The sequence below is a fragment of the Vipera ursinii genome (assembly GCF_947247035.1).
Source record: "Vipera ursinii genome assembly, chromosome: 4".
NCBI classification, from domain to species: Eukaryota; Metazoa; Chordata; class Lepidosauria; order Squamata; family Viperidae; genus Vipera; species Vipera ursinii.
This window is the reverse complement of record NC_139514.1, coordinates 79,867,661-79,939,749: the sequence shown is the minus strand read 5'-3', so window position 1 is coordinate 79,939,749 and position 72,089 is coordinate 79,867,661. Positions and strand designations below refer to the sequence as shown.

Here is a 72,089-nt window from a genome sequence, read left to right as displayed (position 1 = left end):
TTGTTTATAATCTCACACAAATGCCTCACAATAAGGAAAGCTCTGTTTTGAATAATCTTCAGCATCATATATTCACTTGAAGATGAAAGTTTTTTTGTCCATTCTTCTTCTTTTTTTCACTTTTCCTTGTGCCCTAGCTTTCTTCTGAAAGCTCAAAAAAATATACTCCTACTTCCATTTTTCCCCCTGTAATATCCCTGAGGAAGGGCAAAGGAACGGTATGATATGTACATGATGGTACAATCACAAGTGCTCTGTGTGCATTTCCAGAGATTGTGAGACAGATATGTAATTCTGGTATTCCTTGAGGAAATCATTCATGTGTCATTTTGATGTCATTATAATTTGTCCTGGGCACCACTACCTGTGAAGTAGAGCTGGACGAGCTATAGGCTCAATGTTAGTCAGTTTTCACAGACCATAGGTGACCTAAAAGAATGTTACTAACATCTGACTCAGCTTGTCACTGCACTTGATGGGACTAAAATAATTTTGCATTTAGTAACAAGTTTATCAAAATATATTGTGTCCATAAAAATATTGAGTAGAAAACTACAATCCCAACTGTCATCTGTGACAATGAGTACAATTCACACCTGAGTTAGGTGAATGTAGGTTAGCCTATCATGTTGGACTTATCATGTTGGGCCTATCCTAGCTATTTTTGGATTGTGAACAGTCTATAAATTCCAAAATCAACAATCAAAAGTGACATCCATTCTAGTTACATTGTTAGCAAATGGAGTGCCAGAAAGAAGAAGAAGGCATTAGCATGAGTCCAACTCTTCCTTTGCCTGAATGAGGTAGCATGTTTAGCTTGGATCATTATTTCCAGAAATGTTTTTTAAAAGCCCAAGTCATATTAAACACTTATTTAACCTTGAAATCATTTTTAATGTCATATTTCAGTATTACATTCATTCACTTCAGCATTATCATATTACAGAGATGATCCATACTGGATGTTGTTAGCATGCCAAAATTGACACATGTCAAAAAATTATTCATTCACTTACTACATTTATATGCTGCCCTTCTCGCCATCAGGTAACTTTCACAACATTATTATGAGCCTATTGTAATCTACATTAAGCCTTTAGTTCATGTTTGGACAATTCTTTTTAACCTAGTGGCACTGTAACAACATGTTTATCACCATATTAGGTGTATAATCTTGAACCATCAGATAGATGGAAATAATAATAATAATAATAATAATAATAATAATAATAATAATAATAATAATAATAATAATTCCACCTGCAGTTAAAAATAAAGAAACTTAAATTGGATTTAAATCATTTGAAGAATTTGAGGCAAGGAAACCTGAAGAATTAAAAAAAAAAACAGAATTAGCCTGACAACAAAATATGACCTGGAAAAGAAGGAAATTGCAGTTGTGACTGAAGAGCTTAAACAAAGAGTTGTAGCTATTGCAGAGAAAATAAAGTGATTGTCAGAATCCATTTTTATCTCATTTCTAATTCCCTCTCTGTGCAAAACCCAAATCTCACCCCCTTACTAGATTCTGCCATTCCCAAGGAGGGAAAGAGAAGACAGGATTGTTAATTGCCCATCTCTATCCCTTAGATGCAATGTTTGTTTATTCAGCCTGCTTGGAGGCCATCACAAAAAACCAGGGAAGAAACCCTCTGAACTATGAAGAAGAAAGAAAGAAGGAGGGGGGAATTCTGGTTTGTATCTCTGAATGGAATTGGAAGGGGAGGAAGTAATAATGTTGCAAATATACTGGTGTTTCTCTTTTCCCATGAGGGGTTTGACACCTGAAACTTGACCAAATGAACTGAGGGGTGGGGTTTTTACTCAGGGACACTTTAAAAGTATTGATCTGTGAGACAGTTTTCAGATGCTGTCTATCCTATACACTGCCATCTATGTTTTAGTAAAAGTTCCTGCTTGGACAAATTTGTCTCCAAGAGTTTTTCTTTCCTAATATGTAGATTGGAATGGGTTCTGACATTAGACAGGATCTGCATTAAGAGTCAACCTGGAAGGAAAAACCTTACCAGGGGACTTTGCAACAAATGAGCCTTGGTGGAGCAGTGGGCTAATGCCTCCTTAAGTAACACCAGCTGCCTGCAATTAGTGCAGGTTCGCATCCCACCAGGCTCAAGGTTGACTCAGCCTTCCATCCTTCCGAGGTAGGTAAAATGAGGACCCAGATTGTTGGGGGCAATTAAGCTGACTTTGTAATAATGCTGCTTGGGGTGTGTGTGAAAGCCCTAATAAGCAGGCATATACATAGAATGAAGGCTACTGCTAAGCTTGTAAGCCGCCCTGAGTCTTCGGAGAAGGGCGGGATATAAATGGAATTAAAAAAAATGCAATGTTTAACGACGAAGCAAGGAAGGAGGAAAGCCCCATGGAAAGAGAACTTTCCCCCCGAATGAAACCCCACCAACAATTGGAAGCTGAAGTGTCATATTCCTCTGGGGAAGAGGTGGTAGAGACGCATGACCGCAAACCACGGTGGTCGGGCTTTGGAAGGAAAAGTGAGTGGGAAAATGCATCAAGGAAAGTGACCCTGAGGCAGGGTGGCCACCAACCTGAATGGAGGCAAGAGATGGAGAGCTCCGTGCATGTCAGTGAACAGGATGGGAGTTATGCACCCCATGCGGAGTGGATCCTAGAGAAAGCTATTGACCTGATGAAGAAAACCCTTAGCTCAGTAAGAGAGGAGAAACCTGAATACTGCAGCCACAGCAGCGCCTGGGGCCACAAATGGAGAGATAGTGGGGGGGGGATCCGGAACCTGCAACACCGGGCCCGTCCACCAGACCAGGAGCTGCCACCTCAGCAGCATCCACCCCCCACTGAACCACAGATTGGGATCAGGATGGAGGGCAATACCGCCCGCTGTGCAGACACTGATCCATGCAAAGACTACCGCCCCTGGAAGTGAAATTCAGGGGAGAGCCACCACACTTGGGATTTTTCCTAACCCAAGTCCTCAGCTATATGGAAGAATATGGATGGGACATCCCCAGTGACAAAGCCCACATCCGCATCATACAATCCACCCTGGGTGGACCAGCTGCAGACTGGATGGTGAACCTGCATGACTCCAACGCCCCAGAATGCAACGACTTCAACCGATTCATGTCATCCTTGAGGAGGTGGTTTGAGGACCCTTTGGCTGATTGTAAGGCCCAGGAGAGAATCAAAATGGTGAGGCAGGGCAGACAGCCAGTGGCTGAATATACCCAAGAATTCCGAGCCATTGCCAATAAGCTGAACTGGCTGGAAGACATCCTCCTTAGCCATTTCAAAGACGGGCTAAACTACAACCTACATGATGCTTGCCTGTCTCAAGGAGACCCACACCATCTCGATGACTGGTATGTCCTGGCAGAGGAGGTGGAGATAGACCTACTAAAAAGGCACTGCCGGGGAAAACCATAGGCCTTCCCACCGCCAGAGCAAACACGCAAGCCAGCGAAACCACCGTTCACGGCTAAGAAATTAACAGGCTGTTTCAAATGTGGGAGAGAAGGCCACCACACTGCAGAATGCTGCTCAAAAGCCCCTCAGTGCAAATCAGAGGCATCACCCTCCAAGAGATCAGGGAAGTCCCAAGCCAACCCAAAAGAACCTGCCATGAGGGGGACAGAGGCTGTAGAGTCCCTAAACCCTGCCAAGGACTGGAAGGGGATTCCAGCCTACACCACAGAGGCGGTGGACACCTCAGAAGACAGTTCGGAGGGAGATCCATTCCACCCATCCTTATATTAGCTTCCTCCATGCCCAAAGCCATCAAAGTAAAAGCCCTAATAGACTCTGGCTGCACCCGCTGCCTCATCAGTCCAATGCTGGTGGGGAATTTGGGTGTTCCAGTGAGGAGACTAAAACAACCAATCTCCTTTGGCCAGTTACGTAGATGGGTCCATAGCAGGGGGGGTGCCAGCTACCCTAGCCACCTTACCAGTTCACCTGTCCCTGGGGACCCACGAGGAAGACATAATGTTTGTAGTGACCCCAGGCATGGAATGCCCAGTGATTTTAGGACTGGAATGGCTGAAGAAATGGAACCCTTGGGTAAACTGGAGGACAGCAGAACTCAACTTCCCGGAGGGGGAGCATAGGAGCTTAAAATCCCAAAGCACCCCCCCAACCTGAAGAGAGAGACAGCATCAGTGGGGGAAGAGAAGAGGTTACTAGTAATAGCAGAGGAATACAGGGACCTTTCTGAAGTTTTCAGTGAGGAACAGGCAGATGAGCTTCCCCCTCACTGGCCCACAGACTGTGCTATAGAATTCAAACCTGGGGCAAAACTCCAGAAGCCCAGGATGTACTCCATGAGCCCCAAAGAAATGGTGGAAATGGAAATATTCATTAAAAAAAACCCAGAAAGGGGATTTACTGAGCCTGCCAAACCCAAAGTGGCCGTCCTGGTCCTGTTCAGGGAGAAGAAGGACAGCACTCTTCGTTTGTGCATGGACTACCATGCACTCTTCGTTTGTGCATGGAAAGATTGAGGGCAATAGAAGAAGGGGACGACAGAGAATGAGGTGGCTGGATGGAGTCACTGAAGCAGTAGGCGTGAGCTTAGATGGACTCCAGAAGATGGTAGAGGACAGGAAGGCCTGGAGGAACATTGTCCATAGGGTCGCGATGGGTCGGACACGACTTCGCAACTAACAACAACAACCATGCCCTTAAAACAATTAGTGAATGTAATCTGTATCCCCCACCCCTAATGAAGGATATGCTATCCCACCTATCAAAGGGAAGGATTTTTACCAAACTAGACCTAATAGAAGCATACTACCGCATTAGGATTAAGGAAGGGGATGAATGGAAGACTGCGTTCAATTGCCCAATGGGTTGCTACCAGTTCAAACTCCTGCCATTTGGACTGCAAGCCCCCCCCCACAGTTTTTATGCAATTAATTAATGAAGTGCTAAGAGAGCACCTAAATAAAGTGGTCCTGGTTTACCTAGATGACATCCTTGTTTTCACTGAGACCAAAGAGGAGCATATTAACCTAGTCAGAGCAGCTCTGAAGAAATTGTGGGCTGCCCACCTATATGCAAAATTATTGAAATGTGAATTCCACTAGGAAAGAATAGACAACCTGGGATTTCGCATATCCCCACAGGGCATCGAAATAGACCCTGAGAAAGTCAGGGCAGCATTAGAATGGGCACACACACACACACACGCACAAGGAAGCAATTGCAAAGTTTCCTGGGGTTTGCAAACTTCTACCACCAATTGATCCCTTTGTTTGCCCAAATAGCTCTGCCCTTCACAAACTTGTTGAAAATGAAAGAGGGGTACCCAGCAAAACCCAGCCAGCCCCTGAAGTGGACAATGGAATGTCAAGCAGCATTTGAGAGGCTAAAGAGACTTTTTTCTGCTAAACCTGTCCTGAGACACCCAGATCCCGATAAACCTTTTGTAATACAGGCAGACGCAAGCAATGTGATGGTGGGAGCTGTATTATTACAGGAAAATGATGAGGGGGCATTGCAACCATGTGCATATACATCCAGGAAACTCGTGGAGACAGAACAACATTGGACCATGTGGGAAAGCGAGGCGTGCGCTGTGAGGTGGTCATTACTTACATGGTGCCATTTCCTTGAAGGAAATAAAATCCCCTTCCAGGTCTGGACAGACCACAAAAATTTGGAAGCCTCTAAAAACACCCAGGAAACTCACTCCTAAGCAAGCCTGCTGGTCACCCTCAAACACTTACAGGGGGGGAAAAGAATTTCTTGGCTGATGCATTATCTCGCATGCCCCAATATAACAGCACATGGGCCACTGACTCTAAACCACTTACACCTGAACAACAACTAGCAGCACCAGTAACCACCAGGACCCAAGCTAAAATAAAGCTGCGGGTGGATAGGCAAACTGGAATAGAATTCGGGAAGACTTTGGAACCTGATGAATGGTTCCAGAAAAATAGACATATGTGCACAATCAAAGATGGACTACCCTGGGTGGGTGAGAGGTTATACATACCTGCCACCCAGAGGATCAATTTCATGCAGTTGTGCCATGACACAAAATCAGCAGGACATTTTGGGTTTGTAAAAACCCTACACTTAACTAAATGGCAATTTTGGTGGCCATCCATGAAAAAGGACATAGAAAATGAGTGGGTCAATAAACATCACATTAGAGCACCCAAGTTGCTTAAGAAGTTTCATACAGAATATCCTAACAAACTGGGCTAACATTTATATTTTGTTTCCTCTACAGGTGGACCTCTCTTTTTTTAAAAGAAGGGCAGCATGTCAGAATCCATTTTTATCTCATTTCTAACTTCCTCTCTGTGCAGAACCCAAATCTCACCCCCTTACTGGATTCTGCCATTCCCAAGGAGGGAAAGAAAAGACAGGGTTAATTGACCATCTCTATCCCTTAGATGCAATGTTTGTTTATTCAGCCTGCCTGGAGGCCATCACAAAAGACCATGGAAGAAACCCTCTGAACTAAGAAGAACAAAGAAAGAGGGGGGTGGGGAATTCTGGTTTGCATCTCCAAATGGAATGTGAAGGGTAAGAAGTAATAATGTTGCAAATGTACTGTTATTTCTCTTTTCCCATGAGGGGTTTTGACACCTGAAACCTGACTGATCCGGGACTGACCAAATGGACTGAGGGGTGGGCTTTTTACTCGGGGACACTTTAAAAGTATCTATCTGTGAGACAGTTTCCAGATCCTGTCTATCGTACCTACTGTCATCTATGTTTTAGTAAAAGTTCCTGCTTGGACAAAATTGTCTCCAAGAGTTCTTCTTTCCTAAGATGTGGATTGGAGTGGGTTCTGACAGGATGGGTTTTTGATTGAGATCACAGCCATCATTTTGACTATTCCAGACAATATAATTTAACTTTCTTTCTTGTTCACATTCAGCTTCTCAACTTTTGTGAGCTGCTGGAATAGCTTAGAAAATGATTTTATTTACCATAACAATTCTCTGATCATTTTCTGGAACCTTTTAACTTAGTCTCTGTGGGTAGCTGCCATAATGATAAAAGGTAAAGGTAAAGGTTCCCCTGCACATGCGTGCTAGTCGTTTCCAACTCTAGGGGCCAGTGCTCATCTCCGTTTCAAAGCCGAAGAGCCAGCATTTGTCCAAGGACATCTTCCGTGGTCATGTGGCCGGCATGACTAGACACCAAAGGCACATGGAACGCTGTTACCTTCCCACCGCAGTGGTCCCTATTTTTCTACTTGCATTTTTACGTGCTTTCGAACTGCTAGGTTGGCAGAAGCTGGGACGAGTAACAGGCACTCACTCTGTTACACGGCACTCAGGATTTGACCCACCAAACTGCCGACCTTCTGATCGACAAGCTCAGCATCCTAACCCACTGAGCCACCGTGTCCCTAGTGCCATAATACCAATGTTATAATATGAAATTGCTATTTATTATGTACACTAACTGCTAGTTTTTTTAAAAAAAAGCCCCAACACCTAAGATATAAGTAATCCAATTTCAATAAGGTTTATTTCTAACAGATTTTGTTTTTAATTCCTAAACTCCTATAGATTATATATTTATAATTCACATTTTATTAAAGAAAAATAACACACATGTACTAGACTTAGAATATATCTATAAAGGTAAAGACTAAATGAAGTCAAATGTATTTGGATTGTGGTGCTGGAGGAAATGAAAATTCTTGAGACCGGAAAAGAAGATATTGTTCAGAACACAAGAAAAACCAGACACACTAACAACAAAGCCAAAGTTTAAATATTTGGGACAGCTTATGATGCTTGGGGGGAAAAAACAGGCCTAGAGGAGAGAAGATAGCTAAATGCTATCTGATGACACAAAACAAGAATTTTCAAGCACTCCCATAAACAGTTATTGGCAGACAGTTCTGGTGATGTGATGTTGATCAGGTCACCTAGAGTTGGAAGCAAATAAGCAACTGAACATCGTCACCACCAAAATCTCAATAAAGTTGATGTGTCTCTCCAATGTTTTGGCAACAGCATGCACAAGACAAAATTTAATATTTATTCTCTGCATGATTACTGATATTGTTAATAGTAGTATGAGCATAAATTTGACATGAAATTGAATTTTCTAAGTTTCACAAGTACAGATAGTCCTTGACTTACAACAGAGGCCAAAAATTGTTGCTAAAGCAAGGCAGTTGTTAAGTGAGTTGTACTTCATTTTATGACTTTTTTGCCACAGTTATTAAGCAAGTCACTACAGGTATTTATTTAGCGTATGGCATATCATACATGGACTAGCAATATATATTAACATTTCACCTAGATTAGTAAAACACACAAAAAATGAATGTTAAAAAGACTTCCAGTGGTGACGCGACGCTGAAGACAGCCATCTCCGGGCTGTCCGCTCTGCAGCTTTGTTGTTTCATCGAAAACAGCGCCGATCAGCTGTTTAGGTGGATCTGAAGCCCCCTCCTCGGGAGAAGAGGAGGGGGTGAGGCCCCAGGTAGGGGTTGAGCTCTCCGGGGCCCCCTGAGCTTAAAGTTTGGGCGGCTGAAGGATCGAGCTCCCCCGAAGCCTGGGTTAGCTCCGGGCTGCGCAGCGTCTCTGCTCCGTGATTTTTGGAGCAGAGCCAAGCATTTGCAACCACCCCTGCCAGAAGGAAAGACTCTTGAGTATTAAGGAGCAGGCAGAGCGGTACAGGAGATCAAGGTGAAGTGGACTTTTATCTTTACTCTCTAGCTCAATGGATTTTATAGCTTTAAAGTGAAAGTGTGCAACAAGTGAAAGTGGGGGAAGATGGCGGCTAAAACTTCCAAAGCTCTCCGGAGTACGGGGGCTTCCCCGGTGCAACAGACCTCGTTGCAAGCTTTGCTTCCTCCTGCACCTCCTCCGGCATTGACGCTTAAGGATTTACAAGATGCCTTTGAAAAGCATTCACAATTAATGTCAGATATGATGGATGAAAAGATGGAAAAGCTGGAGGAGAAATTGGAGGAGAAGATGGAAGAGAAGTTCAGAGCAATGAGGGCAGACATTTTGTCTACAATTGAAAGTGTGGCTGAATGTGTGCAGCGTTTGGATGAAAAAGTGGAGGATCTTAGTCAAAAGAACTCTATATTAGAAGTAAAGGTATTAGAGAATGAAAATATAAGGGACAAAATGGACGGAGAATTGAGCCTTGTCCAGTACCATCAGATGGAGTTTGATATTAGAATCAGGGGCTTAAAAGAGAATCCTAAAGAAGATTTAAAGCAGCTGGTCTCCGAGGCTTTGGAAGCGGTACTGGGCCAGCCAGCATCTGAAATTGAGGGAAGTATGGATAAAATCTTTCGTGTAAATTCATGGATTGCAAGGCAGAGGAAGCTACCTAGAGATGTGGTGGTTTACTTTACAAAGAGAGCAATTAGGGATGAAGTTATTCAAGCTGCTTACGATACTAAGTTTGTGGTTGCTGAGCAAGAAGTCCTGGTTTTAAAAGAGATTCCTCCAAAGATTTTAAGGAGAAGGAAAGATTTTGCATTCCTTGCACAGGAACTTAAGAAATGTGATATCAAGTTTAGATGGGAGATTCCAGTCGGAATGGTGGTGATGCACGAAGGTAAAAGACATCGTCTGGTTACTGTGACTCAGGCACGTGATTTTTACAGTAATGTGTTAAAAGCAACCCCCCTATCACTTTTGGAAGCTGTAAAGGGATATGGCGAGGGAAAGCCTCAAGATGCTGAAGGAATACAGACAGAGGAGAATGGTGCTGGAGGGGATCAAATTACAGTCTCATTGGCTGCTGCTGGAGAGCAGAGGATGACGCGTGCCGCCTTAAGACGAGTGAGACAAGAGCAAGAGCAAGACCAGCAGAAAGTTATGGAACCTCCAAAGCGTACTTACAGTGAAGCTGTGGGAGGGGCGCAGCCTAAGGAAGTTAAAGGGGTCCTGGCAGACGTGCTCCAGAAGCTTCGGGACGCCAAGAATGGCGACTAAATTTCTAACCTGGAATGTTAATGGATTAAACTCACCACAGAAGAGAAAGAAAGTTTTTCAATATTTAAAACAATTTAAGACTGATGTTATTTGTTTGCAAGAAACGCATATTAGGGTTATGGACCAAAAGTATTTATTGAACTCAAGGTTGGGCACGCAATTTATTGCTTCTGCAATGAATAAGAAAAATGGAGTGGTTGTCTATGTTAAGAGTACTCTGACAGCGGAACTAATTGAAGTAGATAAGCAAGGAAGATATGTTATGATAGATTTGCTGCTAGAAGGCAAAAAAACGCTCTTAGTTGGACTGTATGCTCCTAATCAACAACAAGCTGACTTTTTTAACTTACTACATACAAAGGTTACCCAATTGGATTATAAATCTTTTATTTTTATGGGAGATTGGAATGGTGTCCTAGACGTACAGCTGGACAAAGCTGGTTTTTTTAAGCGTGCCCCGAGTCATGCTAGATTGCCTAAATCTTTTTTTGAAATGAAGGATGATCTGGAATTGCGAGACATTTGGTGAGATACACATTTACATGAAAAGGATTGTACTTTTTTTTCTGATAGACATCAATCTTTTTCTAGGATTGACTTTATATTACTGACTAATGACTTTTTTTCTAGGATCAAGAAGGTAAAGATCTGTGCAAGAACTATCTCTGACCATAGTCCAGTTTGGTTAGAGATCAACAAGGACAATAGAGATAGGCGCTCCTGGCGCGTAAATGAGAATTTGTTTAGAAACCAGAGAAATGTGGAAGAATGTAAAAAGCAGATGAAGGATTTTTTTGAAATTAATATGAATAAGGATACCTCTATGGACATGGTTTGGGATGCTAGCAAAGCCTATATGAGAGGGGTGTTGATATATATGAACAATAAATATAGACGTAATTTGGAAGCTAGAAGGAAAGAACTGGAGAATGAAATTAGGGAAAAAGAAAAGGCCCTAATTTTGAATCCATTGGATGTGAAGATTAAGGAGGTCATTAATCTGCTAAGAGGACAATTTGATAAGTTGATGGCTGATCAGGTGGCAACTAATTTACGGTTTGCTAGGCATAATACTTTTTGCAATGCCAATAAACCAGGTAGGTGGCTAGCCTACAGGTTAAGGAAAAAGCAAAGGGCTTCTAATATAGATAAAATTGAATATAAAGGAAAGGTTGTGTTTCAACAGGATCTTATCAAGGAAGCCTTTGTGGATTTTTATTCTAAACTATATGCTAAGGAGAAGATTAATGAAACAGATATTGATGTATATTTGAAGAATGCTAGCATCCCGGTTCTTACGCAAGAACAAAAGGAGGAGATCAACCAATTGATAACAGAAGAAGAAATTCTTATAGCAATTAAGGAACTGAAGGTGGATAAAGCGCCAGGCACGGATGGCCTGACTGCGGTCTACTACAAAAATTTACAATTGGAGCTGATAAAGCCGTTAAGGGAATTGTTTCAGACAATTCAGAGGGGGGGAAGGGTGCCTCTGTCTTGGTGAACTGCTTTTATTTCTTTGATTCCGAAGGAAGATCAAGATGCTACTCAAGTTAAAAATTACAGACCAATATCACTTTTAAATACAGACTACAAGATATTTGCTAAGGTGTTAGCTAACAGATTGATGAGGGTTTTGCAACAGATGATTCATGGGGATCAAACTGGGTTTATTGGTGGTAGACAAATGAAAAATAATGTGAGGCATATAGTAGATGTGGTGGAGTTTTTGGAAAGGAACAACCAGATCCCTGCGGCGCTAATTTTCTTAGATGCTGAAAAAGCTTTTGATCAACTGAATTGGCAATTTTTGATGAAAGTTTTAGATAAAATGAATTTTGGGGATAAATTTTTACAACCAATTAGGGCATTATATCAAAAACAAACTGCCCGAATAATAGTTAACAATAGTTTGACTGAAGTATGCAATATTGAAAAGGGCACAAGACAAGGGTGTACGTTATCACCTTTATTATTTGTTTTAACATTGGAGATATTATTGATAAAAATACGGAACTCGGAAAAAATTAAGGGTATTCAAATTAGAGATCAGGATTATAGATTGAGGGCATTTGCAGATGATCTGGTTGTTACGGTGACTCAGCCAGAAAACTCTGTTGTGGACCTGATGGAGATAATAATGCAATATGGGAAGGTTTCTGGATTTAAGGTTAATATACAAAAAACTAAAATTTTGGCCAAAAATATGACAGCACCGCAAAAGGCCCTTTTAGAAGGACTAACTGGATTTGAGATTGTTAAAAGGGTCAAATATTTGGGGGTGTATTTGTCACCCTCTAATACAAAGTTATATAAAAATAATTATGAAAAGTTATGGGGAAAAATTCAAAAAGAATTGGAGAGCTGGGAAAAACTGCAATTGTCTTTGCTGGGAAGAATTGCAGCAGTGAAAATGAACGTCCTGCCTAAATTTTTATTTTTATTTCAAATGATACCGGTCCTTAAAAAAGATTCTAATTTGGAAGAATGCAACGGGGTATCAATAAATTTGTGTGGGCAGGGAAAAGGCCACGAGTTAAACTTAAGATTATGCAGGATACTCGTGAAAGAGGTGGTCTTAAAATGCCTAATCTTAAATTATATTATGAAGCTGCTGCGTTATCAGGAATAAGTGATTGGATTAATTTGACACAAGGGAGATTATTAAATCTTGAGGGCCATGACTTGTTATTTGGCTGGCATGCATATTTGTTGTATGATAAGAAGGTAGATAATGTGTTTAAAGTGCATATTTTAAGACAGGCATTGTTGAGAGTTTGGAAGAAGTATAGACATAAGTTAGACTACAAGGTGCCGTTGTGGGCAATCCCAAAACACGCAATAGAAAACATAAATGTTGGCTTCAAACATGATGTGACTACGTATAAGGAGATTTTAAGCTTGGAAAGAAATGTCTGGTGTTTGAAGCCGTACAATCTCTTGCGAGATGAGAAGATCGTTCAAACTTGGTTTCAATATACTCAGTTACGGGCCAGGTGGAAAGAAGATCAGAAAATTGGTTTTTCAATGACCGATGAAAATTTGATAAAGCAAATTAGAAACCAGGGTCCAGCACATATCAAATGGATATATCTTGCATTGATAGAAATTGACTCAGAAACAGAACTTGTTAAAGATTGTATGATAAAATGGGCTCAGAATATTCAAGAAGTTATTACAATGGACATGTGGGAAAAGATCTGGGTGAGGAACGTAAAATTCATGCAAGCCCAAAACCTAAGAGAGAACTTTTATAAAATGTTTTATAGATGGCATTTAGACCCTAAAAAGCTTGCAAGTATGTATCCGAATTATCAGCCTAAATGTTGGAGGTGTGGTGGTGAAGATGCAACGTATTTTCATATATGGTGGACCTGCAAAAAGGTTAAGGCTTTTTGGATAAAAATTTGGTGGAATATGCAGAAGATCTTTAAGCAAAGGATAAAGTTTTGTCCGCAATTGTTTTTGTTGGGCATAATTACAGATGCTACTGTTGTGGACGTTAAGTTGATGCTGAACTTAACCACAGCAGCAAGACTTTTAATAGGTCAATATTGGAAAAAGGAGGAACTGCCGACTATAGAAGAATGGACTCTAAAAGTTTCTGACCTGGCGGAAATGGCAAAGATTTCGGCCTACCTGAAAGATCATTCGCAAGAACGTTATATTATGGAGTGGAAAAAGTGGATTGATTATATCCAGAACAAATATGGGACTAAGAAATTTCATTTAGCATTTGAGTAAGTTTCTTTTTCTGTTTTCTTTTCTTTTTATATGTAATATTAATATTGCTTGTAATCATTTTATATGAGCTAGAGGGTGATAGAATTAATAGTTTATTGTTGTTAGCATATGGATGCTTATGATTGTTCTTTGTTTTTATACCCTGTATTTAGCTCTGGGAAGTCGGGGGGGGGGAGGGGGGAATGGGTGGGAGGGATAGGGAGGGTTAGGTAGGGGTGGGGGGAGGGGGGATTGTTAAAGTTAAAATGTACTGTAAAACTTTTTAATTAAAAAATGAATGTTAAAAAGACCTATGTTCCAATACCAATGTCTAGAGAAGGGGTCCCCAACCCCTGCTCTGTGGACTGGCACTGGGCCACGGCATGAAACTGGACCAAGCAAACAAGCAAAGCCACATCCATAGGATGCAGGTAGCATGCAAAACCACGCCTCCTCTGGTCCATGGAAAAACCTGTCTCCATGGAAATGGTCCATGGTGCCTAAGAGGTTGGGGGCCACTGGTCTATACTCTAGACCATCTAACCATTGAAGTGCAGCATCATTTATATTAAAGAAATCAGATACTGAACTGTATATGCCCTCAGCTTACAGCCAGTCATGATGTGATCTACAGTTTAAATCACTGTAGTAGCACTACCCATTGACTTTGCTTGTTGGAAGCTGGCTGGAAAGGTTACAAATGGTGATCACATGATCCTGGGACAGTGCAACTGTCATAAATACAAGCCAGTTGCTAAGTGTCTGCAACAGTCATTAAGTGTGAAAATGATCATAGGGCACTTTTTTCAGTGCTGTTGTAACTTCAAATGGTCACCAAACAAGTAGTTGTAAGTCAAGGATTATCTGTACTTAAACTACTGTGTTTTCCTGAAAATAAGACCTGGTCTTTTTGTTTCCTCCATAAGAGGTACCAGGTGTTATTTTTGGGTTTGTGTGTGTGTGTCTTTTCCACTTAACCCCAGCACTGATTGCCCTGCCTAGCTGGCCCACTTCTGAAACTGAAGGAGCAGCTTCATTCTGCAGGTGAGAATAGAGCTCGGCTTGCATTTCCATTTCCAGTCCATAGCTTGGTTCTCGGCTGCAGTGGCCTTCCGGAAAGGCCTCCGACTGTGAAATGCAGGCCTGGGGATGCTGCAGCAGAAGTGGGCCAGTGAGGAGAGGCCTGGTTGCAAGGTAAGTGGGTGTGGGATGGGTGGGGCAGCTTCACTCTCCACCCCCACCCTAGCTTGATTTTTAGGTGTGTGCCTCGCCCCAAAACTAGGACTTATTTTGGGGGTAGGGCTTACATTAGGCCCATCCCCAAAAATCAAGCTAGGGCTTATTTTGGAGGTAGGTGTTACTTTCGGGAAACATGGTATATCAATTATTTAGTTGAGGTACATCATAAATGGTTTAAATCAGGATCTGAGAGTAGATGAAAACTGTTTGTGTGGTCAAGGGAAAACATTTGGATTATCATGACATTACAGCTCTGCTTTGAACTACAAGCAGAGAATTTCTGTAGGGATGTGTCCACAATTATAGTTCTCCAGATGAATGCATTATTTGTGATGAAAAAGCAGAGCCTATGCCAGATACTCTCAGCTATTGCTGTATCTCACAAAGTGTAGAAAGAAAACAGGCATATTGGAAAGCAGAGCGAGAATTTAGTTTCGTAGATTGGGCTTGGTGCAATAGTAAACAGCTAATGGGACAGGGTCTATGTGTAGATACATAGTTCATGGGCATGCAAGTTCAACATGAATAAAGAAAAAGACAACAGACTTTTGGAGATATGAGTAATCTCTCTTCTTTTGGTCACTATACAATCTGCATGATGGCTTTTCCTGTTGCAGAAGTTTCTCTCTCCATTAGTGCTGTTTTTCCTACCAGCTACCTCCTCCATATACAGTACTTGAAGGGAGATAGGAAGAGACCTATAATAAAAAAAGATATTCATTCATTCATTCAGTATGGCCGCCCAGCTCCACCAATGACTCTGAGCAGCAAACAATATTAAAATAAATGTTAAAAAATATATTGTGTAATTGTCACAATCAACAGTCACTAGCAGAGTCAGGAGATGGGACCCTTCACAACACTCAGAGCCCAGGACCTGGTTATTTTGAAAAATCAGGAGAATTGGGGCCATCTGATCAGAGATGCTCCATAGGGTGGGTGCTATGACAGAAAAGGCACATATTCTGGGGCCCACCAACCATCCATGCAACCTGGAACATGCCCTTCCTGCCATAGATTACATTGGGGAGAAACAATGGCTTTTTTACCAGTTTCTCTGTACTTGTCAGTTCCAATCACTTGACCCCGAAGAAAGAAACATACAGTCGGGCCAGTTTAAGTTCAACTACTGTATAGGACCTTGCTGTTTGTACAATCAGAACAGTTTGTCTCCCTCCTCACCAAGGCTATTCCTGCTTTAGTGTCCAGTCCACACTTATGTCACTTTGTTTTAAATTGGGAGGTGTCCAAACAGGACGTGTGAGGAGGCTTAAGCAAACCAGTCTAGAAAACTCCTGAGAAAACTCTTCCTCCCTATCCCATTCATCCTGCAGTGTCCCTCCACTTTTCCCTACTGGCTGGTGAAATCCCAAAAGTGGCCAGCAGCAAAGCCACAGGAAGCAGACACCCACCATTGCTTATTAGAGTGCTGTTTTTAATCCCAAATTATGGATTTGGGGAGTTTTCCACAGTATCTATAAACCTTGCAAATAAATAAATAAACTGGCACTGTCACCAACTCATTCGACAAGGATGAAAAATTTGGAACTGGCAACTGTAACCAGTGCTTTAATTTAATTGTGAGGAAATAATAGAGCAGGCAATCCCCACCTCACCTCTGCTCACCTGTCCAGCTGTTAGCCGCCTTTCACGCTCCTGACTAAGGAATTAGTAGGACTCCCCCACTTTCATCCTCCTGGATTCGACTTTGCACCATCCCAGAAAAGCGAGGTGAAGGTGTCCGCTGCCAAGACCTGGAAAGAGCAGGTCAGCAGGGCCTTTGGCAAAGGCGAGGAGATGAAGTTTCTACCAGAAACAGGCATTTCGGGGGATTTTGAAACTAGCAAGGCCCCGAAAGAAAACTTCCACTTGACTGCCCTCCAACTATATCAAAAAGCCTGCTTTGGGGGGCGGGGATGTCCTTCGGCTGCTTTGGAAGAGCCGGCGAGCTTTCTCCGTTCATTCGCTGGCAAAGGAATTCAGAAGAAAAACTTGCCCTGTTTTTTCCCGGGAGTGTCTGGCGGTTGTGGCAGTTCGATCCCATTGCCTCCATGAACACCTGGCGGCGGCTTAGAGTGCCGCGAGTGGAACTCGCTTGGCGGAGTGCGATAAAGCTACACGTTTGAATCAGGACTGAAGCGCGCTTTTGCTGCTCGGGTCCCAACACTACGGCGTCCTTGCTATCGTAGAGATGATAAAGAAAGGGCTTGGAGACTGGAGATACTCCAGGCAGAGCTGAATGCTGTACCAACAACTCTGCAGGCTTGATTGCAGTTACAAAAAAAAATTCTTAACTAGGGAACACATTTCAGTGAAGTCTAAGTGAAGAGTAAGATATTATGGATATGAAGTAGATAAGGAAGCATTTTTCCCCTACAATACTTCAAAGGTGTTTCAGAATTGTTTTTCTGGTATTGCAGATCTAATCTTAGAAGCCATGTCTATTCGCAAACAATTACTTGTTCAAGATCACAATTCCTACTGGTCGTCCGTATTAGTATGGCATCCATGGTCAGCATAAACAGTTTCTAAAACTAATAATTGTTAAAAATGTCTCAAGGCAGCTTGTATGGAACACCTAATACAGAGGGGTTATTTCTACCTACAAGAATACAATAATCCCGAGCAATGTTCCTTATTTATAGATATGGAAGGGATATTTAATTAATTCTATGGGAAGCAAATAGGGCATACATCCATTGGAATCAACAGGGCAAAGCTGTGATGTAACTAAGAGGTCCGTTGCTTTTAATGAGACTTATTTGAAAGTTATCTGGGTGGTTGTCCACATGTGTTGGAGACTAAAAAGAACTGGGACCAGTAAATTTTGAACCTAGAATTCTCACTTTCTTTTCTGAAAAAGGAAATGAACATTAAGTTTAAATATATTTTTTTAAAAAACATGCAGTGGCATTATTTCCTCAAATGTGCTGGTCTATTTATCCTGTCCAAATTGAATTCTGACTTAAAGAGAAGAAATCCAATTTGCAAACTCTTCCTAGCCAATACTCCCAGGAAATCGACAAAGCAGAAGCCCCCCCCCCCCTAGAATATGCTAAACATGTCCTATTTGACTTTTGGCATTAAGAAGTCCTTTGGAAATATTTTGTGTCCTATAGTGATGGGTCTTCTTTTCTGAACTCCAAGTTCAGCTGACTTCAGGTGGCAGAAGGTTTGGTCAAAACAGAGGAATCCACATTGCTTAATTCCAATTCCTTTATTGTAGTATTTTTAGACAAGCGTTTTTTATCATACTGGCTAAAAATTAGAGTAGCACCTGTCTATGCATAAATCTGAAAGCTTAAAAATCCACCCTATTAACTAATGTCCAGGGCAATGAGATCCTGAACAACTCAGTACATGAGAAGTGCCCCTTTGCCTCAGTTTATGAACATTGAATGCTGCTTGCTGCTTCTCTCATTTCCTTCACCACCGCACAAAAGCATTCTAATAGAGCGACCAAGTTTCATGACCAAAATTATGCGGGTTCACCCAGAAGCAACTTTCAGTAAAGCTTAGAGTACTCCCATAATCTTTTGCATATTGGCTTGGAAGGAAACCCCACTATGCTCAGCAGAAACTATTCCTATTCAGATCAGAACTAATTTCTTTAAATCTTCCCGACCCCAAAGACAAGGAGAAAGATCCCATTCTATGTTGTACTTAGTGGTCCTCTCCTCTGAATAGATGCTATGCCAAAATTTAAAACCGCTTGACCCATCTCCTTCTAAAAATACAGTTCCAGGGGAAGTCAGGATCCCCCAGAACGAATGGGACCCTTTGCTTCCAATAAAATAAAGATAGGATCAGGATCTTAAGAGATTTCCCTGAGCTCCCTTTTTTCGGCTGAGTTTTTATATTTCTTCATTCTTTTGTCAGCCAGAGAGGAGTCTTCGGGGTCTCATTCGCTTGCCCTAATTTCAACAATGAAAAGCCTCGCTCTGTACTCTTTAACAGCACCATCTCTTCGTCTGGCAGAGCAACAGAAACCCTTAGGTTAAAGGGCAGAAAGGAACATACAAAACATCGAATAGAATTCTGAGTGCCATTCCCGATTCTAACAAGGCTGAACAGACTTTCGGTAGCAAGACTGCGTTCAGCTGACTTTCTCATCCCTCGCCCCAAGTGAAAAGGGCTGATCTCTCCTGGTTGAACTCAGTTCCGAGGCAGAAACCCCTTAATAATTCGAACGAACTATTATCTAATCTCAAGACAGCTTGCTTTAAACACACACACACACACACACACAGAGAGAGAGAGAGAGAGAGAGAGAGAGAGAGAGAGAGAGAGAGAGAGAGAGGAGAGGAGAGGAGAGAGAGAGAGAGAGAGAGAGAGAGAGAGAGAAACTAACAAGACCATTCAATACCCACACCTCCTTCGGTGAAGTTGATTGGTGAATATAATCATTCACCAATGTGAAATATAGCTATTTGGGAGGAGGAGGGAAGGTCAAACTGGCGAGGCAGCAAATTGTATACTGCCTAGGTATTGTGTATATGGGGGTGGGAACTCAAGGAGTTTCTTGAAGGGAAGATCCCTAAAGTTTAAGGTACAATTAAGTTTCTTTAAAAATTGAAGTCGCCCCCGGAGCAAATTTCTTCTCGTTTCTGGTGGATGCTACATTGGAAAGAACAGAAACTTATATGTGTATCCAAGGGTTAAGCACTACCTCCAGGTATCCAAAGAGAGCTCTGAGAATGTCCTGGAGTTAAAAGCATTTTTTTGGCTGAGCCCATCTCATATTCATGTGTAGTCAGATGGGTAGAGCCCTATTAGAAGGTGATTAGATTGACTTCTATGTAGCCAACCAACCTACTAAACCCATTTTCTTAAACTAGCTAAATTGTCAAATTGTTTATCTGGTTTGAGTTCAGTATGCTGCAGTAGGAATCCAACAGTTGTGACATATACACAATAATTTGTAAGCTAGGGGTGGATGTTAATTCAATTAAAAGTTACTCAAACCTTAATGAAGCAAACTATAGAGGCTGTGTGAACCAGGTACCTGGTTATCATCCAGGAAGAGACAAAAAAGAGTTCTGTATCATTTTGAAGTTTAATTCAGAAGTATTGTTAACAGATTCTTAATGACAACAAGAAGTGAAGAACCACCAAACTGGTTTACTTAAACTTGATTTGGCTGTTGACCAAAACCATTACTTTTCAGGCCTATCATACCATGGTTAACAAAACTCTCCAGCAGTGTTAAATTCCACAATGTCATGTCTAAGCCAATCAACGTCTCTGGGAGGAGCAACCACCAATCCAGCTGCTTCTAGAATAGAGACAAAGTGCAAGACTGGACCTTAAAACCTGGCCATCTGGCTCATGAGAAAGGGAACTGGTGCTGGACAGGAATGTGGATGGTCCTCTCCCTTCAGTTAATTAAAACTTTCTTCTCCAGAGATTGTTATGAATTATTTCTGCATATATGAGCATTGACCTCTGCCCAGTCTACAAATGTATTTCCTGGAGGAATTGCATGGAAGATGATGTGGATGATGATAAAGACTATGTGTCATGTCCATTGTGATGGTTTTGCCTCTTGCAAAGAGGAATGTGGTGCATGAAGCTGTACTAACATACAGATAGCAATCAGTTTCTAGCAGATTTTTTCATAACTTCTCACCCATCAAATTTGTATTGAGAAACATAAGAAAACCTGTTGCCCCAATATTAAAACTCCAAAGCTTGAGTCAAAGAGTGATGTTAGTGTAAATGGAACATTCATACTCAAAAGGACAGTTGGACAGAGGAGCTGTTGCTTTCATTTTCTTTCCAACCACTTTTGGAAACAGGATTGACTGTCACTGACAAATCTTTCTATTGCAGAAATCAATGAATATTCCCACCATCCCTCCACTATTAAGAACAATAATACAGCATGTCTTCATTTTTGTTCTTTGAGGTTAGGCTCAATCAAGAAAAGGCTGCCTTTCGATCTCTGTTAATTAATCTGTTCTTCCTGGCATTGGAAGGAGAATAGGGAGACTCTTAATGAGGATTCATCAGGTGAGCAGGAAAATGTGTGGAATACAATGGCTGTGTGTAATTAGAATTTTAAAGCATCTTAAAGATTTTAACATTGCCATTTCTGTGAACTGAAAGTCTATTTATACGATGCACTCCTCTGTACATTTCAGAACTAGCCACTCTGGTCATCATGGCTAATGCAGTCTTCTGGAAGTTGTAGTTATGAATGATATAGGGAACCTACAGGTTTGCCACATAAGTGTTTGTCATGCCAGTTTGTCGTGTCAGAATTTTTGAACCCCAATTAACCAATGGAAAGGGACTAAGAGATTTATAGTCCAAAACATCTGCAAGGCAAGAGGTCACCCATCTGCAGTTAGAATGCTATATGGCATTAGAACTGGTGATAAGGATTGGAATTCCCTGTCAGCCAGAGAACCTATTTGCTGATTAGAGACCAATTATTTCTCGCTAAGTTTTTTCCTTATATTGTTGTAAGGTTTTCCTTATGTTGTTGTAGGGGTTATATAAAAAAACAGAAAACCCCTGTCTTGAAATCTTGGGGGAGAGAGCAAAACATAAGAACAATTAATTGATTATGAAGTGGCTCTAGACAATTGCTGCCTTGGGTACCTTAGGGCTTACCCACAGTTAAATGAAAAATGGTTTGCTTCATCAAATTTTCTGATTAGCACGTTAGGCTAAAGTACTGCTGGTTTGTGGTTTACTGGCTGAAGGAAACCCAGCTCCTAGCTATCCCACTTGAATGGACATCAGGAAATTTTTCAGAGGAAGGAGAATGTGCAATGTCTTTGGCTCTTTAGAAGAAAGGTGCAAAGTGGAAGTAATAATCACGGCTTTAGCATGAAATAAATTCTAATACTAATAGTGATAGTGTGTCAATTTGCCTGCGGCAGAAGAGTAACTTCTCCGTCTAGCCCTTCTTAAGGGCTAGATTGAAGAGTTATGAGAGCTCAATTAAGGCTTAAAAGATTTGCTGTCTGGGATATATTTTTTACTTTGGTTTCCAAGAAACCTCGAAAGCCAGGTCTGAATAGTCCTGGCAAAATCACTTAATCACTTTTATTAAATATTTCAGTGGGCGCTCTGTTCTAGGAGACGATGATTTCCTTGATAGCCAGAGCAAGACATCCCGAAGTGCTGAGTGGGTGACATCTGAATCTGGGGCGGAGCGCAACGCAAGATCATCTTCGGGGGACCTGATTCTCTCCTTCGCTCAACTGCAGAAAGAGGCCGGAGAACCCGAGAACTGTGCCAGAGCCTCGGGGAGAAGGAGCCAACCAGCCTCCCCGCTTTAGCAAACACCCGACCCTCCCCGCTAGAAGAGCTTCTCCACCGGCCGGGCAAAGGAGGCTGCAGGGGGCGACGGACGCGTGAGCCAAGCCAAGCGGCCGTCTGTTTCTTTTCGCCCTGAGCTTCGCCTGAAGCCAGTAGCCCCTGAAGAGGGGGAGGAAAGGAGCGGCGCCCGAGCTCCGGCCGGCCAGTGGCTGCAGCTGGATCCCGGCGTCTCAATTAGATCGGCCGGAGGCCAAGCGAGCTCTCCCGCTGCCCCCGGCATTGACTGCGCCAGCCGAGGGAGATCGAAAGCAGATGGGCCGAGCCCCGCTGCCTCCTCGCCCGGCCCCGCCTCCTTGCCTTCCCGGCCGCTGTCGGTCCTCCGGGGCCGAGATAGACCTGCCGCGCCAGGCGCCGGACTTCTTCCCGCTGAGCCCCTACCACAAGCGAAGTAGCGAGGCCGGGGGCTAGCGCCCAAGAGTAGGCTCCTTACCGAAGGCTGGGCGGATGCACACCTGGGCTATCGCGGCTGGGTCATCGCCGCAGGGTAGCCTTACCGCACATCACGGGCGAGAGATGGGACCAATTAAGTTGGAGCAAACTCAAAAGTGAGCTCCGGGAGAAGCAGGTGATGCCGGCGGACTGAGCAGGGAAAGACAACGAGCGCGTCCACTGGCCGCCTGTGGGACAATCAGCGCTTAGCGGCGATCCTAAATGCCTCAATAAAACCCAAACCATTAGTTTTTAGGGACGTCTTGAGTCAGCCTTTGGCTAAATTCTATACTGTAACCGCTTAAACCCAAAAGATTAACTGCAGAAGAGCTGGACTCCTGCGAAGGTATTTTTGCACAGTTTTCTTGTCAACAGTAATTAAGCGGTTTTTCCTCGAGTTCTTTCAGGAAGTTTTGGGAGCTCTCAGATTAACTCACAGACTGGGGTTTCCTCATGGTCTCCCATCCAAGTACTAATTAGGTCTAAGCCTGCTTAGCTTCTAAATCTAAGCTTGATCCATCAGGATCTTCTCCTTGCAAGATTGACACACTTGCCTGAGAGTAAGCCCTACTAAATTCATTAGACTGACTGCTGTATAAAACTTTCTGAGAGGGCACTGGTAAGTCCATAGCCATGATTTTTGTCTCCACATCCACAAACATAGGTGTGACTGGTTTGCGTTTTTGGTTTTCTGGTGAACCCTGACATCTGAGATTCATACTGCTACTGACTAAACGAGGGGTGGCTGGCCCAGGAATTCTGGGAGTTGAAGTCCACGAGTCATAAAAAAGCCAAGGTTGTCTACCCCTGGACTAAACAAACCCTACATAATTTGTATAAAAATTGTATGCATTGATTATGGGTGCTAAAATCTCCACTACTAAAGTGAGGAATGAAAAGGTATCTCTACCATCTGTAAGGACCCACCCCAATCCACATCTTAGGAAAGAAGAACTCTTGGAGACAGAATTGTCCTAAAAGGAACTTTTACTGAAACATAATTGCCAGTGGGAAATCTAGACAGAATCTGAAAACTGTGTTACAGGTTGGTACTTTTAAAGTCTCCCCAAGTGAAACCCCCTTCCCCTCAGTCCATTTGGTCAGTCCCGGATCAATTAAGGTTCAGGTGTCAAAACCTTCCAAGGGAAAAGGGATCTTCCATGCCTTTACAACATTTCCTTCCTCCCTTTCAGATTCTAATCGGAGATACAAACCAGATCTCTCCCCACCCCCTTTCTTTGTTCTTCTCAGTTCAAAGGTTCTTCCCCTGGTCTAATGACGCCTCCAGGCAGGCTGAAATAAACACCCTTGCAACAAATGGATAAGGATAGCCAATTAACATCTTCTCTTCTTCTCCTTGGGAATGGCAGAATCCAGTGAGGGATGTAAGATTTTAGAACATACAGATAGAGATTATGAATGGGATATAAATGGATTCTGACACCATCTTTGCCTTCCACCACATAATGATTTCAGTCCTATAATGTAGCCTGATATCATGTTAATGGTCCTACAAACAAGTAGTTGACTATCAGTTCTTATGCTTCACAGTTATATTGGACAAATGAGAAAGTCAGTGAGCAAGAAGCAAAAGGAAGTTATTCCCTGGTAACTCTAATGGCCTCTTTAGAAACAGTTCAGATTAGCACCATCTCTTCCCAATTGCAGTGACATAATCTGTCCATCCTTTCTAAAAAATATATCATGCTTGTTTGTGTATCCTCAGTGGTATAAAGAACAAATACAGATCAACTTTTATAGCATCAATTCTACAGCCATGAAGGAGAGAGTGAGGTGGACTATCATTTTTATTGAACCAGATATAATCAGGAGTTTGATTTCAAATGTAAGTGCACAAGGCAGTGTAGGCTCTCCCCCTGGCCCACATGGCCCATGGCAGATTTCTATTTTAGTGGGGATAGAGAAAGTCACCCATTTTACTTTGACTTAAATATATGGAAAAGAGAATCCACTTCCCTAAAGCTGCTGGGAGGTCAGATCTTCCATACAAAAAAATAACTATCCTGCCAAGAGAGTACCTTTCTCTTTGGGAGAGTAAAGGTAACTCTGACCAACTAAATTGTCAAGATCAGCTGGAATATCTGGTTTCAGCTTTTTGGTATCAACAACACTAAAACTTTCGGCTCCAGGGGAAAACGTCTTGGTCTGATAATGATAGGCATAATGTGGCCTTTCAGGTTTGCTACACGTTCTAAACTGAGAGAGGGGTATGGATTACAATTACAAGGATTTCCACATACTTTCTACATGGGAAAACTCTCTCTCTCTCCTCATCTCATAAATGTATGTGAAGAGGTAATTTTGTGGCCAAAGAAAGGCTACTGCAGTTGCTTTAAGTAACCTTCTTTGTTGTGAGGTTCTCAGGGCTGGACCCAGTTCATGCTATGGAACTGAGCACAGAGTGGTTCTGCTCATAAGAAAGCAAAGGAATAAAATTAAGCTTTGTGGGTGTACTGTCATATAATTACAAAATGGGCATGTGGATACTCACAAACTGATAGAAGTCCCTAGCAGAATTTTGAATTGGCTGCCTTCTAAATTAAATTAGATTTTCACAATCTAATTAAAATGAGGTGCCATTGGAAATGAAGGGAGTTCCATACAAGGCTCCTCAAATAATCAGCGACATTAACTACTATCCTAAACAGACTGTGACCAGGGAATAACATCTTGAAAGCACTGTGTGGTTCTACCTGGGGCTCCTCAGCTTCCACCTTGTGATCTTCAACTCTTGGCCACATCTTTTCTACAGCAGAATATTGTTCCCCAGTCTGGATAAATAGTAGCCATACCAGATTGATCAACACACAGCTGAATCATACCATGTGCATCATATGGGGCACAATAAGGATTATCTCCACTTTCTGGTTACCAGTTTTGAGCCATATTCCTTCACCATGTCTACAAAGAGAAAATGCTTTACTTTAAGAGCATAAGAAAATAATTAGTAACATTCACCTGCTTATCAATGCAGATACCATTGATGCTATGAACAAGGCCTTTGCTCTAGACATCCATCTATTAGGACAGCTAGAAACTTACAGATAACAACTTCAATCTGCTTCAGGTCTAGGCACAAGAATGGTCCTCTATTGCTCCTCTATTGCATTCTTCATAGTGACACAACATTCCCCACTTTACAGCCAAAACAAAAGAATCAATTTAGCTGATAAAACTAGACTGGCAATTTAATCTCAATCCTCAATAGGATTAAGACTAAACATGACAGGTGTGCTAATTCATAAATGGGAAAAACTCTCCTCTTTGGACTGCAGCAGTGGTGCTCCAAAGCAGACAGTGCAACCCTCTCAGCACATACCAGGGAAACCCTGCAGACTTTCTGTATGTAACTCCATCATGAATTGACTATATAAATAGTCTACCTTTGAATTTATAAATAGAGTAAATAGTTTCGTATTTGATCATTGGGAATGTAATTGTGATATGTTTTGTTAACATTTTCACCATATGCCAAACAAACAAACAAACTACCTTGGAAAAATACACAATTGATTGTTTATGATGATCCGTGTTTTCGTTGCCAGCCAAAACTAACTCTGGTGGTCCTGAGTGAAATGATTCCCATCCTGGTTTCCTCCTATGTTCCTACATTTCGTGGAAAGAAAGTGTAGAATTTCAGACTTCAAAATAAATCCAAACCATTCACATTGCTTGGATCTCACCCTGCAGGCTAATATTTGCCAACAGGACATGTTGCACTCAGGTGATCCTCGAAACTTCTGGATAAATCCTCCTCCTGTACTTACGTTCTCCCTACAAAAAAAAGAAAAAAAAGAAAGCCCTGTGTATTGGTCATCTCAAGTTGCAGTAGATATCTCACAAGGCCTCAACTGTCTTTTTAAACAAGGAGGGGGAATCTGGTTATCTCCTAAAAGAAAGAAGATAAGGGGATAATGTTCCAAAAAAGAAAGAGAGAAACGACAAGTCAGCCAGAATTAAGTGTGATTCTGAGGGGAGAAAAATGTGCAAGAGCAAATTAGCTCCCTTTCAGGGGGAAACTGAGCTCCAGGCCTTCCCTGCCAGCTCCAGAGCATCCCCCCCCAACTTTGCCTTGGGGCGTTGGTTCCTCCCACTGCATTTCCCTCCTGTGGTGATCACAGGATCACTCTGGGATCACAGAAATGGTTTAATTTGGGTTGTGGTAAGATTGAGAGGAGAGGAACCACAGGCGGAGGAAGACACATTTTGTTCTCTGTAATCGCTCCTTTTTATTACATTTTATGGATGGGCAATGTGGCGGGGTGGATCAATCCAATCCATTCATAATCAGGATTGAGGACACCTATTTGAATTAAAATCTATTAGCTCCTCCACGAGAGACGTGGCCCAGGCCCAAATCAATAAAACGCACAATAGAGTCTCACTTTCTATTTTTTTTAAAACCCTCTCGTATAAAATGTGCTAAGAAAAAAAAACTTCTCTTGATCGATTCGATCCTTATAAATATTTAACCGGCCTAGAAAAAAGGGAGGGGGAAGGGGAGGCAATGAGAACTTACCGAAGGAAACGGAAGGCTATCGTAATCAACATGCCAGGCGTTCAGATTATAAAACATATTGTCATAGGACTGATGCATTTTGGAAATGATGTGTGTGTGCGTGTGTGCGGCACTGGAGAGACAAGCTGGCTTTGGGAGAGTTGAGGATGACTTTTTTGAGAAAGACAATGACCCGGGTGTGTTAGTGTGTGTAAGCCAAAAAGGGTCAGGCGGGATCCACAGTGGGCCGAGTAATCCATTCAAGGTAAGCGAGATAGAAACAAATGCTGACTTGCCCAGCGTTGGGCAAAAGGTAAAAAGAGCATCTCTCAGCGCTCCACCCACTCACCACCGCTTCCCTGAATTAGCCCCGGATTGGGCTAGGGCAGAATTGGCCATCCGGTCCTGTATGGCCGTTGCGTGGCAATCCTTTCTGAAGTCTAATCAATGAGAACATCGCCCGAGCAACGTCCGGGAAAGAGTAGGGAAGGCGAATGGAAGTGTGGGAAATAGTAGCGCTCTCTGGGAAAAAATTCCAGGCAAATCCCTGAGAGCTCCCTGAGATCTGGCCATTTGGCCGGGTGATGCACACACAGTTCCCACCTTCAGAGAAAAGATGGCCAATTCATTTGGGCATCCCTCGCCCGCATCTCCCAAACTGCAGAGCTTCTTTTCTAGGTAAAGACTCAGGGATGCCGAGGTGCGGATTGAACCGGCTATTTTTTGGGGGGGGGGGGAACGCTCCCAGGGAAACGAGATTTTAGCCTGGAAGGTACCTGTGTAGACACACACAACCACACACCATTCCTGCCCTTACAAGAGGCCTATCGATCCTCCTCCTATGCCCACTGCCAAATGTCTGACTCGGAAAGCCACAGCTAAGGACTAGAGACTTTTGGAGGCGAGGGGATTTAAAAGCCAGCTCTGAAACAGGCCCGAGATCCGAGGTGCAGAGACAAGGTCAAGTCCTTCCTCACCCGAAAAACCCTACAAAAGAAGAGGTTGCCATCTAGGGGCAGAGAAGCCACCAGGAAAGCAGAACAGCTGCAGGAAGGAGCAGCTTCTGTGCAGATGCTTCAATGTGTCCCTGCCTATTGAGGCCCCCATTCTTCTTCACAAAGCATCAGGGATTGGTTAAAATGTTAGGAATTCATATTTTGTTATCGCCCCATTGTTGCTTTCTTCAAAAATAGAGATTAATAATAATAGTGGGAGGGAGAATCCATCTTTAAATCCGGGTGAAAATGTCAGGAAGGCAAGCAGAGACTGTTTTAAATCTTCGTAGGGGAACAAGGCAGACGGAGGATCGCGTTTCTCCGACCGGTCCCAAATCTGGTGGAGCCTCTGTGTAACCTTTGAGGCTTGTCGTCAGAAAGTTTGCCACAAAGCAACCTTGTTAGAGGTCTCCATCAAGCGGGAGGTATCAAAACCAAGGGTAAAGGAATGGGGGCCGAATTTGATGACGGCTTTAAAGAGAACCGGTTGATTCGATTTCAGAGGGAAATAGACAAAATCAGGACTTAACACACACACACACCCGCACCGACTGATTTGCAAACTCGTTAAGTTGATCTGTTTCCAGATCTGAGTCTACCGGGGCGCCCCCATAAGAGGTAATGGTTCTCCAAGGACGGATCACGGGAAAAGAGCGCCTGCGAACAGCCATTCTTTTTCCTTTATGAATAGGAAAAGCTCCCGCCCCCACTCCCAGGGACATAGCCTAGGCAAAACAAAGAGACCCCAAAAGTGGATTCAGGGATTTCATCCAGTCTTGACCACGCGAAACAGGAAACGCGAAGAAAGTCCGCTCTTCCTACTCGGCGATTAAGATCACAAGCCATACTTCCGTTTCCAAACCGGTCCTCTTGGAAAGCAAAAGTTTGGGCATTTTTAAAAAACTTTTCTTTTGTGCCCCCTTCTTTCTCGCTCTACCATAGCTTAATTCGTCAACTGCTCCGAACGAATTCGCATTTGTGTTGAATATAGGCGAACCTGTCTTTGACATGGGACGTCGTAAAAACATCAGGAGCAAAAATATGACAGTGGTTTGGCTTCACAGTTTAACAGGGCCCTGATAGGAAAGCAGCGATATGCTCCCAGCCTCCCAGCCCCGCTTTGAGATTGCTGCATAATTGGGAATGGCAGAATCCCTCTGCTCCCCAGGATCCGAAAATGTCCAAAAGAGAAGCGCTCTCTCTCTCTCTCCTTCTATCCCCCCCTCTCTCTCAAAAAAGAGTTTAAACAACTCCCACCTACCAAGAAAAATTGGGCCCTGTCAAGCATACAGTGTGTGGTCATTTTCACACACACGTTTCTAAGCGCCCATGTCTGCACGGAATCTGAGTCCAATCGGTGGGCAGGCAGGCAGGGCAATTGGTGGGGACACAGGCATTATTGCTGAGAAGGAATGAGGAGACATTTTCAGGTATATCTTGGAGCACATTTCTTTTATGCTTGCCCTTCCCCCGTTTCTGATGACCCTAAGTAAATGTTTCTACAAGTAGGATCTATCTGGATGGTTAGGAAAATGATTAAACATCGTAACAGAATTTCAGCAAGAAATATAAAATATACACTCTGTACTAATGTTAGCTTGGGGTTTATCCTTTTCATGTAATTGATTCGGTTTAACATGAGGGATTCATTAATTTGGAATTTAGTCGGGGAAATTGTCCCCCGATTTGTTTGAAATACACTTTGACAGAAGATTGCCAAGGGTGTTTAAACTTTTCAAACACGCCCGGGGTACAGAGGGAAAGAAATCCAGGTGTCAGGAGATCACATCTGCATACCTTGCCAAGACCCAAGGTTGGAGCGAATAAGCACTTGACTTTATTCCTTGGGTGCAGGATTGTAGTATTTGATAGGGTCGGGAAGAGATCGCAACTGCACTTGCAAGTGGCGGGGAAGATGATTTAGGACGGTGTGCAGAAAGACAGGAGGAAGAAAGGAACTCTCCCCCCTATTGGTGAGAAGGCTAATACCTCATTGAGCTCCAGCATTTCCCAATTTGGTGCTGTTCAGCTGCGCTGGAGGGTCACTGGGAGCCAAATAGCGGGATAGGGATGGTGGAAGTTGTGGTCTAACCCATCACCAGATTGAGGATTTCAGATTCCTTCTGGTGGTGTCTGTAGAGAGGCTAACAAAACAAAACAAAACAAAGATGAGAAGCAGCCGTGCAAGAAAGAAAACAGGAAAAATATCCCTAGGAACTGTTCCTCAAACAAGTACCCAGAAAACAAGCCAAGATTGACTGCTTAACATTTGGGGCCAGAACATGGCTTCTCTGCTTGATGAAATCTTTCTGAAATCACTGCTATCCCCAAAGAACCACATGCCAGGTCCAAGGGCGATCTACATTTCTGATCACCTCTGGCTTTTTTAGCTTTTTTAGTCACTGCTCAGAATACTTGCCTAGAGGTCTTAATTCACTGGCTGGGTTGCCTTACTTTTCAATCACTTTTATTCTGCCTAAATTTGAACTTCCCGACCCCTATCTCAGGTGCTGGTACTGTGTGAAACCTGCGATGTGATTAAATTCTTCCTCTTGTATCAAGCAAACCCTGCGGGTAGATCTCTCTGTTTCTGACCAATCCGACAGAGTTGTTTCGGGGCCTAAAGTGAGATAATCACAATCTACACCGAGTTTCCTCCAAGAGATACAAAGGAAGTCACTAGACTATTGAGAAGGGTGGTGGTGGTAAAGTGAGATGGTGAGGAAAAAAGCCAGATCTGATCAGACAACAGGCCTCACACAGGCCCGGTGACTTCTCCGAAATGTCTGCTTTAGAAGCTTTCTCTCATCCGGTGCTGCCTTTAGGCTTTCCAAGCCGCTTGGTTTACTGGCGCTGGATTGGCGCTGTCCTCAAGATAGGCTTCGGGGCCTTCACTGACTGAACCCTCCTTGTACTCCTGGAGAAGGCCGAGATCAAAGGCCAATCTTAGTTCCTCCAGATAATTATTTTAAAATTTACGCCTGAATTGATCTCCTTTTAAAAAGCACTTTTATTGTTTCCTCGTCTTTTTCTCCCTCCTCCCTTCTCCCTTAGTGAAAAGGCCAAGACTGCTGCTGTTGTGGGTATTTTAATTTTTTAATTAAAAAAGGCCTTCAGAGAAAAGGGGGAGAAAAGAAAGAAGAGGGAGGAGAAGATGCTCTTCCTTAGCCCGCTGCACTAAAGGAGATTCACTCCTAAAAGTGCACAGAATGGTATACTTAGTTTTGCAGAGTGAATTACAGCACTCAAAGATTCACTGAACTCGGGAGCAAAATTGTGTGTGTGTGGAGAGAGAGAGAGAGAGAGAGGGGGGGGGGAGGGGCGCTCCTGTGGAAAGGTTAAAATAAGATATACTAAAATATTGGCGCCCTGTCTGGCAGGTAAAGAAGAGGTAGACCATGCCGAGGGATTTTCCTGCCCTGTCAGGATCCAGTCTGCGAAGTTCCCAGTGGGTTTCTTCTTGGCAGTAAGTCCCGCGGATTTAGGTCGGGGAACTTCGAGAGCGCATGCACAGAGAGAAACAGCAGTTTAAGCTTGGTAGGGAGTTTTCCAAGCAAGAGGGAAGCGAGAACGTGACCTTCCAGACAAAAATCCCGAATAGGTGCTTTTCCCCAGGGACTGGAGTAACCCTTGAAGGGGGACAGCGGAACGCAAAATCGGAGCATTGTCCTTCAAACTCCGCTGACACCGGGTCTGCTCTGATCCAATTTCAGAGTGAGACTGAGGGAGTCTGTAGGAACCTTCTGAAGGCCCCTGAACCCAAAGGCCACCTCTTGATAGGAAGGGAGTTCACTTTTAAGCCGCGGTGTGAACTCAGCCTTAACCGGAGCGAGGGGGGGGGCAGTCAGGGTAGGAGGACAGCCAGCCAGCGCGGAGCTTTGCTGCCTTCGGTCTGGGCAAACCATCGTGGATTGGTTTTATTCTACCAGAGGTTATTTACCTCTGGTGCTGAATCCGACAGAGTAAAGAAAAGGGGGGGGGGGAATCCTTTCCACTTCTCATCCCCGCCTCTCATCCCCGCTTAGATGAATCTCCCTCCTTCCCTGGGGCGATCTGAAGACATCGCTTCGATCTACAAAGGGGGATCGATTCAATCGCCCCGGGTGTTGCTCTGGCAGATTGAGGGGCCGCAATAAGAAAGCTCAAGGGAAAGCCTTGTGGGGCCCCGAAAATGCAGGTTGCCTTCTGGGATCCGCTTTTGCCCGAAAGTTTCCTGGATCTCAGCGGGATTGCCTTTGGGGCGCGGGATTGCGATGCAAGACCCGCAAGGGGCCGTTAGGTTTTCTGGAGCAGGCCTCCGCTTGGTGAAATCCCGCAGCCCCAGGAAGCTCTTTTTCCTCCAGCAACTCGCTCATCTTCAGGCGGTTACGGAACCCAGGGTTGCATTGCCCGCAAGGGCAGACAAGCCTGCAGTCTGTCAGGTGAGAATGGAAGCTGATGGGCTCTTTTTTTCTTGGACCCCGCCCCCCTCCCCTTTTGATACCTGAGGGCGGGGTCTCTCTCTTTCTCTCTCTGTATGTGTGTGTGTGTGTCTGTGTCTTGGCCTAACTTGTATCAGAGCGGCAAGAGAAACAAACGCTGTGAAGTCTCTCGACTCCTCGCTCAACCTCCTTGCCACCAAAAGTCTGTGGGGGCTCACAGCGAAACAGCCCCAAATTGAGAATTTAAGGAAGGGGGAAAAGACAAGGGCGACAAAAATCAAGAAAAATCTAACACACACACACAAAATATTGATCTCCAGCTGGATCGGATTTACCTTTGGATTGAACCATCAGCTTATTTCTCTCTGGCTTCTCCTCCCCGGCCCGCTTGTCCGCCTCCTATAAGTCCACACGCACTCGTGAGCAGGCAGTAAAGTCTTCTTCGACTTTTGTCCCCCACCACACTCCCCTCATCGGTTAAGTTTCTGCAAACCTTGGCAAAGCGCGCTGGCCACCAGGTACCTGTTGGGGGGGGGGCTGGGAAGGGGAGGGGCTCGTTGGCTTTCTCCCTCCGCCTCTTTCTGCTCTTTGGCTCCCGAAATCAAGGTACAGCGGACGCCAGCGCGTAAAACGTAAAACAAGCCAATTGCTGGCCCGAGGAGGGGGGAAACGCTCTTCGGCGTCTGCCTGCGCCTGGGAAAGAGGCAGTAATTGCTGAAGACAGCGAGAGCTTGGGGGGGGGGGGCTGGGCTGAAGTAGCCCAGTATAAATAGTGGGATCTCAATTGAAAGGCATAAATATCAGCGGGAGTGATCTAACCCCGATTCAGCCTCTTCTGTTTGTAGAGCTCCTGGGCAAGGGGTATCTGTTCGCGCGCCCGTGCACCCATACATTCACACATAGGCGGGAGCGCGTGCGCGCTTCTACACCCCCCTCCCCAGCCTGGACAAGAGGGACCCCACGGAGCCGTATCCGTCAAGTAGCGCAAAGCCCAAGAGCAGGATCGCTGGCGGTGGAACAAACTGGCTTGGCGGTTTGGTGGCGGCGGGGTTTTTCAAGGCCCGGCTTTTCCCTCTTCCCGGCCGGGTCGCCATGGAAGAACTTACGGCGTTTGTGTCCAAATCTTTTGACCAGAAAAGCAAAGAGAGCAGCGGTGGTGGTGGTGGTGGTGGAGGAGGAGGAGGAGGAGGCGGCGGCGGCCACAAGAAGGAGTCCATTACGTACCGGGAAGTTTTGGAGAGCGGGCTGGCGCGGACTCGGGAGCTGGGCGGCTCCGATGACACTGGCCTGCAGGAGCTGGCCGAGGGCGGCTCCCACTGCCCGGTCCACCTTTTCAAAGAGCCTGGGGAGAGCGACAAGGACAAGCTCAAGGACTTCAACCACGCCAACAGGACCTCGGAAGGTAAAGAGGAATCTGTCACCCCCCAGGCACCTAGCAGATACCTCTCTGCCGTCTTGGGCCGTCCCGTGCTTCCTCCGGGTGCCGCTTTGACGAAACTGTAGGGGACGAGGGGGATGGTAATAAGAGTAGAGATGGTGGTAGTGATAATAGCAGCAGAAACAGCAGCAGCGAAGAGCATTCAAATAGGAAAACGAATCTCAAACTTCAGCAATCCCGGCTCCTCTTTCCTTTCTTTAGGTGAATTTAAACAATAGAAGGGAAGTGCTTTCTTCATCCGCTACCGCGCGGCCCGTTTTCCTTCGCGATCAACTTAAAGTCGGAGCATTAGGCAGAATTGCTTCTGGGGCTAATCTCGGCGGAATAGCTAGAATTATTGTAGTTAGGAGATGTGGGAAGCTTTGGGGTGGGTGTATGGACCTTTGGGGTGGGGAAGAGCTAATAAGCTCAAGATGAATTGGCCGGAGGCTTGTCAGGCAAAGGGAATAAGAATCCCCTCGTTTAGGATATTCTGCAAAGCTTTTTTGTTGGGGGGTGGGGATGGATGGGGATGATGTCCAAGCCTTTCACCTGAATACTGTACTGCGTTTGGTTCTGGCCTTTAAGGGTCTGTTGAACTGAATAAGGATCCCCTTTTTCAGTTAGGACTACAGTATAGGACACTATAAATACGGTCCAGAGAAAAGGGGGAAAAACCAATATAGGAAGTTAAGCAAGCATTTCTTTAGCCAGTTAATCGGAGTTTCATGCCACTTCTGCTGCTGGGCAAACCCGATAGAATTAAATCCAAGTATCTCTTAGGTTCAAAACAGAAGCATCGCTGGCTCCTGGCAGTTTCGGCGGTGCACTCCTTTAAAAAACTAATTCGTTTTCTTAAAGGAATCTTTTCCATTTTTCTTGTTTTCTAAAACAATGTGAGGCACTGCCATTATGGATATCTGGCAATGTATAGACGAACCTTGACTTGTCTGTTGAAAAGTAAATCCAACTAACTGTATTTTAGGGGGTTCTTCTGTTCTAAATGGGTTCAGATATGCAGATATTCAATCATTGTCAGAAAAACCCTTTCACTAAAGTCTCATGTAGTAGCAGCTGGACTTGCCCTATGCTTTTTATTTATTAATCTGTTGTGATCTAAAAAAGATTGGCTTTAGGATGAAGTGATAGTTTATATTCCCTGTAATGATTTTAAGATCGATCGATCTCTAGCTATCTGTTTATCAGTTCAAGAATGACTCAATATAAAGTTATAACGATTATCCAGGATACTCAGGTGCTAATAAACCCAAAGCACCCGTATTATTTAGAAAACACTGTAAAGATTAAAGTTTTACAACATGCATGTGTGCATAACCTCCCAAAATGCATGAATCCACGTAGTCTGTATATCACAACTTGTACTACAGTATATACAAATTATCTATCTATCTATCTATCTATCTATCTATCTATCTATCTATCTATCTATCTATCGAAAAATGTAATGTTTACCAAATGTGCTGTTTATCCACAATATCCAAATCTCCCCTATCCAGCGGCATAATAAACATCGTGGATAAAACACCCAAAACGTGCTTGTAAGGAAGGGCAGCTGTGTGGAAAATGGGGAAATTCTGGGCTGGAAGTCGGTGCCACACAACTCGATGAAAATCCCTGGATTGATACTTGACGGGTTTAAAAAGATTCGAGTATTCGGGACCATAGCTGCTTAGATTTCTATAGCTTTTCTGGTAGTGCAAAAAAAAAAATCTAACTACAGTCTCTAATGCTGATAGTCTGAAAGTATTTTTTTTAAAATCGGTAGTATGGGTGCCCCCCCCCCCCCACGCCGCCGCTTTTATGCTCCTTGGGAGACTTGGGCTGGGAATTCAAGTAGGCTAAAGCTCTGAAAAAATCCCCACTACAATTTTCGTGGGCTGCAACAATTAAATCCTCTTCGAAATGACTTTTCACTGTGTCTCCTAAAATGAATAATCTCCGAATTTTAACTTTACAGTATAGTGAACTAATTTCATTGAATAGGGGGGGCGGAAGTTAAAGGAAATTAGCAGCCGGTTTCCAATGCAGCCATTTTTTTAGGGTGCAGTTATGGAAATCCGTCTTTAAGGAACACATCTTTTGGGGCAGCTAAAAGAGAAATCCGGGAGCTTCCTTTGCTGCACGTGCCAAGAGAAAACTATTGCTAGAAAAGGGAGCCAACAGGGCTCAATCACGCTCATTTTCCAAAAATGGTATTTTTTGAACCTGGGAATCTAATCCTGAGCTTTCCAGAGCAGCCCCTCAAAATCAAGGCGGCGGTCCCTCTCCTTATGCCTTCGGAGACCCACTGCTTTCCCAAGACAGAACCAGGGCAGAGGGCTCCATTCCACCAGCCACCTTTCATACTCCTGGCCCGAACCTGCCCTATTCCTCCTTGGCCGGGCCTTACAGGGTGCCCTCTTGCCAACAACAGCGCCTTGGGCAATTACTTTTCTTTCTAGCTTGCCAACTTATGCCCACACATTTTTCTTTCTCCCTGAATTTGGAGAAAAGAACGCTCTCCTCTCTCCTCCCCGATCCGGCTAAAATTCTCCTGCGTCCTTCCCTGTTCCTCCTACGGTTAGTGGTCCTCCACAAGCTCCTTGAGCTCGGGTGGGCTATGCATGTGCTGGTGTGTTTCTCATGGTAGCAGGCCCTTTGGTGTCTAGCGAGGACTCTTTCTCATTGCCAAAAGCGAAATCCTTGGGGTCTGTAAATATTTGTACAAAGGTTTCAAGCGTATAACAGCAAGTTAAGGACATTTCCCACCGCCTCTTCGTGAATGAAGATGTGGTCCTCCCTTCATGTTATGGTCTTTTAACATCCCCCTCCCCATAGCTGACGGTATGGAACAACTTTTAACTCTGATCCGAAGGTCTGTCCATCCCTAAGCTTTTGCTGAGCCTCTGCTAGCCCATTTCTCTTATCTAGCAGAACTGGACTGGTCTTAACGCACAACCAAGCCTAAGAACACTTAGTAATTGGATAAGACACCATCTCTGTCTGTAGACTAAACGAGAAAGTTGAAAACTTTCTACAGATCACTTCCACATGTTTGCTAAGAATACTATTACATGGACCTGTCTATAAAGTTAATAGGCAACAAACTCATGTATATATGGAGAAAATGCATCGCTTATAATAAGTGATGGGGCTTAAATTGATTTCTTATTACCAGTTCCCTGAATTGTTTACAGTATCATGAAGGGCAGACTGTGTTCTGATTATCGAGATTTGGCTTAATTCTACATCGAATACCAGAGCTAACATTATAACACTTCGACTGGTAGAGTTGATTCATTCTTTTGAATTGCCCACAAGAAAGGATTGGAAAAAGTATCGACTTTTAAAACAGGCAGATGGCAAGGTTAAGGCAACCCCAGTTGTCCAGCGTATCTGTCTGCAGACCACCATCCGGTCTCCTATCAAAGGAAAGAAATCCCACGAGACCCTGGAAGTATCTTTGCGAGAGAAGAAGTCTGCTTAAATCCTCCCTTAGACTCCTTAACAAATATTGACCGAACCCTATCTGAGTAACTCTCTCGTTTTTTCTTATTCTGGGCTCGTGGGTCAATAGCCTGTTCGATTAGTTAGGAAATTTTCTCCCCCTTTGGAAGAGGCTTCCGATGTCCAGATCTGATGTTTTTTCCTTTCTCCTTCTCTTCGTCTCCCCCACCCTAGGGATCTATGAATGCAAAGACAAGAGGGAGGAGGTGAAATCCGAGGACGAGGACGGTCAGACTAAATTGAAACAGCGGAGAAGCAGAACGAATTTCACCCTGGAACAGCTGAACGAGCTGGAGAGGCTATTCGACGAGACGCACTATCCGGATGCCTTCATGAGGGAGGAGCTGAGCCAAAGGCTTGGACTGTCTGAAGCTAGGGTGCAGGTAAGGAGGAAGAGAGGTCGTCCGTCCTCTGTTCTGGACTTTTAGTTCAGACGCTGGTTTTCTTGCCGAATAATATCAGGTAAACGCGTCCTGGAAGCTGGGGAGAGGATTGTAGCCTGGGCTACTGTGGTCGGTTGCTTGCCTCCTCGGAGCCCTTCGTTTCCACCGAACGCTCGGCCTCTCTTGATCCCACTTCTAACGAATCAGCTGCTTGATTTAATAGATCCAGCCAGGAAAGAAAAAAACCTTTCACTTTTTTCTTTTGTTTTTGTTGCTCTCTGTGGTGAGGCGGGGACAACGGGTATGGAAAAACCTGGGTGCTTTGGGAGTAGATAATCCAGAGGGGGGGGGGATGTTTGACTTGCATAACAAGAGCATGAATTCATAGGGCCCCATCTGCTCTTCCCTCCCCGATGCCCCTTAAAATATAAGGTCTCTAAATCCTTAAGAATAGGTTTGAATTATGTACTGATAATTCGCCAAGGCATCTGTGACCTGTGTGCATCTCTGTCTCTATCTCCTATCATCTTCTCCCTGTCTCTTTCCACCCATCCATCCATCTCTGGGGTTGCCATATTAGGGCAATAGAAATCTGGGCGACCACTACATGGCAGACAAAAGCACTGAAGACGTCCCCCCCCCCCCCATGGAGATGAAACGTTTGCAGCCAAATCGCCAAGCTCGGAGATCAAACCAACAGCCCAACTTGTAATCACTTATTAGTAATTAGACCTACTATGTATCTGGACTTCAGTTCTTGAAACTGTTAAGCCTAGGGTTTTATATAAAAGCTACTGGTCACCGTCTTCTGAATTAGTAGATGAACAAATGGACTCCAAAGCTAAAGTAATGCCAGTATTTCTAACAGTGACACATTAACAATGATACTTAATATTGGTCAGATATTAAATAAGGAAAGGGATTTTGATAAAATCATCTTGTGGGATTATAGGACAAGGTTTTAAAGTCAAAAACAGGTGAAGAAAAATTATGCCCGGGAGTTTACTGTCCTTTCACAAAACCGATTTTCCTTGCCTATTTTATGAGATGAGGGAGGAAGAGAAGACATCCTTAGGAGAATCTCAACGGGATGCTTTGGTTTCAGACTCAGACTTAGTTTCCATCAGATCGACTTCCTCCTGGATTTAATATTATTGAGTATGTTCTAAACTAATAGCCAGAGTTAGATCTATAGAGACCAGCATATACTCCTGGGGAAACAAGTTTGTTGTTTAGATTGTAATAAATAATTCTTTCGTTGTAATTTCCCCCCTTCAAATAACTGATACTTGTTCTTTTTCTTTTTTTATGACAAGTAATGGGAATATTTCAAATACATTTGTCGATTTTGGAAAAGAAACAGTAGTAGGGAAAATGACCAAGAAGGTTGCAGTGGTTTCAGTTGTCTCGCTCTCTTTCCTTCCCCTCATATAATCGGCTACAATAAAGAGATTAAACTTTGGCTGAAGGCGACCTAACTTTTATGTCATGATTTCCAGTTTCTTACAAGAGAAAGGCTCCGGTAGATATAAACTTTCCATTAAAATAAATTACTTGTAATTGAATTCTGCATTCCTTCTTTAAAACAGTTTATTACTGGGGTTAGTCCAGCACCCAAACAGGATATTATTCATAGTTACAGGAAAATTGGCGTTCCAAGTGTTTGCAGGTTTTTGAAATAGTTCTCCGCTCCCCTTAGCCGTTCCCCTCTTTCCCGCTCTTTCACACGAAACCCATAAAAGCCATATACCCCGAAAGAGATCAGCCTAATAGAAAAGAAATATTTAAAATATTTAAAAGAGAAGGGGCCGCCGAGAAAACCGACAGTCCTTAATTAAAGCATAAACAAGGTTTGATGTGCCTGATAGGAGTAGATCAAGACCTTATTCTTGTTTGGTAAAACGAAGGAACGGAAGAGACTAGGTAGACCCCCACCCCCTCGTCCATTCCCAAACAGATATTTTAGTACTTCCAGAATTCTCTACTAATCCCAGTCAACAGCGCCTGTCCCTTGTTGTTAAAGGATCTAGTTTCAATTTAGTGTGGAAATCTGCTGCAAATAAATTGGAGCTCCTACGGTAGCTACTCCTTATTAACCTTTTATTTTTAGTGTTGTACCAGCAACTCATATCGTCCAGCTGTCAGTGTTATAATTGAAAGTTATGAGACCGTAGTGAAGGGTAGGCAGTAATTCAATTACCAGCAAATATCTTTGGGTTTTATGGCGCAGGGCTAAATTAAATGTCATTATTCACTGTCTCTAATGGAAATCAAAAGGAAATCAGATTAAAGCATTTGTGAAAGAAATCACTGAGTGATCCTTAATGAAGAAATAACTGTCCAAAACACTGTCCTGCGCTTTACTTAGCATATTCATGACTAGTTGGAATTGATCGGGAATCACACCCGGGCTGATTTATGAAGACACTGCGCTTGGACTAATTCATCACTTCCACGCCTCCTCCTCACTTTCTCCTTCGCCTCTTCCGGAGCTAAAAAGGGAAGGGGCGTTTTGCCATGTCGAGCTGGAAGAGCCCTTGGGCTTAAGTGGACGGGGCCGAGGGCAAGAGCGGGGGCTCACGGCCGGAGAGTCAGAGAAGTGTAGTAAGGTATCAATCAAGAAGGTTTCGCTAAGAAGAGCTATCTGGCAGAGGGTCCACCTTTGTGAGTGGTGTCAGGCTTCTAACCCGAAGCAGAGAAAATCAGGTTGCTCTTGGGTGCATAAAAAGGAAGGATCCGCGTCATTTCACGTCAAACCTCTAGAATTTAGCTACTTTTCCTCCTCGGCGAAGGAAGCTAAAAACTTTAAAAACACGTAAACAAATTAGACTTTTTCAATAATTGCCGATTAATTGACCTGGCTTTATAAGATCAATAATTTATCTTGGTGGATATTATCACTTATTTTTATGTCAAAGCTGTGGTTGATGACGGTTATGGTTGGAGTTTTCGTTTCAAGGGAGATTCGTTTTGCTCTGGGTCAAAACAAAATCCAGTTAAATCCGAAACTCTCCGCCTGAAATTGATTAAAGCTGTTAGTCTGAAGACACGCCTATGAGAAATCCAGTTGCCTTCTGCTGATTTTTAAGCAGAAAGAGTAGAGGAGAACCACGGAGAGAAAAAGAAAAGCTCTTCTTTATAAAGTTTCAGGACCCCTCAAAAATCTTTTTTTATTAATTTTAATTTGGCTACTCGGTTACATTAATTCTAGCTCTGCATGTTGGTGACTGGGGGTGCCGTGGGGAGAGGGAGAATATTCCACGTGCTGCAGTGTAAAGACAGCTGATTCCTGTTCAAAAAACCATTCCAGTAGCTCTGGATAATTAATGTCTTTGGAAGCCTTTCTTTGCACTAATTACTTCGTTGTAAATGGCCATCATTAAGGCAATTGAAGAAAGCTTGGAGGCGAAATGTGATGTAGGAAGTGCAGTTAGTATTAATTAAGCGTATGATCAACTTGGCAAGCCGAAAACCTCGGCAGGGGGTGGGGCAAAGGGCACAGACTCAACTCTTAGATTTGATCTGTCTCCATCACAAGCAGTGGCTGGTAGGCTGGCTGGCTAGGGAAGCAAAGGGTGGGCTTTGCAGGGAAGCTGTATCTTTCCAAACAGGTTTGAAACATTTCTAGTGGGGTGGGGTGAGGGGAATAAACTCTTTGGCTACTAGTAGGCCAGTGAGACGCAGTGTCAATCCAGCTTCACAAGAAGGCACTTCCAGAAGTAGGAAGGGCAGATTTTCTGGATTGCAGCAATTTTAAAGTAAAATACAACAAATCAGCTGGGAGGGCAGGATTTATATTAAACTGTTAAACCCAAATCTGGAAATGTTTTGATTGCCTGCTGGAAGCAATGCTTGTTTCAACAGCCAGAAAGAATGTCAAAAAGACACATTTACATGGACTGATTGTGGATTTAGCCTCATATCCTCAACCTAATTAAAGCAGAAGTTTAAAAGCACAACTGAAAATCAGCCAGACTTGGTATTTTCCCTAGTGCCTTGTGTTTTAATCACAACCAGAATTGCATCTTCCCTAACTACAACATTCATGGATGATGCAAAGGCCAGGGGTGTCAAACTGCCGGCCCCGCGGGCCAGATGCATCATGCCAAAACTGTGCCCCATTGCCGGCAATGGGAAAAAAGTCACATGCAAACTCAATCCATGTGATTTTAGGGTTCATTGGGTTATAAAAAGATAGGCTTCCCTCAGTCCAGTTCATCTCCTCTTCCTACTTGGACATGTTTATGTTCTCAGTAATGGTATGGAAATACTTCATCTTTGCCTCCTTCTGAGATTGTAACTTCCTACTGCCCTCAGATTTCCAATGTTCTCCCTTCTAAATACAGTAACTAACCAAGTACAACTTGGCTTAGCTTTTTCCTGATCAGCCAAGTTTATCTAGATGCTGCCACCTAGCTATAAGAATATGTGTGGGAATCCCAAAAACTCAGTTGAGAAAAACATGATTCAGTGAATCCTAGCTAAGCTTGTTCAAAGAAGATAACTAAAGTGTTGCAAGTTGAATTAGTTTTCAGGAAGGTGGATGTGACACTCAGAACTGAATTCACACTTCATAACTGGAAGACTTGCAATCTCAAGTTTCTTCATATTATTATTTTTGTGTGTGTCTAAGTCAGTGTTGACTCCTGGCAACTGTCTGGACGAATCCCTGCAGTTTTCTTAGCAAAATTTTCAGGAGTGGTTTGCATTTGCCTTCTTCCAGGGACAGAGAGAATGACTGGCCCAAGGTGACACAGCTGCTTTTATGGGATCCATGGTCTCTCACTTTCTAGCCAGGTGTTTTAACCACTACCTCTCAAAAAATAAGCCCTTCAAATTGCCAGACAAGTTCCTCCATGTATTTAGGAAGAAGAATCACATCTCAAACAGTACCCTGGCCTTTATAGAAACCTTTCCTAACCTGGTGCCAGTTAAGATATGTAGGATCTAATCCTCCTTAATCAATCCTCAAACAACATGGCTACTTTGGTTAGGAATGTTTGGAGCACAAAGCTAGTCCAGCAGATCTTGAAATTCTAGACTGAAAGAGAATGCTTTATGGTAGCACTATTATTCTCATTTTTTTCATGTAATAAATGATGATAGAAGTTACTTTTTAAAAGGACTTTCTAGGAAATGTTTTGAACTTTATTGAGAACAGGTCTATTGGAATGCTATTTATTCTGCAGTTAGGTTCACTTCACCCAGACTTTTATAGACCTAGCATAACACTATTTTCAGGGAAAGATTGCCAAATAAGCAACATTTAATTGTGGTCAAACTGGAATGTAAATCAGTGATTAGATAAGTTAAATACCCCAAATCACAGAGAATGGTAGAAATCCTATTAGAAGAGTGTGTTTAGCAATGACAATACTTGAAGATATAATTCAATTTTCTCAGTAGGAGGAATTGCGTCATGCTATTCTTTCCAGAATTCACTAGTTGGATAAAATAGCAGTTCCTATATAAGATGCTCAGCCCTGAGGCCAAAGACACAATTTGCTTTGTCTTAAAAAAAGAAAGCAGCAAATTGACAAAGATGTGTATGTACCATCCATATGGTTCACATTATTATTTTGGGATACTGAAGTGATAGGAAAACTGGGATTCTTAGGCAGTCCCATGCTACTCCAGGAAAGTGAGTAAGTTCTAAATAATAATGAATTTTCCTTTTCAATTTCCATGATGCTTTAAGCTTGTAAATGTGGGCTCCCAGCATGTGCGAAGGCAGCTAGGATTGTCACATTATTGAAGGTGGTTGTTTGATTTGGAGAACCCAGCCATTGGGTTGGAAAGGCAGCTTGCTTTTCTTCTTAGGCCCTTCAGAGGCAGCAACCTCAGTGGGAATGGATCTGGTCTCCAAGCAGGTTTGTGTATGTAAGCTCAAGAGAGGCTGCAAAGTGATTTTGAATTGGATTTTACCTCCTTGTAAAGAAACTTCTTATGGCTCTTAAAAGTCCTTATTTAGGTGCATCAAGGAAAGATCTCTTTGCAGTGATCCAGGCACATGATGGAGGTGTAACCTACTCTTTGCAGAAGGGGATACTGGTGATCTATTCATAGCAGCAGCAGTGAGTCCAATCCCACTTTCCCCCACTTGTAGACTTTTTAATTGGATTTCCCTTTTGGAAGGAGCTAAAACTATTTGCACCTGTAGCCCTTTCATGGAAAACTGTCTCAGGCCTTGTATCATTTTGATCCAATTGCTTTAGTAATCATAGGGTTATTAAGACTCAGAATGCTAGTTAAGGGGGTGGGCAAGGCATATGCAGTCCATTTTAGCACAAAACTGGGACAGTTAAGTAGGTGTGTGGATGCAAATAACTTTATGCAGTGAATGTCCTGCATCCTTCCAACTCTTACAAAAAAAATCACATCTGGATGGTTTGAAGCACATCCCCTTAATCTGCAGACAGCTTTTCCCACTCAGATGCCACACTGATGTGTTGGGCTATAACTTCCAACATCCCCAGTGACCCAGCCCTGGCTATTGTCATTTGCAGCTGAAGGGTGAAGCATTTTAACACATATGGAAAACAGGAGATTGGGAAAGGCAGATCCACAACTGAGTAACGTGGGAAAAATGGATGGGAGTCAAGATCCCATTAAATTTTAAAATTATAATCTGCTGAAATGTTGCTTGAACTCAGTGGGATTAATTATGAGTAGAACCTCAAGGGACTGTACTGTACTACTATTCTATTATTACCTATTTTTTTCTTGACTTAATTTGGCCATGAAGAATAGGTTTTTATCCTGTGAGCTCTATTGTTTATGGCTTTTCTAAAAACCATTTCTTGATATCAAACAAGCAAACTGAAATGAAAAGATTCTCTGCTCAGGAACTTATTCTGAGTATTAGAACTCAACAAAAGTTACGTGAGATATTTGTCCTCACCTGCTCATCCCAACCAACAACAATTTTAGATCTTCCTTCCCGTACTAGCATTTCTGTAACCACATTTTTTCCAGCTTTCTAGCTTTTAAGAAAGTTTGGGGAGTCATAGGGTGATTTCTTTTAGCTCAAGGCTGCTGCTGTCTGCTTTTATTACTGCTAGCATCTTTTCTCCTCTTGGCAGGTTTGGTTTCAGAACAGAAGAGCCAAATGCCGAAAACAGGAGAACCAGATGCATAAAGGTAGGTCCTGGAAGGAAGTGGGGACAGGCTCTGACCTTTCTGAAGACTCTTTCCTGACCCTATACTTTTGCTTGCAGGTGTGATCTTGGGGACAGCCAGCCATTTAGATGCCTGCCGAGTGGCCCCCTACGTGAACATGGGAGCCCTACGGATGCCTTTCCAGCAGGTAGCTTATTTGAATTTTCATCTCCAGGCTGACCTATCTAAGATAGCTGTTAAGTTAGCATTTGGACAGAGGAAGAGAAGAAATGTGTGACAGAAGGACATATTCTGCACATCTGTACACAGAAGGGTTTTCATTTCCAATAGTTCCTGGTGCCTTGGCTCCATGGCCTTGAAAATAGAATTCCAAAATGTTTTTAGCAGAGTAGGTTTATTTAAAAGTCCCTTCAATATTCTGTAGAATTCTAATAAGCAGGCTTAAATCTCTGTCATACTCTTGTAACATAGTCACTGTGTGAATGGGATGGCCGGTCTCTAAATTTGACATATAAATAAATAAGAATAAAATAAAACTATATACCTATTGATTGTGACCATCATCTCAGTTTGATTCCAAAATACTTGCTAATAGGTAAAACTCCAGCCAAAAGAAGATGTTGCTGAAGTGCATTAGTTGAATTTCAGCTTTTTGAGCACTTTGAAAAGGCACACATCCAAAACAAGTTATTGCAATGAATGCAAAGTGAGAAATCTTTCCAGTTGTGTGGGATACATCTTTAGCATGTAGTCTCAGCAAGTGGAAAATAGGATTTGTTATTTTCTTTCCTTCCAAATCCACACATTGTATTTCTTCAGTAGGGCTGGTTTTCTCTAGATATGAAGAATAAGCAGCTTTGAGTCTGGTTAGTACTTGAATTGGAGAGCTCCAGGAAATACAAGGATTAGGAAGTTGAAATTGAAAAAAAAATTCAGAAAAGGAAATGGCAAACTACAGGGTAGGATGTATCGTTGAAGTAAAGCACAGTCAAATTCAACTCAAAGGAAATTTTTTTACATGATGTATGATGGATCTTTAGCAGAGCTAAACTCTTGTGGCATCAAAGCTTAGTGGAATAGCCTGTTATACTCTGCTGGTTGGAAAAGAAGCACACTGTGAGCTGCTGATTGGCTAATCAGTAGTTAGCAGCATGTATTTTGTGCTGAAAATTTAGGCACCCCCCCCCGAAATCTGTCAATGACTGATGAAGGCTACATTGTACACACACATATCTCTGTGTGGGAAATAGAACAAAGTTTATACTCTTTGGTAGATTAATCAGGAATTTCTAGCTACTTCCCAAAATTCAAAGGTGCTATAAAGTTGTTTAAAATAGGGAAGAAGATAAGGGCAGCCTAACACAGGGGAAGCAATGGAGGATTTTTGTGACAATAATAACTGAGAGGAAAAGACTAACATAGTGTTGTACTACCCTATCACAGGATGTTATCTATATCTTTAATACTTTCACAATTATTACAGATGTAGCTTCTGTTAAGGATGAACATGGAACACCTTGATTTCAAATAGCATAAAGAAGGCAGTTTTGCTCATGACAAGGGAAAATAAAACTAATGGGGACAGAGGCAGCTATGTTAGCATTTGAACATGGATCCTGTATTCTTGAGTGCTAACATTTTTCCTTCCCATCTCCTTCTACTACTTTTCTTTCTTCTTAATGTTAATATTTTCTAGGTTACATCACTATCTTAAATCAAGTATATTCATAACATTAAAAAAAAGTTTATGTGTAACACTGCTATTGAGTTTATTTTCTGCATAAGATTTTGTTATGTTAAAAAAGCCTAAGTAATAACATCAGTTCTGCTGGGCTTCTTTTGAAGCTGTTGTTTAACTTCTTTTTTAAAATTAAAAAGTACCATCATTTTTGGCATTTTGGAGTAAGGAGTGGGTCAATGAAATAAGCCTATCTGTGTTTTTCCTATTTTAATTCATCAGAGGAGTAGTGGTAAAAAATTAACTTCCTCTTTTTTCCAAGAAACATTTTTATTAGCTATTTTGTAAAAGTCTTGTAGGGAAAAGTGGCAGTCTGAATAAGTTGTTATGGAACCATTGTCCAGCTTTACTTGTGAATTTTTTTTGTAGAATTTTAGGACTGTCTCTAAACTTCCCTGCATGGTATTTGTAATTTTTATATTTTCATATCAGATCCTACAGTATATCATTTCTCTTTTGAGAGAAAACCTATTAAAGGGAAAATGAAATGTGCTTTAGTGGAAAGCATGTGATCAATAAGTTTTTATATGTAATGGCAGAAAGGTAAGAGAATTTGGAGTCAACACTGTAAAAAAGAGCCACATTGATCACGGACAATTAGAGCTGAAGGCTGCATAGGAGGCATAGAGAAGCCAAATGACTCTAAAACAGCATTTTCCCTGATCACATTTCGGGTGCTTGGCAACTGACCTTCATATATGGCTTTTTGCAGGATCCCATAGTCACGTCACAGCAATTTATGACTGACGTCTACCGGTTTCCACAAAAAAGTCCATTGTGGACAATGGGTTTGCTTAACAATTCTGTTGATTTGCTTAAGGACGTACACAAAAAATGTTCTAAAATTGGGTTGGTCACTTGATGACTGTTTAACCAGCATGACCTATGACTGTAATTCTGGGTTCAGTGATGTTCATAAATCAAGAACTACCTATACTGTACTTTTAACAAGGTCATCTTCCTTATCCTCTACATTTTTATTCTCCAAATAAATTCCTAGGTAAATAAACCTGGTTTTGGCACATGTGATAGATAAACAGTACAATACAAATTCCAGAAAGAAGAATTTGCCTGAAGGAAAATAAGACCAGAATCAAAATTAAAAGGGAATGAAGGGAAAAAGCAGTGGGAGGAGAAGAGAAGAAATATATAGTAGATAACTATACAGGAAAAAAGAAAGAAAAATAAATGATGTAAGCAGAAATGATTGCCAGATACTGGACCTTTGGAGCAAACCAAAGGAATGCAGGGATTGGAATATTCAGCAGGAGAGAGATTGTGGAAAAAGGAGACTGTTACTGATTTAAAAAGAAAATGAAATTCCAACTCAGCATAGTATCTTGTATTTTAGATTTTAGGGGGCAAAATAGGGTAATAGAATCGAGATGAAAAAGTCTTGCAGTCAGCATGAAAAGGAAATATTGCAGGTTAAAGCTGAAGTACATTTTTACTCCTAAGGACTGTGACTGTGATTTTCCAGGAGAAGATCTCTCCATTTTTGTGTTAATTGCTGAAAGGTAGAATTTGGGAGCAGAAGACTTTGTGAAATTCATTTCCAGTTTCACTAAAGCAGGTCCAATAAGTTCCACAATAATTTTCCTGAAAAACAAGTCGTTCCATATACAGCTTTTAAACAAACTGTATATAGATGTTAGTTAAAGGACCTGATTTTTTTTCAGGAATATGTTTAGATCTTTATACGAAAGCCAGAGAACTGTTGTGGAGTTTTGCCCCTAATATCTTGTATATATCACTCAACTCTTTATATTCTATCCTCCAGTGCTTGGTGTTGATTGCCCTACTATATCCCAAGTGATCCAATATTACCTATAGGGATCATCCACCTGGGAAATCCTCCATTAGATGTGGTCACCAGCCATCCATAGCCTTGTAAGAGCAGCTGAAAATCACAATTCTATCCATCTTGCTGTTCTGAACCATTCCATTTTGATACGTTCATCATTCTCTGTTACAGCATTTGTTTTCAACTGCAGGAATATCTGTTGTATTGTGAGTCTGCTATCTGTCAGAATCCATTTATATCACATTTCATAATTGTATAGGTAGAACAACGTGCTATTACTGGGGATTCTGCCATCTCTCCGAGGGGGGGGGGAGAGGATGGTTACTAAAGCGATTTTCAAACAACAGGGGATGTTTTAACGGGGGAAGGGAGGGGGACAGACAGATCTGGTTTGTATCTTCATTTACAACTGAAAAGGGAAGCAATAACCATAAAACCAAGGAGAGTTCCCTTTCCCATGGAAGGACCTGACACCTAGCAACTGACGACAGCCTGACCAAATGGATGAGGGGAGGGACTGGAATGGGAATGGTTTATATAGGATTGAAATGTAACTTTTCTCAGATTCCGTCTTGTATTCCCACAATCGATTCCTTCCTAGTAAACATTTTCCTTTTGGACTAAACTTGCATCCAAGAGTTCTTATTTCCTAAGATGTGGATTGAGGTGGGTCCTGACAGTAGACGGAATCTGCTTTAAGAGTCAACCTGGAAGGGAAAACCTTACCGGGGGACTTTGCAACAAATACAAATGTCTGGCGACGAAGCAAGAGAGGAGGGAAGCCCCATGGAGGGGGTCTTCCCCCCAAATGGAATCCCAGAGACAATGGGAAACTGAAGCAGCATATTCCCCCGGGGAAGAAGCAGTGGAGCAGTACGACTGAAAACCCCGGTGGTCAATGGGCGTTGGAAGGAAAAGTGAGTGGGAAAAGGCTTCGGGAGAAAAGACCCTGAGGCGTAGTAACCACCAACCGGAATGGAGGCAAGAGATGGAGAGTTCCCTGCACGCCAGCGAGGAGGAGCGGATCCTGGAAAAGGCCATTGATATGATGAAAGCAACCCTGAGTTCACTGAGGGAGGAGAGAGCTGAAAATCGCAACTGAGGCAGCGCCTGGGGACGCAACTGGAAAGGTAACGGAGGGGATCCAACACCTGAAACCCCGGGGCCATCCAATGGAACAGGAATTGCTGCCTCAGCAGTACACCCCCCCCAGAACCACAGATGGGGACCAGGATGAGGAGCGATACTGGCCACGGCGCAGACAACGCTCCAGCCAAAGACTCCCGCCCCTGGAAGTCAAATTCAAGGGGGAGCCATCACGACTGGGATTTTTCCTAACCCAAGCCCTCAGCTACATGGAAGAGTATGGACGGGACATCCCCAGTGACAAAACACGCATCCGAATTGTGCAATCTGCCCTGGACGGGATGGCTGCAGACTGGGTGGTGAACTTGCATGACTCCAACGCCCCAGAACTCAACGACTTCAACCGATTCATGTCATCTTTGAGGCGACGGTTCGAGGATCCTTTGGCTGACCGTAAGGCCCGAGAGAGAATCAAAATGGTGAGGCAGGGCAGGCGAGCAGTGGCTGATTATACCCAAGAATTCCGAGCCATTACCAGCAAGCTGAACTGGCCAGAAGACATTCTCCTTAGCCATTTCAAAGACGGTCTGAACTATGACCTGTATGATGCTTGCCTGCCTCGAGGAGACCCACCCCACCTCGACGACTGGTACATCCTGGCGGAGGAAGTGGAAATAGACCTACTGAACAGACACCGCAGAGGAAAACCATGGGGCCGCCTGCCACCCGAGCAAACACGCGAGGGGGAAAACCCACCAGCCACAGCCAAAAAATCAACAAGTTGCTTCAACTGTGGGAGAGAGGGCTACCATGCTGCAGAATGTCGTTCAAAAGCCCCCCCACGAAAACCAGAGGCATCATCCTCCAAGAAGCCGGGGAAGCCCCAAGGCAACACAAAAGAATCTTCCATGAAGGGGACAGAGGCTGTAGAGTCCACAATTCCTGCCAGGAACTGGGACTGGACTCCGGCCTGCACCGCAGGGACGGTGGACAACTCGGAAGACAGCTCAGAGGGAGAACCATTGGTAAGTGGACCCCTTCCACCCATACTTAAGACAGTGACTATATTAGCTTCCCCTATGCCTGAAGCAGCCAAAATAAAAGCTCTGATAGACTCTGGGTGCATCCGCTGCCTTATTAGCCCAACGCTGGTGGAGAGATTGAGCATCCCAGTGAGGAGGCTAAAACAACCAATCTCTTTTAGTCAATTAGATCGGTCAATAGCAGGGGGAGGACCAGCCACCCTAGCCACTTTACCAATCCACCTATCACTGGGGCCCCATGATGAGGACATAACGTTTATAGTGGCCCCAGGCATGGAATGCCCAATGATCCTAGGACTGGAATGGCTGAAGAAATGGAACCCCGGGATAAACTGGAGGACAGCAGAACTCAACTTCCCAAAGGGGGGGCAGAAGAACGTAGACTCCAAAAGCACCCCCCCAACCCAGAGGGAGGAGACAGCAGCAGTGGGGAAAGAGAAGGGATTACCAGAGATACCGCAGGAATACAGGGACCTGGCTGAGGTTTTCAGTGAGGAAAGAGCAGATGAGCTTCCCCCACACTGCCCCACAGACTGCACCATAGAATTCAAACCTGGGGCAAAACTCCCAAAACCCAGGATGTATGCCATGAGCCCAAGGGAAATGGCAGAAATGGAGAGATTCATAAAGAAAAACTTAGAAAGACGATTTATTGAGCCTGCCAAACCCAAAGTGGCCGCCCCGGTTCTGTTCAGGGAGAAGAAGGATGGGTCCTTTCGTTTGGTTGTGGACTATAGAAATTTGAACACAATTAGTGAATGTAATCTGTACCCCCTTCCCCTAATGAAGGATATGTTATCCCACCTATCGAAAGGAAAGATTTTTACCAAACTAGACCTGAGGGAAGCATACTACCGTATTAGGATTAAGGAAGGAGATGAATGGAAGACTGCATTCAACTGCCCAATGGGGTGCTATCAATTCAAAGTATTGCCATTCGGACTGCAAGGGGCCCCCGCAGTCTTTATGCAATTAATTAATGACGTGCTGAGAGAGCACCTATATAAGGGGGTCCTGGTTTACCTCGATGACATCCTTATCTTCACAGAAACCAAAGAGGAACATATCAAACTAGTCAGAGCAGTCCTGAAGAAGTTGCGAGCTGCCCACTTATATGCTAAATTATCGAAGTGTGAATTCCATCAGGAAAAAATCGACTACCTGGGATATCGCATATCTCCAGAGGGCATCGAAATGGACCCTGAGAAGGTCAGGGCAGTACTAGAGTGGGCACCCCCCCGCACACGGAAGCAATTGCAAAGTTTCCTGGGGTTTGCAAACTTCTACCGCCAATTCATCCCCGCATTTGGCCAAATAGCCATGCCCCTCACAAATTTGTTGAAAACGAAGGGGGGGGGGTCACCCGTGAAACCCAGCCAGCCTCTGAAATGGTCAATGGAATGTCAAGCAGCATTTGAGAGGCTAAAGAGACTTTTTTCTGCTGAACCTGTCCTAAAACACCCAGATCCCGACAAACCTTTTGTAATACAGGCAGATGCGAGTGATGTAGCGGTAGGAGCCGTACTATTACAAGAAAATGATGGGGGGACATTGCAACCATGCGCATACACATCCAGAAAACTCACAGAAACAGAACAACGCTGGCCAATATGGGAAAAAGAGGCATTCTCGTTGAGGTGGGCATTACTAACATGGTGCCAATTTTTAGAAGGAAATAAAATACCTTTCCAGGTCTGGACAGACCACAAAAATTTGGAAGCACTAAAAACGCCCAGGAAGCATTATCCCGCATGCCCCAATATAACAGCACAAGAGTTACTGACTTTAAACCACTTGTACCGGAACAACAACTGGCAGCACCAGTCACCACCAGGGCACAAGAAAAAATGAAGCCGAAGGTAGATAGCCAAACTGGAATAGAATTCAGGAAATCTTTGGAAAGTGATGAATGGTTTCAGAAAAATAAACATGTGTGCACAATTAAAGATGGACTGCCGTGGGTGGGGGAGAAGCTATATATACCTGCCACACAGAGAATCAATTTCATGCAACTGTGCCATGATACAAAATCAGCAGGACACTTTGGCTTTGTAAAAACCTTACACTTAACTAAAAGGCAATTTTGGTGGCCATCTATGAAAAAGGACATAGAAAGCTATGTGGGTAGCTGTCAAATTTGCGCAATGGCCAAAAGACTGCAAGGGAAACCGCCAGGTCTGTTACAACCGGTGGCAAACCCCTCAGCCCCATGGAAAGAAATAGCCATGGATTTTATCGTAGAACTGCCAGAAAGTAATGGAAACACCGTAGTCTGGACTGTCACAGATCTGTTCTCTAAGCAAGCACACTTCATACCTTGCCAAAAAATCCCGACTGCAAAAGCATTAGCAAAACTTTTTGTACAGCATATTTACAGATTGCACGGGGTACCACAACACATCATATCTGACAGAGGGGTGCAATTTACGTCGGCATGTTGGAAAGAATTTTTATCCCTCTTAGGAACCACCCAAGGACTGTCATCTAGTCACCATCCTCAGACGGAGCTTCTGAAAGACTTAATAATATACTTGAACAATATCTGAGATGCTATATTAATTTTCAGCAGTCCGACTGGACGGACCTACTGCCTTTTGCAGAAGTAGCATATAATAATGCAGTCCACTCAAGCACAGGTTACACTCCTTTTCAAGTAGCTACAGGCCAGAGTTTCAACCCAATACCAGAACTAACCCCAAAAGAACCGGTTATCCCTGATCTGAAGGAATGGATTGCTCAATTACAAAATACATGGCCAATCGTTAGGAAAGCGTTGGAAGATGCCAGAAAAGCATACAAGACACAGGCAGACAAAAAAAGAACCGATCCCACACCATTTAGGGTAGGAGAGATGGTATATTTATCCACAAAATACCTGAAATCACACCAACCCTGTAAAAAACTAGGACCAAAATATATTGGACCCTTTCCAATTAAAAGAATCATAAACCCAGTAACAGTTGAATTAGAACTACCCAAAAATCTTAGACGAATACACCCAACCTTCCACTGCAGTCTATTAAAGAGAGAACAACAATCTCCACTACGAGAAAAAATCCCACCACCACCACCCCCCATCATGGTGGAAGGAGAACAACATTTTGAAGTGAAAGAAATCTTAGATTCCAGAAAACACCATGGAACGATACAATATTTAGTGGCATGGAAACACCTCCCCTCCTCAGAAAACAAGTGGGTTAACAAACTCCATGTTAAAGCACCTAAGTTGCTTAAGAGGTTTCATACAGAATATCCAAACAAACCAGGCTAACATTTATATGTTTTCTTTCCCCACAGATGGACTCATCTTTTTTCTGAAAGGAGAGCCGAATGTCAGAATCCATTTATATCACATTTCATAATTGTATAGGTAGAACAACGTGCTATTACTGGGGATTCTGCCATCTCTCCGAGGGGGGGTGGAGAGGATGGTTACTAAAGCGATTTTCAAACAACAGGGGATGTTTTAACGGGGGAAGGGAGGGGGACAGACAGATCTGGTTTGTATCTTCATTTACAACTGAAAAGGGAAGCAATAACCATAAAACCAAGGAGAGTTCCCTTTCCCATGGAAGGACCTGACACCTAGCAACTGACGACAGCCTGACCAAATGGAAGAGGGGAGGGACTGGAATGGGAATGGTTTATATAGGATTGAAATGTAACTTTTCTCAGATTCCGTCTTGTATTCCCACAATCGATTCCTTCCTAGTAAACATTTTCCTTTTGGACTAAACTTGCATCCAAGAGTTCTTATTTCCTAAGATGTGGATTGAGGTGGGTCCTGACACTATCTCTTTAGCCTGTCCTTGGTATGAAAACAATAAACTTATTTTGGACTGCAAGAAACTTAGGAATAGTATGCTTTAAATTGCCTTGAAATAGGATATAAATATTTTTCAGGAGAACAGTACAGTTGGTACATTTCTAAAGGAATGCAGATGGCCTGAGATTAACAATCCAGAGAAAAGGTTGGAATTAATACATGTGGACTAATTTTATTTCCCATGAGTTAAAGATTAAAAATAAAAGAAAGGAGGCCTAAGTCAGTAATTGGAAGTACTAAATAAAGAGGAGTTTCTATTCAAATTTGGCAGAGTTATTTTTAGTCCACTCTGAAAAAACTGTACACAAGGAAGAAACCTGTTTTGGTCTGATGAGCTGGATTATAAATTAAGAGAGCCTGTGAGTTTGAGTTATGGTAAGAAAACCTTTTTTTGACAATGGTAGACCATGATGTTTCCTTAGTTGTTATAACATTAGAACTAATGGATGGAATAAATATTATTCCTTACCAATATGTAACTTTACAAGGGCTTGGAAGCAAAGATCCTTATTAATTACCAGTGACCAGAGTGTTAATAAAGTAAATGTATTATGATTTGAAATAGGTGCAATGGAACATTAATTCATGCCCTTTATTAGAGAAAGGGATAACATGGTCCTGATATTCAGGTTCATATTTGTACTAGAAGTATCCCTTGCCATCATTCAGAAGAAAGGGCTGTAAAGAGTGTGGAAGGGAAATCCATAATAGCAGAAGAGGCCACAGGAAGCATTGGGGACAACACTCTATAAACACAAGTCTCTGTAAAAGAAGTAATAGAAGAGTGAAGAGGTTTGGAGAAGATAGAAGAGAATGCAGAATAGCTGCAGTTTTGGCTGTTGAAAAGCATGAAGATGCAATAGCAGAAAATTAAGGAGAAACATTTGTAGAAGCTTCAGATGGAGTACTAGAAAAAGGTCACTTGGGACAGCTGTTTAGGAAGTCTAATGAAAGGCAAAGCAGAAAAACAGCTACAGCAACTTTTGCTCAGAAAAAAGCAAAATATTACAGAAGTGGCAGTAATGGATTTGCAAAAATAATGCATAAATTCTTGGACTCAAGGTGGCACAGTGGTTAGAATGCAGTATTGCAAGCCGACTGTCAGCAGTTCGATCCTGACCAGCTCAAGATTGACTCAGCCCTCCATCCTTCCGAGCCCAGGAAAATGAGGCCCCAGATTGTTGGGAGCAACATGCTGACATTTGTAAACCACTCAGAGAGTGCTATAAAGCACTATGGAGCAGTATATAAGTCTAAGTGTTAATGCTATGCAAGAAAAACAAAAAAGAAATTCTTACTCAAATGATACTGAGTGGTCACCTGAAATAAAAACTGAAAAACAGTGTTGAAGTTGCTAGTAACATATAAAAAGAGGAAGAAATTAATGGTGAAAAGGTAGAGAAATCAGTGGAACTCAACAATTGAAGGAGGATTCAACTGGATCTGAAAGCAAGTCTGGTGCTGAATGTTTTAGCTGGTCACAGTGGACTGAAAGTGATATAGTTTCAACTATTCCTATTGAGCAAAAAGTTGCTGGAGTTGCAGACATTTCCCATCTTATTAGGAAAAGAGGAAATTAAAAGAAGAAATTTAACACATACCAAAAATCAGTAAAAGTAAAGGTAAAGGTTCCCCCGCACATGCGTACTAGTCGTTTCCAACTCTAGGGGCCGGTGCTCATCTCTGTTTCAAAGCCAAAGAGCCAGTGCTTGTCCGAAGACGTCTCCATGGTCATGTGGCCGGCATGACTAGACGCCAAAGGCATACGGAACGCTGTTACCTTCCCACCGTAGTGGTCCCTATTTTTCTACTTGCATTTTTATGTGCTTTCAAACTGCTAGGTTGGCAGAAGCTGGGACGAGTAACAGGCGCTCACTCTGTTACGCGGTACTTGGGATTCGACCCGCCAAACTGCTGACTTTCTGACTGACGAGCTCAGCGTCCTAACCCACTGAGCCACCACGTCCCTCAAAAATCAGTAAACCAGTCTAAACCAGAACTGGATATCATTTGTGGAAGTAAGGTTGCAAAGATGATAAAGCAATAATAATAATAATACTGTTAGGAATAGCACTTAGATTTATATACCGCTTCACTCTCTAAGCAGTTTACAGAGTCAGCATATTGCCCCCAACAATCTGGGTCCTCATTTTTTCGACCTTGGAAGGATGGAAGGCTGAGACAACCTTGTGTCAGTGAGAATTGAACTGCTGAACTGCTGGCAGCCAGTAATCAGCAGAAGTAGCCTGCAGTACTGCATTCTAACCACTGCGCCACCATGGCTTATGGTGTAATGTAATGTAACAGAAAATACATAATTGAAAAGAAAAAAATGAGATTGTAGATATTTTATAAAGACAGTAAGGGGAAAAAAATTGTTTTATACATTTAAAGTGAAGTAAGTTCTTATGTTTAAATCCTGTATCCCAGAATGATAACAATGCTAAGTTGGAAAAGAAGGAAAGATGTCTTGAAATGATCGATGCTTGCTTTAACTTGAATGTTAAGATGCTTCTTTATAGGAAAAAGAGACAGAGGCTAAGAAGAGGTTAAGAATCTGGGGAGAATGTAGAACAGATTAAAGAATGAAAACACAGAAAGGAAAGGGACACAATCAATATATTAAAAGAAACAGAAAAAGAAAGCGCTCTTGTGCTAAAGTAAATAACCCATAAATATGCCACTTCTAAATATTCTATATCTCATCCTGGCTGTCTTTATGAAATTATTATTAAAGTTTTTATTGTTTAAATAACCCAACATGCTATACCTGAGGCATCATGCTTCCATTAAGTGAGGCAAGGAGAGATTTTGAATTGAGGTCAAATTCATCATTATATTATTTCTGCTGAAATAAACCTAGTTTTATCATAATATGCACACTATCTTTTGACTGGTAAATCCTTAAGAATCTGTCCAACCACATCAAATGCCAGACTCTGGGCATGAGTGTGGCATGGGGGAGGGAATAGGAGGGACAAGAGGTTTTGTATGGAAAAGTTAGTTGGCAATAGTTCCAGAAAAGGACTCTCTTAGTAACTAATATAAATAGGTTAATGCAGCAAGAAAGAGAATGCTGTCAGTTTGAGTGGTATATTCACACAGTGGCATTATTCAATGGTAGATTAAATTCTGGGTTATAAGAAAACATAAATGAATCTTGATTATGAGTTTTTTATTTTTAATCTGTGAGTACCTGTTTATCTATTTTTGAATATTAGTGTTAAAAACAAAAATGGAAATCAAAAAGACTAATAGCATAACTGTGGTAGGGTGTTAGTTTATGAATATCCTGGTCATTTAAAAAATGTGGCAATTTTTTTGTCTGTAGACCATGCTCCATTTTTAAAAGACCTGGACTGCAGCTGTGATACCTGGGGGAGGGTGGAGTTAAACCTTTCAGCCTGTTTTGTAGGAGTGGTTTAAGGGACAAGATTTAACACACCCGTTTTGCTCTTTATTTTATGGAAAATTACTACTGTATAAACACCATCAAAAATCAGTATGATCTTGGGGCTGTTCTCACATCCAATTAAGAGTTACAGGATAGTCTCCCTACCTGTAAATTACCACAATTTGAGAAGAAGAGACACTTATTTTGTCAAAATCGTGCCCAGCAAGTCTTGATTTTTAAAGCAGAAATGGAAAACTTTTTTCAGTAAATGGCTCTTGAAATATTGAAAGATGACCTGAGTTTATGATGGGTGGAACCAGATTTTAATAGAAGATGGATCTAGATGAAGGAGAGGATGAACCCATTTTTTAGTGTGAGTGAATCTTGCATCATTACTTCCCTCTGCCTTATTTTGTGCTCCTCAGTCCCGTCTCTGTCTCCCTTTCTATTTCAAGCACTTCAAGCTGAAGAGTTAACTATTTCCAAAATGCAAGAATGGACCAATAGGAATTACTTTGATGATTCTAAGTATGGTATCACATGAAGTTAATTAAAATGTAGACAGTGCTTTTTTTGTAAAAGAAAAAGGTGCCAGAACTCACACATGTCATACAGCCCACCTTGCCTACCCTACAAGGTTCCATCCAAAAAAGGTGCTGGAACTCTGTTCTGAGCATTCTATGAGAAAAAAAGCCCTGGTTGTAGAGTCCTTACTCAGCCATAGATTTTTTTTTCTCAACTATTTATTTCATACTTGTGTGCCCCAGACAGATAAATAGTAAATACTGAACCTTCACAGAATTACAATTACTTAAATAAGTAATCATTTACAAAACCACAGAGTAATGCCTGGTAAAGAGTAAGGGAGATGACCTTGACAAAAATGTACAAGAACCATTGCCTAGACAAAGAGAGCTGAAAGAGGGTGGAAGCCCTGAGAAGCAGGACCAAGCATATGCCACTCTGATTCACTGTGGCATGAGAAAAAGGGGATGACATAAACGGCCTTGCAATATTCTATTATCATGCCCATCTCAATAAGGTATAGTCTCCTTGTGGAATTGTTTTCTTGGTCTGGTATGGCTGACACGCCCATTTGTCCTATTGGAATATCTGTTGGAATATCTCCTGTTAATCTATTTTCTTTATGGTTCTTTTATTTCCCCTCCAGGTCCAAGCTCAGTTGCAGTTGGAGGGGGTCACCCATGCTCACCCTCACCTCCATCCTCACCTAGCTGCTCACGCTCCTTATTTGATGTTTCCTCCCCCTCCCTTTGGACTCCCAATCGCCTCCTTGGCTGATTCTGCCTCTGCAGCTGCAGTTGTGGCTGCAGCCGCCAAGAGCAACAGCAAGAATTCTAGTATTGCTGACTTGAGGCTCAAGGCCCGGAAACATGCTGAGGCCCTGGGACTTTGACATTTCCTTTCTGGAAGCAGTTTTATTGCCAGGATGGACAATAGTTTCCTTTTCTCCAGCTGTCATCCGTGCTTGGCTGAGACAAGGACAAGTGCTAGATTTTGAAAAGCTTGGGAGTCCTTATAGATGCACAATCCGCACTGGCCTGCTTTTTCTTCCTTTCTTCTCTCTCTTTTTCATCTTCCTATTTTGTTCCAAGAGGTAAGAAGTGATTCAATTGATCTGAGGACCGAAGGACCCACCTGTCTACCTTCTTGATTTTGGCCAAGTGCTTAGTGCTGCTAATTGCAGTCAAACCTTTTCACTCCCACCAGATGTACACTGGGTCTGAATTTTAGGTAAAAATAACAACTTTACAAAAGAAAAATAAACAAGAATACTCTGGAGGGATAATTCTCCAAATTATGTGGCATGTTTGAATGTTGGAACAACTGGTGCTTGACCATGGCCAAAGTGATCATTGTGTCAGCCTAAAACTGTTCGCTGCTATCAGTTTTGAAAGTTGTGCATGTGCCTAACATCTAACACCATTTGGAAATCCTAGACTCTACTGAAACAAAACCCAAGCTTGAAACAATTCCAGGGGCTGGTCTCTATTACCATGACATTTCTCCTTAGTTGCCAAGTATACTTTAGCTTTTTCACAAAATGCTCATGAACTAAGGAGCTGCTTTTGCAAAAGTGGCTTAAATTTAAAACATGGAATTTCAAATCACAGATAAGGTAGTTTAATCTGGACATAGTTGTATATTTTACAAGGAGTTACAACAACGCAAAAGTTTGAGAGACAAAATTACACAAAAATCAGAGGTGATCTAAATGATAGAAACAATGAAAATGAACAGAATAATATTTAATCATCTGAACAAGCAGATATGCTTGTAAGACAAGGACAGGTTGACTTCCTTGCTTTGCTTTCCAGATGTCTGGATTTCTCAGAAAAAAAATCTCCTTGGCTTGCTCTTGAGAGATTGATTCAGCTATCAAAGATGGACATGCAGTTTTAAAAGCATTATACTGATACAGTGCTACATTTAGTGAAATGCAATTGAGTGCAGTAAAGTGCAATACTGTAAATATTTTAGATTAAAAGTGAAAAATAGCAGCACATTCTTATTCTGTTGGTAACCTACTCTATAGAAACTGTTACCTGGTCCTTGGTGCTCAGACTTAAGAATGATCATTTATTGCCAAAATTAGATAGCCCAGTTTTTCTATGGTATGGTGAAGAAATATGAATTGCTTATATAAAGGGAATTGCCATTATTTTGATCCGGTTTATGTCCCATATTTCTGGGAACTAAGCTCAACTGCCTGTTTTAATTATTATAATTTTAATTAGTGTTATTATTTGGCAAATTGTTTTAAAATAAGGAGAAACAATCAAGAAAATGTTATATACAGGTGGATAAATTCACCATGTGAATTGTATAAATGCATAGAAATAAATCCAGTTTTAGGCACATTAAATACAACCTCATTGGAGTTTTCTAATGAGTCAAATCTGTAATGTCCATCATAGAGAAAAAGGGAAATCAACTGAAATTGTATTGCCAAACTGGCTGGGATTATTATGTCTATGTTTCTCACTCGCATGTAAATTTCTTTAACCAACTCATTAATTTGGTGCATGATCTGAGGAGAAATATCCATCTACTTCTATAGCTGTTTGCATTTGATACCAACATTTCACTGATGGAATCTTTGCTTCTTAACAGCATCCAATCATCCAATCTGTTGCCCTCAAATGTATTTGTTTTTAAAGCAATTAGTAATTGAATATTTTGTTATTTTTAATCAATTTATAAGATATATTTCATTTGTTAGTTCATATTTTCAAACTTTGCTCCTAATGTTGATATTTTCTATTGAACACTCACTCTTAACTGTTGGCATATTTCCTTTCACCATTCATTTATTTGGTGTAAATTATATTTTGAATATACTTAAGAACAGATACATTTACCTGACTTTCCTATCTTTTTGCAAAAGCCCCAGTATCTCTTTGTGGCAAGACTATAATAAAAGCATAACATTAAATATATATGCAATCTTGGACACAGGTATACATAGGACTGCCACATTTGAGCTGTAAAAATCTGGATGTCATTAGATGACAGCAAAGAGGCACAGAAAACACTGTTGCCATCTAGTAATCTGGATTTGCAGCCTAGATATGGTATGCTCTTATGTCACATAGAAATACGGTATGTATGGTTAATTGCAATTTTAAAACTAGTAATAGAGAAGTCAGAAGTCATGACATTTTTTCTTTGTGAATTATAATGTAAAGCTTTAATGGAACTTTTCATGTAGCATGATGAAAACCCTTTCAAAATTATAATTCTTTGGATGCCTTGGATAAAGCAAAGTTAAACTCGTGGGAGTTGAAATCCAACTAACCTGTAGGGCACCAGGTTGAGGAAGACTACTAGAGAGCTATGGAAACCTATCAGCAAATGTTTTCTGTATGCAATGCTAATGCAAGCTAGAGAAGGGTTTATGATATGTAATTGTAGAACAACAGCAAGATGGCAGATATTTCTCCACTCTGAATACAGATGGAATTAATTAATTTCAGTGCAATCAATCATTTCCCTTTATCACAAAGAACTAATCTACTTCAGTGCATAGTTTCATGGGAGATTCACTGTCCTCTGCCTATTATATTGATTTGCTCTAAATTCATGCTCTAGTTCATGCTCAATTCACTTAAAGTGGAACCCAATTCACCCTAGGATAGGAATAATGGAAATTGTATTTATGAAAAGTTTGATTAATGCATTATCTTGTTATGAACCTGTTTTCAATAATTATCTCTCATAATTTGATTCTGGTTTTAGAATTGAATCTCCTCTAAATCAATTCAAGAGCCATTGGTAAATTTATGGGATTTTCAGATTATTTAATGGACTTCTATGGCTTCTATATATCTTCAGATCAGATATTTTGGGAATATTTGCCAAAGTATAAAAAGCATGTGATTAGCACAAATGAAATGGAGTTGTGCTTTCTTGCTCTTTTGTGTCTTCAAATCTCTTTGTGTACATATGTTTTCTTAATAGGCAAATTCTTGGACACCATAACTTCTTTGTAGCATAACTAGCCTTATAACAGACTTACATTTTGTTTGGCCTATTAGATTTTGAAATATTTACTATATTTGATTGATCTCAAAGGTGTTTTTAATGAAGCAACTGGACTTTCTTGTTTTTCTTTGAAGATGTTTCGCTTCTCATCCAAGAAGTCTTTCAGCTCTGACTGGATGGTAGGGAAGGATTTATACTTCTTGCAGACAGCTGGTCATTTGCATTCTTTTAGAGAGTCATTGAGGCCACCTGGAGGTTTATCTGTGTCATCAGGGTCAACTTAGTGACTGTTTTGTAGACAGGAGATAGATGATGTCATATCTCTCCCCCTCTGTTGAGAGAGGGCTGTTCAGTTTTGACATAGATGGCCTCTTTGACTCCTCTTTCAAACCAGTGGTCCTCTCTGTCCAAAATGTGGACTTTTCTATCTTCAAAAGAGTGGCCTTTGTCTTTTAAATGCAGATGGACTTCTGAATCTTGTCCTGTTGGGTTTGTTCTCCTATGTTGTACCATGTGTTTATGAAGTGGTTGTTTTGTTTCCCCAATGTACAGATCTGCACATGATTCACTACATATACTGCATATACCACATTGCTCAGTTTGTGTCTGGGTGTTTTATCCTTGGGGTGGACAAGCTTCTGCCTTAGTGTATTCGTGGGGTTGGAGTTGTATATATGTTGAGTTGGCTAAAAATCCTCCTGAGCTTTTCCAATATTCCTGTAATGTATGGAATTGACAACATTGCTTCATTTATTCTTTTCTTATTTGTCTGTTATGGAGGAGCTCTTGTTGGTCTTTTTTGGGATTTGATGAAAGCCCACTTGAGATAGCCACATGTCTGAGGGCTTCCTTGATGTTTTAGTTCTTTTTCTTTCCCATCTTTGCTAGTAAGCAGACCTTCAGTTCTGTAGTATAGGGTTCTGGTAACTCCCATTTTGTGCTCCAGTGGATGGTAAGAATCAAAATGTAAATATTGATCTCTGTGTGTGGGTTTTTTTGTAAACTTCAGTGTTAAGACTTCGGTCTTCCTTACTGTGTACTGCACAGTCCAGGAAGGCCAGACTATTTTCCTTAACATTTTCCTGCGTGAATTTGATGTATCTGTCCACCGAGTTTATATGTTTGGTGAATGTTTCCAATTCAAAAAAAAAACAAGAAAGTACAGTTGCCTTGTGAAAAAGCACCATTGGGATAACTATGACCTGAATGACTGAGAACCTCCTTAGATATATTTGATTGATACTTTCATTTTCATAAAATATGTACCCATGCCATATAAACAGTTTCATATAATTTAACATTTCTTTATACTTTCTAAAAAAAGCTACTGCCTGAGACCACAGATGATATTGAATATAACTACTTACTATAGTAAAATGAATTGGAATTTTAATAACTTACTATCCAGATGATTTAACAGTTGATGGATAACTTGCTTATAAAGCAAGGAAAAGCAACTTTACATTGTATGTGTGACCAATGGTGAAGATTTGCTTATTCTTGTTTTAAACTACAGGATGGAACCTCTGAGAAATGGTGGCAGTTTGGTGTACAGTTATAGACACAGGTCTATTCTTATCTTTCATAAGTTTTTTGGGGAGACCTTTAAAGAGTTATAAAATGTCAGCAAGTGCCCCCAAATTTTTCTGAATTCCCATATTTTGATAGTTTTGATAGGTAACAGATTTTTTTCTGTGCTTTTTCTTTTAAAGATTTTACTTCAGTTTGAGGTGATCAGTGAGAGATTTTGGTGAGTTTGGCAAATGCTCTAGAATCTAAATGTACTACACTGCCTATTTCTGGTTATCTTTATGTAAGAAAAAATATGTCCAGTATGAAATTTTCATTTTAGAATGGCTTCACTTGCTTCTGGTGAAGACAGCTTGAAATAATGTTTGGATTAACAAGGAATTAAAATGCAAATGCTACTTTTATGAAGACTGGAGAAAGATGGCTTGTGAGTTAAAATGGTGTGAAAATAATAATGCTGCTTGGGGAAGGTAAATTCATCTTTGTGTTCTTTTTATTCCAAGACTTTTTTCCCATTCTTGCAATGTTTAAAAAAAATCATTTAATGCTTTACAAACCTATCTGATTAAAGTAAGGGAATGACACCATTCAGTAAATGGATTGCAGCCAGATTTACTTAATGTATAGCTATTAAAATAGATACCCTTTAATTCTAGTTTTAGTGATCTATTCTAAATATTCCTAATTTGAAATTCAATGCATAAACTACTTTAGGTTCACTTTCAATTTTTTTTTTAAAAAAACTGTTTTTATAGATGAAAATTCTGGTACAACTTATTTTATCTTGATATGAAGAAAGACACAAAACAGAATGTTGTGCTTAAAATTACAGTTTCTTTTCTTGGTGGTCAGCTTCTAAAATCCAGGTGGTTTGTAAGAATATAGGAAAAATTGTGACTGGGAGATGTTCATATTACTAGCCAAGGAAATGAGCTGAAATCATTGCTCCAATTAGAACAAGAATTCTGGTATAAATGGAGGAGTTAATTGAATCCTGCCACATCCCAATCACTTTTCACATGCAGCCACATTTTTCAATTAGTAAAAAACTTTCAACAAGTGATCTGTCAAACTCATTGTGAGATGATTTCTGCATATAAGATGACTATGCTACATGTTCCTCTTCCTGTCTAAAATGGTTCAGTAACTTAGATAATTATTACCACCTCTCAAGCTTGAGTTAGTTAGGAATTCATCAAAAAGGTTCTGGAATCTCTTGCTATGATGGCTTCACCAGTTCCATTTTGCAGCAGGTCATGTCCTATGAGGTAAGAGCTGCATCAAAGGTAGTAAGTTAGGGCTAGATTTGTTTATGTCTGGATCTTCTGCTGGAACATGCATGTTTTGAGTAATATTCCACTTCCTTTAGAACCTTTGGTTTTGAGGAACATACAACTGTCTGTACAGGCCATTCAGACTTCAATTTGCTTTGTGAACTGGCTATCCAAATGAAGTGGTGACAGGATAAGAGCAAGTCATATAGTCAATTTCTGATTACTGTTGTCCATGTAGTAGGGATGGACAATCCACCATCTATATACTTTTTCTTAATAGAATTGGCTTCTAGCAGCCCAAGCAGACATGGCCAAGGGAAGATGGATAGATGAAAGTTGCAGTTTAACCATATCTGGAGGGTGATGTGGGTCCTATGTTTATCTTGCATTAGAATGATATGAGAACAGGTGATAGCACTATATTTACCCTATGTGGTACAGTTATAATCTCTGAGAGGCTGACCATGGAATACTCATTTGAAGAAAAGTTATATTTAACATTTGGGTGCTGGTGGCGAGGAAAAAAGAGTTGCAGTAAGTGATGTGGTGATGCAAAGTGAGAAGGCTGTGTCACGCATGTGGTTGGAGCCTGGATTTTCTGATTCCCCTTTATCTTGTGGGGAAGAGATTTCTTTTTAAAGACACTACACTACAAGTTTTGTGCATTTTTTGATGCAAAATGGGGGAGAAGCTGTGCAGCTTATTTTGGACAGTTGTGGCAGAAGAGAACTCAAAGGCAATATAGAGGTTGGGGCCAGATATGGTGATGAAGGCCTGCTTTTATCTGTCCCTGATATAAGTACAGATTGAAATCAATTAAGCTGCATTAAATTGTGGTTACATTGTGGTCTCACTGTTTTCCTCCTTTTTAAAACTATTCTGCCTGCAGTACTGTGCTATGTTAGACTTTTCTTGTGAACTTATATCTCAAATATATCCAGCGGTATGTAATATATTTTTCTTTGTAATAGTGACCTTTTTTTGAAATCCTACAAAATGAGGATTATAATTGGTTATATATTCTATCTCTTTTCAATTTGATTGTGGGTTATTTGTCTGAAATAAATGTGGGAACATGTTGGTAGGGAGGTTCAAGATCTGTACTACAAATCAACTGTTGTTTATCCAAAGTCACCCTAATAGCTATGGTTGTCAGGTGGGAAATTCAGGTCCACACATGAAGGTTCAGTTAAACTGATTTCTTGTTAATCATGCTTATCCATAGGAATCTACTTAACTAATGGTTAATTAGCTAAAGGTCAACAGGATTCAAGGGAGGTTGGACTTAGTTTTCTTGTGGCTAGGCAGGGATTCTAGACTGATCCCATTTTAACTGCCCCAAGTTCTGCCAGTCCTTCTCCTACAATGGTGAAGGTCAGAAGATAGAACATCAAAATTATTTGAGGTGCACTATTTGCTAACATGGCATATTTAACAGGAAACAAAGAACATAGACAATATCAAATTAGGCCTGGAAAAAGGATTTATTGAATGCTGCATTTTGTTTTTTATATTAATATAGGTGAATATTTTATTTATTTATTTTTAAATGTTAAGCATATGATACTTTAATTCTGTTGAGTAAAAACTGGAGAATGCCTTCTATTTTCAAATTAATTACAATGAAATTGCTTTTCCTGAACCGTGAACAGCCTCTGTGATTCACATTATCAATTTTTATCCTGGATTGATTCTGTATACACAGTTTACAGATGTATCAGAGATTTCTGTAATGGTAGTAGTAGTGGTGGGAATCCTATCCAAAACCAATGGCTCTTCAATTATGTAGCCCTGTATTATTGTGGAATTAAAAAGAAAGAAAGTTGGACACCTTTTATAATTTGAGATATTTCAGAAGACTCCTTTATCAGACAGATAGGATCTCAATCTCAAAGTGTTATTATGCTGATTCACTTCATATGAATGTATATCCTGTAAAAATGATATGTGAATAAACTTATAAATATTTGTAATCCTATGTTAAAGGAAAACTTGAAAAGAATGATGCTAAAGGAACTCTTTCATAATGGGAATCTTTTCACTGAATACATAAACAGATAGTTTATTTTTTTTCTCCTGTGTGCTTGTGTGAAAGGAAAGGGACAGAGCATGTTGTATAATATAGAGGTATATTTATATATAATATAAATGCCTATGTAAAGGGTTGCACAAAGTGGATTGATCTTTTAAATACCACAGAACCAAAGTAACACATTGAATGAGAGATACAAGAAGTGGGATAGAAGAAGTGGGAAGATTATTACAAGGTAATAACGATTTTCCCAATGAATTCCAAGTATTGTGATTTTCAGATGATATTCATCAAAATATTTAAAAATTTCATTCACGCCCACCATGACTGAAAATATTAAGAAGTTTCCAAGGTTCCTCAAAATTTCTAGGAACACTGAAAACCACCATTTAAAAATAATGACTTAGTTTAAGTAGGACTGGGCAATTGGTTTATCTCACTGTAAAGTCCCCTGGCTTTCCCAGTTTGCATTGATTTTTTTAAATATCAAAATATTTGTGAACTGAACATATCATACACATTCAGCTGTCTCAAAAAATGTAGAGTGTCTTTCCTAATTATTTGTCTGAAAATTCACTGAAGCATACAAATGACAAATGGACTGAAGTTTTGGCATGGTCACTGGGAATGTTTTTAACCAGATAATAATCTTTTGATTATATTTACAGAGCCTGAAAACAAGTGATTTCCTGAGGGAATGTAATAACGAGAATGGTTCTTTTGATTCAGGCTTGAAGATGAAGACCATCTCACATAAATAATCTAAAAATAACTTCTGAATTAAGTTAAATTGACAAAGAGGATTAACTAGGCTGCCATAAGCAATTCATATTCTTCAATTTGGATCAGATTCTATTCCTAACTTATATTTCAAATCCTGGGTTACTTAATCAAAGCTGATTAAATATTTAATACTTTCAATCTTGTAAGATAGATAAAATCCAGAAAAATAATATTTATTTATTTATTTATTTATTAAATTCTATTCTGCCATAAAAGGTACAGAGGCTCCCTTGACTTGGGCTTAACCATAGCAACAATAGATTGTAATTACCTTGTCTCAGAATACACCCTAAATTTCCAGTCAAATCAATAAGTCTTGAATTTTCTTTCAGGCTCTTGTTCATGAAGTAATGTGGTCAGACTGTCCTTAGCCTTTTTAAAGATCTTCCAAGGTTGGTGGGTGCTTCCACCTGGTGTAAGACATAAATGAAAATTGTTTCATTAAATAATAAAAAGAAGTAATAGTGAATAAATCTTTGCTAATGTTGAAGGAAAAGTCTTCATCATGGTTCAGTCCAAGCTGGGAATAAACAACAAGGTGACTGCTTTAGGAAGAAGGTTGCAGTTTATTGAAGAGGAGAGCCAGACAGAAAGATGGCTCTGGAAGAAAGAGAGCAAGCACATGTAGGGAGTGGGTTTTTATACTCTCTGGGGCTCTTGAGGTTGTTTCCTGTTCCTGTTTGAGGCTTTGTATTTCCTGTGTCATGTATTTTGACCTGAGTCTGGGTGTGCCCTTCTGGTATTCTTATGGTGGTAGGTTAATCCTATTATGTCCCAAGGGTCATATCATGCTTCCCTGGGGCTGGGGTTGATGACTCTTAGATTTTTGGTGTTGATTCTAGGGATCTTTCTTCCTAATCCCAGTTTCCTGATTCCAGTCTTTCTGACAAGATTATCATCTGCAATTCTGCAGAGCTGGTTTCTGCTTGGGACAGAGACATGGGGGCAGGGTTGGTTTCTGCTTTTAAAATGTTTTAGGGAAATATATTCTGCCCTTTTAATATTTCCTTCTCTGGGGGGGGCTGACTTCCCACACTAATGTTCAGCAAAATCGGCTTTAAAGCCAAAGTCATGTTTGAAAAAATAACCTTTTTCTGTTGCTAGAGCCAAGCACTAGATATGGGAGAACATAAAGCCATGAACAGTACTTGTTCTTGACAATAATGGCACAGTGGAAGAAAAAGGCCTTGTCAGACTTGCCTTAGCTTGAGCCTCTAGTTAAGAACGATTCTTAACTCCATTTGTTGAGAAAAGTATAGTTTACTAGAAGTCAAGTGAACTACAGTAGTGCAAAGCCAGAATTGAAATTTGCACACTGAAATCACCACGTCTAACTTTTCCCTCCTGCAGTTGCCTCCCATCTCTGCCCCCCCATGTCCAATCAAATTCAAACAAGATGTTTTTAAAACAGTCACTTCAGGCATAGGTTTGGTATGCAGCTGCATTCCATTCCCAACCGTCTGACCTTGAAGCTCCTCTGGGAGAGATGCAGTGAACTTTTATTTCTCTTGAAGCCTTCCCCCTCCCATCTAGCCTCCCCCCTTGTATTCATGGTAGCTGAAACTGAATGGTTGCAAAAAGAGAAGAGCAAGCATGAGATGGCAGCTCTAAAAAACTTAAAAATGGTCATGCTTGTTAGTGAGAACTGTCTTTCAAATAGTTTGGTCTCAAACAGTACAGGGTTTTATAATTGTGACTAGTACTTTGAATTGTATCTGAAAATGGACTGAGCCAGTGAAGCTGATTTTTTTTTTAAGAAGGAAGTTTTATGTTTCCAATCTTGGTTAATAGTGAGGCTGCAACAATATGGACTGAAATATATTTAAATATATTGAAATCCCTTGGATCTCCCATGTTTGCTTTATTTCAATGAAATTATGTGACAATCTAATTAATAAAATTATATGCAGTCAGATTTTCAGAGATTTTTTTTTTAAAAAGAATTGTACTGTTATTTGGAACTCCAATTTTAATTAGCCTTCAACAAAAAGAATTGATAAATACGAACTCCCTGCCCTTGTTCTAAGTGGTAAATATGGATGGCATATTTACCTAGTTTGGTGAAGAGATTAGAGTACCAGAATAGAAACCAGGAGACTGTGAATTCTTGTCCTGCCTTAGCCACAAAGTCAGCTGAGTGACCATGGGCCAGTTGCTTTCTCTCATCCATAGGAAGTAGGCAATGGCAAATCTCTTTTGAAAATCTTGACAAAAAACCTGCAAGAACTTGTCCAGGCAGTCACCAGGAAAGTTCACACACGAAACAAATAACAAAACATGATAAACAATCAAATTAACATGGTAGCTATAGATATTCTGTGTAATAATATGTAAGCCTATCTCATTGGTGTGAAAAATAAAGAGTAGCCTAAATGAGCAGCTATAGAACCCATTAATTTACACATTGATTAATAACTTATTTCATTTATCACATGGAAAAGAATCATAGGGCTGGAAAGGACCTTAGAGTTCTTCTAGTCCAACTCCTTGACCATGGCAGCAGACCTTATATCATCATGAACAAATTATTTCCTGAAAATCCTTTCTTGAAATTTTCCAGCAATGGTCCACTCACAACTTCTGGAAGCAAGCTCTTCTATTGGTTACTTATTCTTACTGTTAGGAAGTTTCTCAGTTCCAGGCTGGGTCTCTCTTTAATGAGTTTCCACCCATTGCTGCTTGTCCTACCCTCAGTAGCTTTGGAAAATATTTTGACCCCAAACTCTGTGGTAGCTCCTCATGTACCGGAAGACAGATATCATTCTGACCTATTTTTTTTCTTTGTTGGGCTAGACATACCTAGTTTCCTTAACTGTGCCTCATACGATTTATTCCACAGACCATTTATCACCTTAGTTGCTCTTCTTTGCACTCTTTCTAGGGTCTCAGCAAAAAAAAAATTGTATCCTAGTGATCAAAATTGGATGCAGTATTCCAACTGTGGCCTCACTAGTACAGTATAAAGTGATACTATCACATCTCTTGATCTTAATGTATGATCTTGGTAAATCATCCAACATGATCTTGAGAAATTAATCCTCTGTTGTTACAGTCTAAGGCTGCATTGGCTTTTTGGCAGCTACAGCACATTTCTGGGTCATACTTAAGTGGTGGTCCACTAGGACACTAGGACACCAAGATCAATCTCACAGTTATTAAACAGCAGGTTTTGCCTGTTCTACACCCATGCATTTGGTTTTTCCTGCCTAAGTGCAGGACCTTACATTTCTCACAATTGAACTTCATCTTGTTAGCTGGAGCCCAATGCTCAGGTCTGTGAAGATTCTTTTGAATCTTGAGTCTGTTTACCAAAGTGTTAGCAATTTCTCAAGCTTGGTGTTGTCTGCAAATGCTTGATGAGCTCCCTTTCCATCTCCTCATCTAGGTCATTTATGAAGATGTTGCAGCACTGGTTCCCAACAGAACCTTGAGGTACCCCATTGCATGCTTTCTGCCATGTAGGTGTAGTTCCATTGAGAACTACCCACTGAGTGTGGTTGGCCAGCCAACTGTGAATCCATTTGGTGGTGATACTCTCTATATCACATTGTTTTGTCTCATTAAGAAGTAGGTTGTGGTCTATTTTATCAAATGCTTTACTGATGTTTAAGTAAACTATATCCACAGTGTTTCCCTTCTCCACTAATTTAGTCACTTCATCAAAGAAGGGAATAAAGTTTGTCTGGAATGATCTGTTTCTGAGAAACCCATGCTGATATCTGGTAATCGCTTTGTTCATTTCTAGATGCTCACAAATCTGCTGCTTAATTATTTTTTCCACGATTTTCCTGTGTCAAACTTATTGTTCTGTAGTTTTCTGGACCCACTTTCCTCCTTTTTTTATAGATTGTAACCACATCAGCTCTTTTCCAGTCCTTTGGCAGTTCCCCCATGCTCCAGGAGTTGTGAAATATTTTGCTCTGTGGTTCTGAGATCACATCTGCCAGCTTCTTCAGAACCCTGGGATGAGAAATGAGCATAGCTGAAAAGAGTAATCAAAAGAAGTTTAACAATTAAAACAACAACTGTGTCACATAAATAAGTAATTTCCCTC

General features: G+C 41.5%; 1 protein-coding gene across 1 annotated transcript; it reads left to right on the top strand.

Moving 5' to 3' along the window:
* Positions 1–33,685: 33,685 nt before the first annotated feature.
* Positions 33,686–59,327, top strand: SHOX (SHOX homeobox; the record flags this gene model as incomplete). The annotated part of the gene is made up of 5 exons (XM_083361321.1): positions 33,686–33,995; positions 37,692–37,900; positions 44,983–45,040; positions 45,118–45,206; positions 59,082–59,327. The coding sequence occupies 5 exons, from the start codon at positions 33,686–33,688 to the stop codon at positions 59,325–59,327; spliced, it is 912 nt and encodes a 303-aa protein (XP_083217447.1).
* Between the last annotated feature and the right edge of the window lie 12,762 nt (positions 59,328–72,089).